The following is a 72,089-nucleotide window of genomic DNA, read 5'->3' as shown; positions in this document are numbered from 1 at the left end:
ACAACGAGCGGATATTTCCTGACAGGTGTTTCGACACACCTTTATTCTGTTCCCCCAGCGAGAGTACACGGACAGCCAATCATCCTTCTCGAGACATGGAGATCAGTTCCCGATTATGTTCCCCGACGAGAGTATACGGATAGACATTTGTCCCTCTCAACACGTGGAGAGCAACATTGACCCCAAGCTCTTCCGAAGTTTGTTTGAAAGCCGACCCAAGCAGATTTCTCCTAGCAGTTCCTGCCTACGTCCTGCTGCCTCTTCCAATATCGCGTTTTGTTTCCCCTTGGAGTTTCAAGGAATTTCAGGTATGGTCTCTTCTTATGGCTGGCGAGCCTCATTACGTAGTCTAATGGAATTTAAACGACCCTCCCCGGAAGTCGACAGACTCTAAAATGTTCCCGACGACAGGTCCTTGGTTCAGACCCCTTGAACCGCCTCACGTCGCCATAGTCGTCAGGTTGTAATCTTCGATTGACCTGATGGCTATACTTTGACTTTCGCCTTGTCCGAGCCTCAGTCAAAGTGGGGGCTCTATAGATACCTCATTTCTGCACCTCCCGCAAACCACCCGGTGATGATTGGGCCGCATATTTGGTACACGGAACGATTTGTGACAGTTCGTAAGTTTATCGTCAAGTGATCGCTCAAATACTTATGTCTACCTCATAGTCGTCATCTACGTGCCGATACGGTCGTTTTGACAGTAATTAGAGTACATTTGGAAACCGGGTCAAAAACCGTCTTCATTTTCTAATAACCGTTTAAAATGTCGAGTCAGAATGTTCTGGAATGTTCCGGATATTTCTATTCCATATTTTCCAATCTTTTAATCTTTGGTAAAATATATCCCGAAATTATCATATAAAATATTAAGGAAATAAGATTAATCCGCTATTCCATAATAGAAACACGGAAATCTTTCTTCCGCAGGAGGAAACCACTGAGGAAAAGACGCAGCAGGTGCTGCGCCTCTTCCAAGAGACGCAGCTCTTGCTGCGCCTCTTCCTCAGTCCTTTTCTGCGTATTTTTCGTATCTTTTCGAGATTCACTTCCAAAGTTTCTCCGAAAACCCTAATTTCCGTCGCGTGATTAGTATAAATAGAGACCTTCGGTCTCACATATTTCTCACGCGAGTGTCCGCCCTTCTCTTCTCCCTTTGCATTCTAGACCACGTTCTTACTTTTTGGCGTCTACGTGCTTGAACGTTCGACCACGTAAGCTCGGATCCTTCTGAGTACCAACCTCGTTTTGCATGACCGACCAATTTGACCAACTCCACAATCAATCAACTTAATAAATCTGTTTAATTCCTCTTAGAGGGCACTTTCGTCGTACATTCGAGTCGAGCATCACGAAACGTTAACTTAGTCAATCTCGTTTCGTCAAACATGTAAGTCTGAGGGTGTAAATCCTTCTCTTTTGTTTATTGTTCTTTATTTTTGTAATCATTATTGTAAGATTTATGTCGAAAATACGCTTAAAACCGATTTGTAAAACCTTATTTCAAACCCTTTTTACGGATTATCAGGGGACAAACGTCGAGAAAGGACGCAGCAACTGCTGCGCCTCTTCGAAGGGACGTAGCACCTGCTGCGCCTCTTCCTAAGGCTGCCGTAGTTCCTGCTTCCTTTCTTCTTCCTTCGTCTTTTGTTCCTCTGTTCCTCTTGTTTTGTTTTCAATTGTTCATTGACACGATAATTCTAGTATAATATTTTTAGCATGTAAATCACTATTAATTAATTCATCTTTTAAATCCCGACTTAAATCCCTTATAATCCATATTTGCGGGTTTTCGTCATTCAAATCAATTCGGGTTTTTAGAGGTTCGATTCATCCATATTGAGTCTCTGGAATTCATCTTTGATATATTTTCATCTGTTATTCATCGTCACCATCATTAGTTCGTCATTAATAACCTGTTTAATAATTAATTTGTTTAGTTTGTTTAATTTGTATTTGTAATTAATCTTTTAATCTTGTAATTATTTCATCCCAATTAGTTTTTATCCATGTTTTATCGTTTTTATGACCTCAATCACATGTAAATAATCTGTTAAACCACTTCCATTCGAGTCAAATAATATAATCAAGCATTAAAATCACCAATGAATATTAACGATTTGCAATTCCGGCTTCACAGCCAGAACTGAGCTCAGGAACAGACGCAGCGTCTGCTGCGCCTCTTCCAAAGGACGCTCTCATTGCTACTGTTCTGGTTGAGTTCTGTCTCTGATCTCCCGTTTCTGCCTTGACTTAGTTTATTAGTTTACGTATTTAATTTACTATTAATCGTATTATCACCTAATTTCTGTTTGTTTATTTATTTATTCTTTCTTTTCTCAAATTGTCCGTTTTAAATGTATTTTCGACATAAATCAATTAATCCAATGTAATTATTGTAATTTTCTTTATTGTATTTTTGATGTATTTCTTTTATCGTATTGCTTGTATGCTCTCACATGTAATCGGTCTTAAACCCTAGTTCGACTCAATTGCATGTTAAATTACGTGATAACCGACTTAGTATTAATTCTCACATGCTAGGATTAATCTAATGAATGTTGCATTGTATGCATATAAATCGACAACATATCGAGTATAGACAATTTCACTAGTCATTAGTAGAGGCCGCTAACGAGGCGGGCGGGATTAGGTGTTCGATCAAAAGAGCTTCCTAATACGTACCCTCACCCCTTACTCCAGATCTCTGTGAACATCCGTGTTTATTGGCATCCACGAGAGTCATTCTAGACATAGAATGCTAAAGGTAACGAGTTCTTGGTGTTCATGTCACTACTTTGTGTCTTGACATGGCACGAGGTATTCGAACGGTTTCCAATTTTCCACAATAAATTGGTGGCGACTCCACAAATGCACAAGAAAAGCTTGCTCGCTTTTCGCCCCCGTGGGCCCGCGTCCACACCTGGAACAAGCCATCACAAGATCGTCACAATCAGCTAATCAACATCGTCCTTCAATGAAATTACTTCCTATCAAACATACAATCATACAAACACAATCTAACATTAACAATACTCCCCAAAACCCCCAATTTACCCAATTAGGGTTTCAACCAACTGTAACAAAAAATTATAAAAATTATATAAAAAGCTTACCCTCGACACAAGGATTACAACGGCGTAAAGAACAAGATGATCCGACACTCCTAGCATTGGGAATTTGTTAACAATGCGAGGAACAGACTTACGTAACTTCTATTCTTCTCAAAAGGGGTTTTTAGAATGATAAAAGAGATTAAGAAAGATGACGAAGGCTTTATATACTAATCCCGAATTATTAACAAAACCCGTCAAAATCACCCGTAAAACACACTTACTCGATCGAGTAAGTCACTTACCCGATCGAGTGACCCTTACTCGATCGAGTGCCAAGCTTACTCGATCGAGTACCCTACAGGCAGTCTACTGTTTTGCGTAAAAACATACTTACTCGACAGAGTAAGCCCCACTCGATAGAGTACCCAAGATACATAAAACCGTAGTATTACACTTGTAACATGTCATTAGCAATATAAATGCATATTTAACTAATTAAATATCATTATATATTAAAAAGATTACATTTGATAAATTAACAAGTAATTCACAATTACATGTATATAAAATGGGTCACATTAAGTCTAGTTAATATAATCTACAATATCTTGTAATTATAACTAACTAATTACTCTTATCTCAAATGTTTCACAAACATTAATCAATTTTAGTAATATAACAAATTAATTACAAAATTGACTCTTATTTAATCACATTACAATAAGATATATAATTCTCACTTATAAATAAATTTATTCAATTTTAAGGAATTAATTAACTTGTATCTACATACAATTAATTAATTAATCAATTAAGAGTGTTACCCTAGAGGTATGACCTTAAGGGATCAACTGATCACCACCGTCATACGACAGTAATGTCAAACTCTAGTCAGCCAATCATTACTGATTAATGTGGATCAGTTGACAATAAAATATTATTTTCCCTCATGCATTCTTATTATGAGATTTAAACATGTGATCGCATTATTGTCGAGGACACTTACTCCAACAGGTTATACCGATCATGACTTGCTCTTGAACTTTTGTGGTGGACTTCTTGAGGATGATGCTAGGATGATTAAGGCTGCTACTCAAGGAGGAATTGAGTACATGTCGATCCAAGAAGCAAATTATTTGATTGAAAGATTAGTAGGAAGTTGTAGGAATTTTGGAAGGAGGATCAAAAAGGCAAGTGTAGCATCTTCTTCAATGCAAAACTCAAATCATATGGAAGACAAAGTTGGTTTTCTTACCAACTTGGTTAAGGAACTTGCAAAAGGAAGTGAGAGTACATCTCATGTGAAATTTTGTGGCCTTTGTAATGATCCAACCCATCCCACCAATGGGTGTCCATCCTTGCAAACGGAAGAAGCAAATGAAGCGGTGAAGGCTCTTGGGTTTAGGAAATTTGACCCCTATTCTAATACTTACTGTGAACCCCCGCAAAATCGCTAAGAAAATATAATAAGAAAATGCATAATTTTAGGAAATTTTTGAAACTTTTTAAAGTTTAAAACGCTGGTTCAATAAAACTTACAACATGGATAAAATATGCGGAAATAAAATTAAGTTTATACAAACGTGATAGTCAAAGATGGGGCAAAATATATCCCTCGAATGACAAGACGATAAAGGGTGAGTCTAAGCAATCCTACTAGATAGACTACTAATTCAAGGTGCTCGCTAGCTCACACGTCTAAACCTCACAAATGCATCTTCACAAACCTGTCATTCATGTAGACATGAAAGCCACAGTCAGTGGGGAGTAACTCAAGGTTCTCTCAGCCACAAATTGTCGAAACAAACATAACAAGGAACTCAAATAGGTAAATCATGTAAGATAATTACAAATGACATGAACATAAAAATCTATATTTAAACGTGACAAATAAATGAGATGGAACAAGATAGGTCAATATTAGCATAATAAAGACTCCACTATTCATGTGAGATAATTAAATAATATGAAAGACAAGAATACGGTCACTTATTCAAAAGCACGCATTTCAAGGAAATATGACATAGATAGGAGATTTAGAATCCGAATCATATGAAGTAGGTAAGTAAGGGATCAATCAATACAAATTACGAGCATAGAAACCATAACCATTACTTGAAAACCTTTTTAACAAACAATGCACGGGACATGGCTATTAATGTCACATTCATACTAATGGCTTGCATCTCACCATAAGAACGGATGAGAGCATCAATCCTGGCGATCATATCGCAACTAAAAGGCTTGCATCTCACCTCTAGTATCCGATAGGACCAAGACTCTTACATTCAACCACATAAGACGTAACCTCTCGTGTAAAAAGACATATGCAAATGATCATAACAAAGCAAGACATTTACTACTCTTAGACTAAATTTTCCCCGGGTAGGACTACGGTAATAATACGGTCCTAGTCTAAACCCGGCCAAACTCTCGGAATGTACATTTTTTATTCGACATGCAGCAGAATCAGCCTGTATCCAAGACTCGATGACAAAATGAAAATTGAGTACCCCAATCGCCAGATCAGCACGAAAGTGGCGGAAAGACTAAGATAAAACTCACTTGCCAGATCAGTACAAGTGGCGAAACCCGTATTTGCCAGAATCAGCACAAGTAGGGCGTAAATATAAGTCAAGCAAGAAAGCATATCATTATGACATTTTCACAAGAATACGACTCATTCAATTAATCATGTGGAATAAATCGCTCGTATTTGTAATACGATAAATAAATGAGAATAAATGAATTAAAGCTCATATAATAGATAAATGAAGACATTTCATATAATTATGACATAAATAAATAATAAGTTCCACATTTATGATTTATGTGAGAAATATATAAATGAACGATATTTAATGAAGTACGTTATATAAAACACGAGACGGAATTTAAATAATTCATATACTAAACTTGGCGCCAAAAGCATCCATAACCACGACGCAAGGACCATTTGGGCAGCCCCCTTTTCCGCCTCAACAACCACCCGTGGCTAAGGCTGTACCCACCCAAGTACTGTCCAGACCAGGCAGGACACGGCCAGGCCAGGCCAGGCAGCCACTGCTCAGTCCCAAATAGCCACCATTCCAACCCGAAACAGCCCAGTTTTAGGTTCTCTTAAACCCGACTCAAGCACTCATTTTGGAACCAAAATTAAGACGGAAATTCTAAGCATGAGTAAGACGTAACATCACAATACACACAAGAAAATAGGCCATTTCATACAAATGGACAACCATGTAAACACGGGTTTAGCAATTTTCTTAAACAACCATTGTAAGACGGATTCACATTCCACTAACAAGACATGCTCATGTACTTATTTGAGATGGAAACTCAATAACTTACACACAACAACCACACCCAACATAGACCATAATGGCCACCGAATACTGTCCAAAGCAGCCCATACGACCCCTTTCACGACAGCTCAAAATAGCCCTGAAAAGGCTACATGAACTCGCACCAAACCGCACCACAAATGGTATCAAAACAGTCCCAATTTCAGCACCAAAGACCTCCATGGAACCATTCCGAAATAGCCCATTAACACATATAAAGCATCCCCAAAACAAGACGATTTAAGGCAACCTTTAAGACATGAACAAGATGCAATTTACACAACTAGCTACCATTTTCACACACTACATTCACCATGAAGCCAAAGATGTGATCTTTCCTCAAAATCAACAAGTAAAACTCATAAAGAAGGAAACTTTATCACAAGTAAGCATCCAACACACACATTTACACTAAGAAAACGACATGAAGGGTACAATTTCGACATTTTATCGAGTAACCTATCACCGTTACCTCGAAAGCTCTTTAATATTCAAGTAAACGGTTCACAAAGCACGAGTGTTTCTCCGGGTTTTCAAATCCTTCACATAGAAGCAAGAAAACGGGATGACTAAGGTAAAAATCGAAACTTTTGTAAGATGGCCGAAAAATGAACTTCCACAAGGGTGGGACTTTCTTACCTAGAAAGTTGAAGGACGGAAAGGGGAAGAGAATGGCGCAAAAATCAAAGGAAACATTTGAGAAATGGAGGAGAAATCTCAGGTTGAAGACGGGTGTTAATGGTGTTTATGTGATATTGTTGTTACTGGGTGTTTGTTCGAAAATGAAAGGAGGAAGTGGGTAGATGTGGACCGGTTGAAAAGGGATGTGAGTGAGAGAATAAAGAAGTAATTTAAGTATAGAGTGCAAGAGAGGTAGGTGAGTGTGTTGTCGATTTTTGGTTGGTCCACAATTAACCTAGGTTAAAAAGTGAAATGTGACGGTCTTATACTAGACGGAAATACGTCTTAAATCTACTATAACCTAAGACGGAAATTATTATTATTATTATCATTATCCGACTAAATATATATATTTTTATATAAACTAAGTTTTAAAATTATAATTTTATAAAAATTACGCTTAAAAATATAATTAGTTAAATTAAGCAATTTAAAATATAAATGAAATAATAAAAGAGTTAATTAAATTATAAATGTCAAAATGGTAAATTCGCGGATGTTACACTTACAATGAGGGGTGGAAAGCTCATCTTAACCTTGGGTGGGGTGGAAACCAAAACCAAAAAGGAACATCAAACTCTTCATTTCAAAAGCCAAATCAAAATCAAAACCAATAAAAAAATTCCATAGAAGACATGATGAAAACACTTGCCATGAATCAAATGGCAATGCAAAAGACAACCAAGCTTTTGCAAGCCAATACCAAAGAGTTTCAAACCGCCATGCTTCAACAAAATCGGCTCACCGACTCTAGAATTAGTAATCTTGAGACTCAAATGGGTCAAGTTCTCAACACACTTACTAAACAACCTACTCAAGGAGGGAGTCTCCCTTCTCATACCATTCCTCCACCCACCAAGGAACAAGCACAAGCGGTTTCATTGAGGAATGGTAGAGAGTTGGTAGAGGCACCCAAGGCTCCTAAGAAATCAAGGCCACTTTCGGTTGTTCATGAAGTGGAGGATGTAGTTGAGGATAAAATTGAAGTGGTGGTGGATCATGAGAGAACACCTACACCCAAGAAATTGAGGATTAATGAACCACTTCCGGAATACGAGCCACAAGCTCCCTTTCCAAGTGCTTTGAAGGACACAAGGGTAATGGATAAGAAGACTTCAAGCCTTTACGATATCTTTCGTAAATTGGAGGTAAAATTCCACTTCTTGACCTTCTTAGTAGTGTGCCAAAACATGCTAAATTTTTGAAAGAATTGTGCACTACTAAGAGGATAAACAAAGCTAAGAGTATGAAGAAAGTGAGGGCTAGTGAACATGTCTTGGCTATGTTTCAAAAGCGTTTACTACAAAAGTGTGGTGATCCGGGCATGTTCATCATTCCTTGCAAGATTGGTGAATTGGAGTGCCAAAGAGCCATACTTGATTTGGGCGCTTCTATCAATGTTTTACTTCACTATCTTTATGAGTCTCTTAATTTAGGACCTTTGAAACCGACTCATGTGGTTATTTCCTTAGCCAATAAATCCAACATATACCCCAAGGGCATAATTGAGGATGTATTGGTCAAGGTGGGGGACATGATTTTCCCCACCGATTTCTATGTGATTGAGATGGAGCCCGAAAAAGGTTTCACTCTCATCCTATTGGGAAGACCTTTTATGAAGACCTCAAACATTAAGATAGATGTGTCTAGTGGATGTCTTACCATGGAATTTGAAGGTGAAAAGATTAAATATAACATCTATGAGGCAATGAAATACGCCATCGAGACCTCTTCACTATGCTTTTTGGAAATATTTGAACCGATTGTCCAAACTTTCTATGAATTATGTAAGGATGATCCTTTGGATATTGCATTGACTAATGGAATGCTTGGAGAAGATATAGGGTATGTTTTGTCTTGTAATTTGAAGGAAACTATTCAAGACTTGGAAGCAACCCCATTCAAGGAAGAGTGGGAAGAAATTGAAATAAAAAACAGGGCAGCAGGACAGGCGCATCGTGCAGCTAAACTAGTCCAACGGGGCGCACCGTGTGCCCAAACCCCTGTCCGTGATTTTTTTTTTCGTTTCTTCCTCTTTGTTTGAAGAGTTACTAAAGGAGAGACATGTTCCCTCAATAGTGAAGGCTTTTATTGTTGAGTTAAAGCCCTTATCAAGTCATTTGAAGTATGCTTTCCTAGGGGATGAAGAAACGTTGCCCGTCATTATTTCAAGCAAGCTTACAAGTAGCCAAGATGACTCTCTCATTCAAGTCTTAAAGAAGCACAAAGAGGCTATTGGATGGACAATGGCCGACATCAAGGAAATAAGCCCAACATTGTGTATGCATAGTATTCTTTTAGAAGAAGAAGCCAAGCCCATTCGTCAACCGCAAAGGTGCTTGTACCCTCCTATGATGGAGGTTGTGAAGAAAGAGGTACTTAAACTTCTACATGTAGGCATGATCTACCCTATCTCGGATAGTCATTGGGTTAGTCCAACCCAAGTTGTTCCAAAGAAGTCCGGGCTAACGGTAGTCGAAAACCAAGATGGTGTCTTATTTCCCACCCGAGTTCAAAATGGGTGGCGAGTTTGCATCGATTACCGTAGGCTAAATGCGGTCACCCGAAAAGACCATTTCCCGCTCCCTTTCATGGATCAAATGTTGGAAAGGCTAGCGGGAAAATCCTATTATTGTTTTTTGGATGGTTACTTTGGCTATTTTCAAATCCCTATAGCGCCCGAGGACCAAACAAAAACAACTTTCACATGCCCTTTTGGGACGCTTGCGTACCGTCAAATGCCTTTTGGCCTTTGTAATATGCCAGGAACGTTTCAAAGGTGCATGGTAAGCATCTTTTCGAAACATGTAGATGATTTTATTGAATTATTAATGCAAAAAGAGAACCAAGCTTTCCGACCGCCGTACGTCCAGAGGCCGGATTGGCGTCGCGGGTAGGCCCATGTCCACACTCATGAAATCGTCTCATCCTATACAAATCACATAATACTATCACAATACATCCGACACTATTATACAAAACAACACCCCTTATTAATACCCATTAAATACCCATATTATACATACTAATTACCAATTAATTACCCAAAACCAAACCCCCAAAATTTTGGGTTCATACTAATTGAAAAAGGATAGATCTCAACTTACAAAGTGAACGGAAGGAGGAAGGAAGGTGAACAATCCACTAAATCAAGCTTAGATCTCATTAAAAGGTGTTTAGGAAGGTTTTAGAGAGAAGGGAGGGGATTTGGAGTGAGAAAGAGAAAGGATAGAATAAATTAGGATAAGATCCCGAAATAAGGCTTTATCGAGTGATGACCAGCTGCACTCGGTTGTAACATTCCGTTTGATGTTGATATTGGATTTTATAGTGGATAATATGTTACGGAGCGGTAGTGTTTGGATTTGGTCTTAAGAGTTCATGTTTTATAGGTTGGGGTTTTTTTTTGAGTTCGTAGTTGCGTTGTTGTGTCTTAATCGAGTTAGTATGTTTGTTTTTATGTATGGGTTGAACTTGGGGGACGAAGTTCTTTTTAAGGAGGGAAGACTGTAATACTACGGTTTTCTATGTCTATGGGTACTCTATCGAGTGGGGCTTACTCTGTCGAGTAAGTATGTTTATAAGTGTGACACCCCCATACTCCAAGTGCCTTACCAGGACCACTCAGGTATAGGAACGTCACCATCTCGGTTACCCGAGGCAATGATAATCAAAAGACAATAAAGAAACGTACTTTAAAAGTAAATATAATTTATGTGATTACATGTTCAAAGCCAAAACTGATAAACTGAAATACAAAGCACCCAAAATGGTCTACTGATAAAGCTATCAAAACCACTAGACATCGTCTGACACAACGGAAGACTTCTAACTGCAACGTGATGACTCATCCCAGCTATCCCATACGCGTCATATCACACCTGCTCAATAACTGCTCACCATCCCCGAATGGATCACCACAGTTTTTAAAACATTTAAACGGGGTCAGTACTAATTACACAAAACAAGATACAATACAACAATTACCAAACAGCTCAAACATCACATCAAACCCCGGTCTCCATAATCAATCTCCACGTAACTGACTACACACTAAAGTGTGTAGCCCTGCCAGAGTACCCATCGCAACAGATACTCCACACCGCCAGTGGGGGACCGCAGCCGTACCCACCAAATCCCCGCTCATCTCCATCGAGCGATAATCCACGTCCATTAATGTCTACAACCCTTCTGTGGCGGGTTCCACAGAAGGCGAATCATGGGGGTGAAGCCACTCCCGCAAGTGACTCCACTCAGCCAGGGACATGCCCCGAAGAACACAGACAAATACACAATCAATCAACAATATACAGCCAACAACCGTCAAAATCAACCAACAATATAATTAACCAATAATCACAACAACAATCAACACACATTATGTAGCCAATACTGAGTAGGGAAACCCTACCTGAAATAAGCCATCACAAGACCGTCACAAGGAGCTAATCAAAATGCTCTTCTACGAAATCTCCTCCTATAAACACATATACAATCATGCAATTACTACTAAGCCAATCAAACACCCAAAACCCCTAAATTACCCCATTAGGGTTTTGAACAAACTCAACGAATCACTATAAAAATTATACAAGAATCTTACCCTTGACGCAACGAACTCAACGGTGTAAAGAATAAGATGATTCGACCAACCAAGCCTTGGGATTTGCTAATAATGCGATGAATGCGAAGAACTTAACTTTCAATCTTCTCTAGAAAGGTTTTAGGATGATAAAAGTGTTTAAGGAAAAGTGACGAAAGCTTTTTATATTAATCCCGCATTATTAACAAAACCCGTCAAAACTAACCCGTAAAACACACTTACTCGATCGAGTGCCACACATACTCGATCGAGTACCCATCAGACAGACTACTGTTTCGTATAAAAACATACTTACTCGACAGAGTAAGCCCCACTCGATAGAGTACTCATAGACATAGAAAACCGTAGTATTACAGTCTTCCCTCCTTAAAAAGAACTTCGTCTCCGAAGTTCAACCCATACATAAAAACAAACATACTAACTCGATCAAGACACAACAACGCAACTAGGAACTCAAAACAAAACCCCGCCTATCAAACAGGAACTCTTAACACCAACTCCACCAACTATGCCTACCTTCACAACATGTTTCACGATATCGTATCAACTACATTATATCTCTCTCGACACTAACTCCATACACTACCAACTACCGTCCACAAACGCTGCTAGCTCCGTAATATATCATCCACTAGCCAATTCAATATTAAGACACTCATAGACATCAAACGGAATGTTACATTCTACCACCCTAAATAGGAACTTCGTCCTCGAAGTTTACTCACACTCATAACCTCATCCTCCAATTGTCAACACTATAGAGCTCATATACATCATCATCCAACTGTCAACTCTATCGAAATATTCTCACACTCCTAAGCATCACACTACTACAAGCACGGCCATGGCCTTTTAACAAAATCAACCACAAAACAAATCCATCCTTTATGCTACACTAACACTCTACTTCCAATTCTACTACAACATCTACAACCATCAAACTCTCTTTGCCGCATCCTACTCCTCTTAAGATAAATGTTACGTCCTCGTAACTCACTATACTAAATCCTAGCTATATCTTCTCATTATCCTCATCACCACCGCATGTCAAAGATAACCACCTATATTCTAAACACTCACCATACCTATATCCAAGGCTCTCTTACTTAAACAGTTCTCATACCTCCATTCACTCGGCACACCACCTAACCTATACCACAAAATCTTTAGCTTAACCAAAATGTCAACTGTTCCCTATTATCGCCAAAACGACATAGTCCTCTATACATGCATCTATCTCCATACTCATAACTCACGATCCACAATTATTACACACACTCACACTAGATCCTCAAGTTCTTTTCTTTCACTACCGCAAAACTCATCCATAACTTAACATGATACTAATTCCCAACACCCTACACTCACTGTGTCAACAAAAGATTATAAACCACTTGCAGCTCTCAGATCAGTACAACACATGTTCCACTATTCACTTGCCATTACTATGTCTACCAATGCCTCATCTTAAACAAGATCAAAATTACTGTAACAAGCACTCACAACTGTGTCCCATCAACAAAATATCGCTATACCATGCCGGCAACAGAAACATACACAACTCTCTTCCATATCATACGCTACCCTCACCCCCATACTCCAAGTTGAAACTGGTAAGAAACATCAATAAACAAAACAACCGTCTATTTGTCCAAACTGAAACTCACAGGAAACAGCAATAGACAAAACAACAACTATGTATAACTGGTATGCACTTTCGAAACTTGAATCGTAATCACCCCGCCTACTCCACAACAACCGGTGACAGCATCGCAACACCACCACCAACAGCCGCACCGCAGCGCGAAAATACCCGCATCACAACACGAAATACCATGTCCGGATCATCACCCGAGGCACAACAACCACATCGATAAACATCACAACCACATATAATTCCCATAAACACTGACTCAATCTAACTTTCTGGACAAGAAAACTTACTCAAAACTGCTTTACTAGATCACAACACAACATATCATACGGAATAAACAGACAAGAATCTCATGAACATCATCCATACCTTTTTACGGAATAAACATGTATCATCAATACACATACGAAGTTAACTATCCATGCTAGATCAATCAAATTATTACCTTTTGAACCTCATTCCATTAGATTGTCGTACCCAACATATATCACAAGCATTCATATAACAACTTTATAACTATCACACCATACCGCTTCTCGTGAGGTCAGAACCTCACACAAACATTTAGACCCATCATAGACCCATAATCACATCTATCTAGTCAATCCTGATCACGTAAGTTACCACCTGATAAAGGTTACCTCTCGTCCATAACACATTCCTCCATTCGCATAACCACCATCCCCTGCCAAATATAACTATACAACTAATACTCAACCACTAGCAACTGCCTCCTAAGACCACATCTTATACTTCCCCAGAAACGTACATATCAATCCGGCCTCTACCAAATTAACCTCTTTAGAATTGCTATCCTTCTTATCTATCATCACCCTTAACCACTAGTGACAACACCACAATACCCCAACTGCTCGTACAACAACCCTTTTACACCCATCTCTAAACATCACGGTTTCTTTCCTATCTTTGGTTAACATCCCAAATAACGAACACCAAATCCATCAACAAAATTACCTCAACACTATTCCTAATTCCATCCTTAATTGCATCGTCACCCAACTCACCACCAAGATCTCATATCGTGTAAATTCTTTACCCGGCTTCTTATTTTCCTTAATTCCCCGAAACTCATGACTAATCATATTGTCCTGAAACTCCTATATAACCATTAGCTAGCACCCTCATGATAGAATCATACATCTGGACGATTCCTGACTTCTATATCACATAACTCCGATCGACATCTTTCTCAGCTTACTTTTATCCTTCTTGTCTCTTTACACTCAATAATACCAATTAATGATTCAACTCCTTATTCCTTCTACCTAACTCTTTAGTAATCCAGTTACCCTTTCGTTGCTCCAAAACTCAAATTCCACTATTTCATATTAGTAACATCTCAATCTTTCTTACCATGGATCTTTTCTTATCCTGCTATTACTTACACTTAACATGAATCAATCCAGACCATCTCATACTATTACTCACACTGATCTCCAATCTCATGCTAAATCCCAAAACTCATTTCATAACGTTACTTACCCAAGGAAACCACACATTAGTTTCACCTCTTGATAATGCAAATTCCCAAACTCACTCACTATCTACAAATCCACGTCGTGACATGTCTCCATTAAGTTCACTATATACCACTCTTCTCCATCCCTCTAAAACGACCTTTCACTACATATGTTCTTAACCCACATGATTCCTAATCATCTCCCTCCATAATTCCTTACACATCTCAAGTTGCTACTATCCACATCCTTCCTTTCAATCTTTTCATTCTCACGTTCCTTAGACTCATACCATTCATTGCCCACATTCACTTAATTTTACATTACTCAACACACAATCATATCACTCATCTCATCTCACAAAACATGCTCCATGCCTTAATAAGCCTTACCAATCTTCCTTTTCTTTTCCACTACTTATCACAACCGCATATAACTCATGTCCTCCCCACCGAATTCATACTCACCACAGGTGCCACTCCTTACATCATAAGATTGGGTAACTTACGCATCAAGACCGACACACATTTAAAGCAATGCATAAGGAAGCAAAAGAACACCTTTGAATTAAACATAATAGGCAACCAAGTCAAAAGATAAGCATATGACCCAAAACAGGGGTCACTAGATCGAGTACAGGTCACTCGATCGAGTGTGTGACTTACTCGATCGAGTAGGTGAAGGTCAGAGACACGTAAAACAAATTACCAGGACTACTCGATCGAGTAAGGGTTACTCGATCGAGTAATAAGAGTTGCACTTGATCGAGTGAGGGCCACTCGATCGAGTACTCTACACATTTCTCAGCATTGTCCAATTTTCGTAAAACGGTCATAACTCACTCGTTTCTTGGTCGATTTGGGCTTGTGACCTATCGTTAGAATCGTAACAGAACAAGCTATCACCTCCAATAGGAATCACATCCAAATCATATATACATCTCAAGTTATATCAGTTTAAAGACAACCTCTCTATAATCGAAAACACAAATACTTGATTTTATTTCCGAACAACTTAAACGACAACAAGGTAAACAAAAACAACTCAATACTCATAAGACCAGTATCCCTAACCACATGTTACTATTTACAAAAGCCAAATAACAACTTCCATCATGCGCATACATTATTCAACTTACCACTCATGTAATTCCCACATGCTTTTATTCTATAACCTTACATAAAAACAATGACAATATATATATAACATAAAATTCCCATTCATGTGTTACTAACATATCAACATTATAAAAATCCACTTCAGTCATATAAACATGCTTAAATCATGAAATCATATTTTTAAGCAACATTGTCCATCATCCATCATACACTTTATCTAACGCATGCCTATAGTATACTGCTTTATTGTATAACTTTACGGAACAAAATCATGTATAACCATATCACATCGCCTAATCTCATGTTACTAAGTTTTCCACATTATAAATAATTCATCCTGCAATACATTATTCATCACATATTATCATATATGAACTACTTCCTTTTTCCACCACATCATCCATCATTCTCATATACTTTTCCAACAATTCCAACGAACATTGTAAACCAACTATCATTCAACATGCTTTCAACCAACAACATACAAAATCACACTGATTCATGCCATACATCACTATATAGGTACACAATTCACAAGATAAAAACATAGCGATCCCGACTCATATCCCATGGTGACCAAAATTGTAGGGCGAGTTCGCGACTTTAGGACGTCTCCCAAGCCTTTGCATTAGCTCCTACAACTTCTACCCCGGGTTCATTTTATTTTGACTCCCTATGTTCATTAGGTTCATTGGTTACAGGTTACAGGTTTTAGGATCGTCGCTCTGATACCACTTTGTGACACCCCCATACTCCAAGTGCCTTACCAGGACCACTCAGGTATAGGAACGTCACCATCTCGGTTACCCGAGGTAATGATAATTAAAAGACAATAAAGAAACGTACTTTAAAAGTAAATATAATTTATGTGATTACATGTTCAAAGCCAAAACTGATAAACTGAAATACAAAGTACCCAAAATAGTCTACTAATAAAGCTATCAAAACCACTAGACATCGTCTGACACAGCGGAAGACTTCTAACTGTAACGTGATGACTCATCCCAGCTATCCCATACGCGTCATATCACACCTGCTCAATAACTGCTCACCATCCCCGAATGGATCACCACAGTTTTTAAAACATTTAAACGGGGTCAGTACTAATTACACAAAACAAGATACAATACAACAATTACCAAACAGCTCAAACATCACATCAAACCCCGGTCTCCATAATCAATCTCCACGTAACTGACTACACACTAAAGTGTGTAGCCCTGCCAGAGTACCCATCGCAACAGATACTCCACACCGCCAGTGGGGGACCGCAGCCGTACCCACCAAATCCCCGCTCATCTCCATCGAGCGATAACCCACGTCCATTAATGTGCACATCCCTTCTGTGGCGGGTTCACAGAAGGCGAATTATGGGGGTGAAGCCACTCCCGCAAGTGACTCCACTCAGCCAGGGACACGCCCCGAAGAACACAGACAAATACACAATCAATCAACAATATACAGCCAACAACCGTCAAAATCAACCAACAATATAATTAACCAATAATCACAACAACAATCAACACACATTATGTAGCCAATACTGAGTAGGGAAACCCTACCTGAAATAAGCCATCACAAGACCGTCACAAGGAGCTAATCAAGATGCTCTTTTACGAAATCTCCTCCTATAAACACATATACAATCATGCAATTACTACTAAGCCAATCAAACACCCAAAACCCCCAAATTACCCCATTAGGGTTTTAAACAAACTCAACAAATCACTATAAAAATTATACAAGAATCTTACCCTTGACGCGACGAACTCAACGGTGTAAAGAATAAGATGATCCGACCAACCAAGCCTTGGGATTTGCTAATAATGCGATGAATACGAAGAACGTAACTTTCAATCTTCTCTAGAAAGGTTTTAGGATGATAAAAGTGTTTAAGGAAAAGTGACGAAAGTTTTTTATATTAATCCAGCATTATTAACAAAACCCGTCAAAAAACCCCGTAAAACACACTTACTCAATCGAGTAAGTAACTTACTCGATCGAGTGCCACACATACTCGATCGAGTACCCATCAGACAGACTACTATTTCGTATAAAAACATACTTACTCGACAGAGTAAGCCCCACTCGATAGAGTACTCATAGACATAGAAAACCGTAGTATTACAATAAGCAAAACAGTAGTCTGCCTGATGGGTACTCGATCGAGTACGTGTGGCACTCGATCGAGTAAGGGGAACTCGATCGAGTATGTCACTTACTCGATCGAGTAAGTGTGTCTTACGGGATTGTTTTGACGGGTTTTGTCAATAATGCGGGGTTAATATAAAAAGCTTCCGTCACTTTGCTTAATCACCTTTAACATTCTAAAATCTTTCAAAGAGAAGAATAACAGTTACGTACATTGCATCCGTCGCATTGTTAACAAATCCCAAAGCATGGTTTGTTGGATTGGCTTGTTCTTTATACCGTTGTGATCGTCATGTCAAGGGTAAGCTTCTTGTATAATTTTTATATCGTTTCATTGTTTTTAGTTGAAACCCTAATTGGGTAATTTGGGGTTTTTGGGTGTTTGATTGGCTTAGTAGTAATTGCATGATTGTATGAATGTAGGTATAGGAGGAGGATTCGTAGAGGAGAGTTTTTGAGATAGCTGCTAGATCGTCTGATTCTGTGATTGCTTTCCAGGTAGGGTTTAGTATTAATTACATAATGTGTGGTGATTGTGCTGTAGTTTGTGATTGTTGGTTGATTCAGACGGTTGTGATTTCGTAATGTTGATTGATTCAGACAGTTGTTGATTTTGTGTTGTGATTACTGTTGATTGGTTTGTATCTGTCTGTGATCTTCGGGGCGCGTCCCTAACTAAGTGGAGTCACTTGCGGGAGTGGCTTCACGCCCTTGATTCGCCTTCTGTGTAACCCGCCACAGAAGGGATGTGCACATTAATGAACATGGGTTTATCGCTCGATGGAGATGAGCGGGGATTTGGTGGGTACGACTATGGTCCCCCACTGGCGGTGTGGAGTATCTGTTGCGATGGGTACTCTGGCAGGGCTACACACTTTGGCGTGTAGTCAGTTGTGTGGAGATTTGAGATGAAGACTGGGGTTTGTTTAGCTGTTTGTGCTGTTTGTGATATTGTTCCTTTATGGTATTTGTTTTTGTGTAATTAGTACTGACCCCGTTTAAATGTTTTAAAAACTGTGGTGATCCATTCGGGGGTGGTGAGCAGTTATTGAGCAGGTTTGGTTGATGTGCATGGGATAGCTGGGTTGAGTCATCACGAACTGTTCTAGAAGTCTTCCACTGTGTCGAACGTTGTTCTTTAGCTAGTTGGTTTAACATTTGAGAACAATTGTATTTTCTTTTAACAGTTTTGGAGTTTAGTTGTATCACTTAAACTTTGTAATCATTTAAGTACGGTTCGTTATTGTCTATTTGATTATCATTGCCTCGGGTAACCGAGATGGTGGCGTTCTCATACCTTTAGTGGTCCTGGTAAGGCACTTGGAGTATGGGGGTGTCACAAAGTGGTATCAGAGCGACGATCTAGAAACATGTAACCAATGAACCTAATGAACATAGGGAGTCAAAATAAAATGAACCCGGGTAGAAGTTGTAGGAGCTAATGCAAAGACTTGGGAGACGTCCTAAAGTCGCGAACTCGCCCTACAATTTTGAACCGGTTACCATGGGATATGAGTCGGGATCGCTATGTGTTTATTTTATGAATTGTGTACCTATATAGTGATGTGTGGCATATTTTGTATGTAGTTGGTTGAAAGCATGTTGAATGATAGTTGGTTTATAATGTTGGTTAGAGTCGTTGTAAAAGTATGTGAGAAGGATGAATGAGGTGGTGGAAAAAGGAAGTAGTTCATATATGATAATATGTGATGAATAACGATGTTGTAGGATGAATGATTTATAATGTGTCTATACTAGTAACATGTGATTAGGGGATGTGATATGATTTTACATAATTTTGTTTGCGTACACTTAAGTAATAAGTTCATATACTTGTCTACTATTGTGTCATATGCACTTATTAGGTGAAGAATGTGGTATGATAGATGAATTGGTGGAAAAAGATGAATAATCGTTGCATGATAACATGTGATTAGTGCACCTCTTGTTACTCGATCGAGTAACCCCTACTTATCGAGTAGCCTTGGTAATTTGTTTTACGTGCTTATGACCTTCACCTACTCGATCGAGTAAGTCATTCACTCGATCGAGTGGCTTGTACTCGATCTAGTGACCCCTATTTTGGGTCATATGTTTATATTTTGACTTCGTTGCATAATATGTTTAATGCAAAGGTGTTCTTTTGCTTCCTTATGCATTTCTTTACATGTGTGTCGGTCTTGATGCGTAAGTTACCTAATCTTATGATGTAAGGAGTGGCATCTGTGGTGAGTATGAGTTCGGTGGGGAGGACATGAGTTATATGCGGTTGTGATAGGTAGTGGAAAAGAAAAGGAAGATTGGTAAGGCTTATTAAGGCATTGAGCATGTTTTGTGAGATGAGATGAGTGATATGATTGTGTGTTGAGTAATGTAAAAGTAAGTGAATATGGGCAAGGGATGATGTGAGTCTAAGGAACGTGAGAATGAAAAGATTGAAAGGAAGGATGTGGATAGTGGCAACTTGAGATGTGTAAAGAACTATGGAGGGAGATGGTTAGGAATCGTGTGGGTTAGGAATATATGTAGTGAAAGGTCGTTTTAGAGGGATTGAGAAGAGTGGTATATAGTGAACTTAATGGAGACATGTCGCGACGTGGATTTGCAGATAGTGAGTGAGTTTGAGAATTTGCATTATCAAGAGGTGAAACTAATGAGTGATTTCCTTGGGCAAGTAACGTTATGAGAGATCAGGGTGAGTAATAGCATGAGATGGTCTGGACTGATTTATGTTAAGGATGAGTAAGAGCAGGATAAGAAAAGATCGATGGTAAGATAGATTGAGATAGTACTAATATGAAATAATGGAATTTGAGTTTTGGAGCAACGAAAGGGTAACTGGATTACTAAAGAGTTAGGTAGAAGGAATAAGAAGTTGAACTATTAATTGGTATTGTTGAATGTAAAGAGAAAAGAAGGATAAAAAGTAAGCTGAGAAAAATGTTGACCAGAGTTATGTGATACAGAAGTAAGGAATCGTCGAGATTTATGATACTATCATGAGGATGTTAGTTAAGGGTTATATTGGAGTTTCAGGATAACATGATTAGTCATGAGTTTCGGGGAATTAAGGAAAGTAAGAAGTCGAGTAAAGAATTTACACGATATGAGACCTTGGTGGTGAGTTGGGTGACGATGCAATTAAGGATGGAATTGGGAATAGTGGTGAGGTAATTTTTGTTGATGGATTTGATGTTCGTTATTTGGGATGTTAACCAAAGGTAGGAAAGAAACCGTGATATTTAGAGATGAGTGTAAAAGGGTTGTTATACGAGAAGTGGGGGTATTGTGGTGTTGTCACTAGTGGTTAAGGGTGATAGTCAATTAGAAAGATGGCAATTCTAAAGAGGTTGATTTGGTAGAGGCCGGATTGATATGTACGTTTGTGGGGAAGTATAAGATGTGGTCTTAGGAGGCGGTTGCTAGTGGTTGAGTATTAGCTGTTGTGGACGCGGGCCCACGGGAGTCGCTCGGGAGGAAAAGCGAGCAAGCTTTTCTTGTGCATTTGTGGAGTCGCCAACAATTTATTGTGGAAAATTGGAAACCGTTCGAATACCTCGTGCCATGTCAAGACACAAAGTAGTGACATGAACACCAAGAACTCGTTACCTTTAGCATTCTATGTCTAGAATGACTCTCGTGGATGCCAATAAACACGGATGTTCACAGAGATCTGGAGTAAGGGGTGAGGGTACGTATTAGGAAGCTCTTTTGATCGAACACCTAATCCCACCCGCCTCGATAGCGGCCTCTACTAATGATTAGGGAAGTTATTCATACTCGATATGTTGAAGGTTATATGCATGCAATGCAACATCCATTAGATTAATCCTACCATGTGAATTTAGACTAAGTCGGTAATCAAGTAGTTTAACATGCATTAATGTCGAGGTATAAATTTAGGTTAATTGCATGTGAGAGCATACAAACAATATGATAATAAAGAAATACAATAAAAATAAAGAAAATTACAATAATTACAATGGGTTAATTGATTTACGTCGAAAATACATTTAAAACGGATGATTTGAGAATAGAAGGAATAAATACATTAACGAACAGATTATTAGGTGATAATACGAGTAATAGTTAGTTAATACGTAACTAATAAACTAGGTCAAAGCAACAACGGAAGTTCAGGGACAGAATTCAACCCGGAACAGGCGCAACAGAGCTGCGTCCTTTGGAAGAGGCGCAGCAGTTGCTGCGTCTGTTCCTGACCTGAATTCTGGCTGTGAAGCCGGAATTGCATATCGTTAATATTCATTGGTGAATTAATGCTCAATTAATAATATTTGACTCGGATAGAAGTGATTTAACATATCATTTACATATGAATTGGTCATAAAAACTATAAAACATGAATTAAAACTGATTATAACTAATTAAAACGAATTATGAACAAATTACTACGAATTATAAACGAGTTAAAGTTAATGAAAACGAATTAGGTTAAACTAAAGATGGAAAAGACGTGATAGACAGTAATGAAAACATATACAAAAGGTCGAATTTCAGAAACTTGATATGAACGAATCGAGCCTCTAAAATCCGGGTTTGATGTTAATGACGAAAACCCGCGAACATTGATTACTCGGGATTTAAGTCGGAAATTAAAAGGATGAATTAATTATTGATGATTTACATATTAAAATTGTTATGCTAAAAATATCGTGTTAATGGAACATGAACAAACAAAGACAAATCAAAACGAACAGAGGAACAAAAGACGAAGGAAGAAGAAAGGAAGCAGGAACTACGGCAGCCTCAGGAAGAGGCGCAGCAGGTGCTGCGTCCCTTCGAAGAGGCGCAACAGTTGTTGCGTCCTTTCTCGACGTTTGTCTCTTGTTAATCCGTAAAAAGGGTTTGAAATAAGGTTTTATAAATCGGTTTTGAATGTGTTTTCGACGTAAACCTTACAATAATAATTACAAAAATAAGGTACAATAATAAAATATGGGAATTACACCCTCAGAATTACATGTTTGACGAAACGAGATTGACTAAGTTAACGTTTAGTGATGCTCGACTCGAATGTACGACGAAAGTGCCCTCTAAGAGGAAAACGAACAAGATTGATTAAAGTTGATTGATGTGGAGTTTGTCAAATTGGTCAGTCATGCAAAACGAGGCTGATACTCAGAAGGATCCGAGCTTACGTGGTCGAAAGTTCAAGCACGTAGACGCCAAAAAGCAAGAGCGTGGTCTTAGAATGCAAAGGGAGAAGAGAAGGGCGGACACTCGCGTGAGAAATATGAGGAACGAAGGTCCCTATTTATACTAATCACGGAATTAGGGTTTATGAAAGGAGAGAAAGATCCGGAAACAACCGACTTAGGTTAAACACGGAAACTTGGACAAAAAGAAAGCCTGGAGAAAAGGCGCAGCAGGTGCTGCGTTCCTTGGAAGAGGCGCAGCACTTGCTGCATCCTTTCCCTAGCGGTTTCCTCCTGCGTAAGAAAGCGCGTTTGACAGCGTGTCGTATTTTAGGCATAACTTTCTCTACAAGACTCGGATTAAGGTGATTTCGGTGGCGTTGGAAAGCTAAGAGAAATATCTAGAACTTTATGTGAAATAGGCCAGACCAAAAAAAGTCGTTATCACCTCGTAAAACGGGCCTAAATGTCGGGTTGTCATTTTAGTTAAATGAAATGCACATTTTGTAATGTGAACTTTAAGTTGAGCCCAAAGAAGTGACATGGGACTCAAAATGAGATATAATCATAATATTTTATGACATCCTAACCTTAGGTAGACAATCACATTGCTTTTGACTCGGGATTTGACGGTTTTAGAAAATGAAGACGGTTTTTGACCCGGACTCCAAATGTACTCTAATTACTGCCAAAACGACCGTAATGACACCTAGATGACGACCAAGGGGTAGACACAAGTATTTGATCTTTCACTTGACGATAAACTTACGAAATGTCATAAATCGTTCCGTGTACCAAACATGCGACCCAATCATCACCGGGTGGCTTGCGGGAGGTGCAGAAATGAGGTATCTACAGAGCCCCCACTTTGACTGAGGCTTGGACAAGGCGAAAGTCAAAGTATAGCCATCAGGTCAATCGAAGATTACAACCTGACGACTATGGCGACGCGAGGCGGCTCAAGGGGTCTAAGCCAAGGACCTGTCGTCGGGAACATTTTAGAGTCTGTCGACTTCCGGGGAGGGTCGTTTAAAGTCTATTAGACTACGTAAGGAGGCTCGCCAGCCATAAGAAGAGACCATACCTGAGATTCCTTTCTCGAGATGCTTCTAGAGTTGCGTAGGAGCTAAGGGTAAGCGTAGGAGCTAAGGCTAGGACCTAAAGGATATGTAAAGGTTGTGCTAAGGGTGTGGGACCCTGTAGGAAAGCATCGACGGGAAGGAGGTCAAATATAAGTTCCACCTAAGGGGTAACCAAGGTTTGGTTGTAGGAACTCTAAGAAAAAGGGCGATCCTAAAGGATTATGATCCTAAAGGAATATGATCCTAAGGGTAGAAGTGTATGAACTCTAAGGAGTTTGGGAACCTAAAGAGCTAGGCGTGTGAACCTGGGTGTAGGAACCTAAAAGGACAGGCTAGTATAGGAACTTAAAGGCTTATTAACCCAAGAGGAATTGGGATCCTAGGGTTAAGTTGAGGAACTACTGGGTTACTAATTCTTGTTTTAAACGCGTGCACCTAAGCTTTCTGAGGTATGGGAACTCCAAAAGGATTTATGGGTTTATGAACCTAAGGACGTTGGTGTGGGAGCTTAAAGGCTTATGAACCTAAAGAAGCCATTTTGAGATCTAAGAATCTAGGGGTACGAATCCTAACTTTGGGTTTAAGAACCTAATGAAGGAGGCTCTGGTTTGGGAACTTCTGGAGAACGACACATTTACTGAACTCCGTGAGGAAACAATAACATTGAGGGTAGCAGGACGTCGGTAGAAACCGCTGGGAGAAATCTGCTTGGGTCGGTCTTCAAACAAACTTCGGTAAAACTTGAGATTGATGTTGAACTCCACGTGTTGAGAGGGACAAATGGTTGTCTTCAACTCTCGCTGGGAAAAATCTGCTTGGGTCAGTCTTCAAACAAACTTCGGTAAAACTTGAGATTAATGTTGAACTCCACGTGTTGAGAGGGACAATTGGCTGTCTTGAACTCTCGCTGGGAAAATAATTGAGGTGTGTCGAGACACCGTCGAAGAAAACCTGCTCGTTGTTGCAAGCAAAGTCTTGATAAAGTACTGCGACAATTCACAGAACGAGGACTTGAGCGAAGCCCCCAGTTGGGGCGAGCATTGCTTCTAATACTTACCTGCATGGTTAGTGGCCACACAAGAACGCAATCTAATAGAAAAAAATAACACATACGCATGAGGAAACACATAGGTTTTGCAAAAGTTGTCTCTTTATAAAAGTTATTTAAAACTTGCTCAAAGAAATTTGTCGTTTGTAATGTGTGATGCACATTCAATGGGCTCAAGATACATGACTTGACACGACATCGACTCACTAGGACGCAAAATATGGACTGACACAACACTGACTTAGATTTGACGCGACACAGGGGATGACCTTGACAGACTTTGCTTAAGTATGCGCAACCCCTAGCCAAGTATGGGTGACAACGCGTATCAGTTCCAAAGGCAGAAGAATTGCAAGAAAGATGAGGGCATATAAAAGCAAGGCATGAGCCATAGATTAGCTATCTACTTGGACACCCTTTGACACCGTTTGCTATAAAAGAGACCCCTCTAAGGCACGATAACTTGGAGAATCGATCTAAGACCTTTGTCATTGTCCAGACTGAGCACTAGCTTGACTCAAATGAGACTCGAAGACCAAAATGGAGGATGAAGAAAGGGTGACATCTCGGAAGAGAAGCCCCAAGGATGAGAAGATGACTCTAGACTTTGGTAAAAAAGAGACTGTGCGATAACAAGGAGCCCCCAGTAAAGAGGTAGAAATGGAAATTGTGGTTGGAAGGTTGATATTGAGGTTGAAAGTTGATTTTTGAGGTGGTTGATAATTGAGGTTGAAAGTTAAAAGTTGGGACGGTTGTGTCCATGAGGACTGCCTACGTATCCACGTGGAGTAAAATCAAACCAGATCGTAGTTCTGAGGTTTGGTTAATTTTATTTGGGTGTTGTGGTTGTATCCTTCTTGTGTAAGAGAGGATTGCCTACGTATCCACCTGAAGAGGTGAAATCAAACCATGCTCGTAGTTCAGGTGTGTGCCTAAGCTTATGTTGTCAGGACCTTAAAGTGCAGGGGTCACAAGGGTAATATTCCTTTGGTGACTCGAAGAATTAATTTGAGATAACTCCCTCTGATCATAGACCAAAGAGGTATAACTAATTTTGTAAAAATTTCCTTGTTATGCGAGCACACTTAGTGGACCCTAAGGATGATATGGGTATGTCCCGTCCTGGGTAGCAAAGTATTCGAAGACTCCGTGTTTGGGTCAAGGTGAAATTGGATTGGATATTTGGAATGTGGAGCTCGGTAATAAGAGGCTTTGATGAACAAATCTCTGGAGCTTGGTTTTGTGGAGTTAAGGCTTGATGGGATTATGGCTTGTAATATGGCTTGGAAATGGAGTCTCTTGGCTTGATGCAGCCTGAGCACATAAAGGTAAGTTAAAATGACGTGGGTTCAAGTTTCCATGTCTTGGCTCTAAAGGATTGGCATATTTGACGAGCTTGAGAGGATTCTCAAAATTCCTAATTATCTCCTTATAACGGTCTCGAGAAGGACTTAGGGTGTGTGATGTGTAAAAGGCTAAGTGAGGGTGCTAGCTGACCATCTTCATCGATGTCCTGATTCTATATAGACTTCCAGCATTCTGTTCAGTATTTGATTTCAGGCTTGTTCTTGATTCAGACTCAGATCTTGGTCTGGAATATATCTCAACTTTTGCTCAGATTTTTGATCAGGTTTTTGAAGATAACTTTGACTTTTGATATTGACTTGCTTGATTGAGCCTTCTTCTTTTGACTCTTTTGTCTTGGATATTGATCTTGGGTTCTCTTGATTGAGCCTTTGTCTTTGATCATGACTCGTATAGTCTTGGACTTGCTTGCTACCATGTATTTGGGTCAGACTAGCACCTTTGGTGTGAAACGGGTTGGTCTTTAGTAAACAGGTTGTTTATTGTGGGGAATGGGCTTGCCTTCCGTCATGGATCGTTAATAAAGGATATGGTCTGGATTCGTCCTAGAATCTCTTGAGATATGCTCGTGCTAAACTGGGGTATAACAAGGGGTTTCTATTGCCAGACATGGAATAGGTAAAGAAAGAACACGGAGTTTCAGGTCCTCTATAACTTGGAATGGAACATCGTTTAAGTGCACTCACATCGACTTGCCATATGCTATTCGTTTTAAAATGTCTCAAATCAGTTCTTGTTGTCACATGAAAATGGCAAAGGAAGAGATATGATAGATTATATGGATTGAAAATTGTACTTTTATTGAAATGAATAATAAATATATTTAACATAGACTCGAGAAGACACGTGACTCGTGGGACAGCCCCCAGGTTGTCACTAGAAATGAAAATGGAGAAAGATACTAGAACAATTATGGGAAAGAAAGCCTAAGACTCAGACTCGGACTTTGACTCGATTTCGGATCCAGACTCGTAATCATCGGCCCTCGCTTGAACATTTACTCTTCTGGCAACTGGCTTCGGCATCTGGCTTTGAGCATTCATCCATTTGAGAACCTCATCCTCATTATTGGGAACACTGGAAGGATAATAGTCAAGAAACGTTTCCTGATAAGTGGCATATCCATGAGGATTGCCTAAGTTGCCTTGTGGGCTAAAGGTTGAGAGGGACAACTTCCCACTTTCGATCATATCCTGAATGACATGTTTTAATTTGAAACATTTCTCTGTATCATGTCCTTTGCCTCTATGGTACTTGCAATAGGCATTCTCATCCCAGAATTTAGCCTTCTTTTCTGGATCAGGTGTAGGACCGATACGTTTCAACATTCGTCGCTCAATGAGTCTATGAAGGGCATCCGTGTATGTAATACCAATGTTGGTAAAATTCCTAGGGGGTGTATCCTTCTTGTCGAAAGCCCTTGTGAATGACCTTGGAGAATTGTTAGGTTTCTTTGATGAAGGTTCCATGAGGTTGCCTTTGTTGATTTTGATTCTTGGATATGAAGAACTAGAGATACGTTGCACATTTGTTGCTTTAAGACTGTCAAGTTGAGGATTTGTCTGGACACTTTTCATCTCAAGCTTCTTATCCATTTCAGCAAACTGGTTTTCCATGTTGGAAAGTCGAGAGTTTAGGCTATCAATGGCTCCTACTATCTTGGAAAATTTATTGTAGAAGGCAATGGAAAGCATGAGCATTCCACTTTAGATATCGTCGTCTTCGAGCACGTTGATCTCTTCGTCATCACGAGGATTGAGCAGATGAGAACAGTCTAGAGATGATTCTCCGTCATGTTTAATGATATTAGACCCAAGAGGGTCTATTTTCTTGGATTTCCCGACATAAGGTGGCTTAGGAAGCTTGCCCTCTTCGATCATATCTTGGATGGTGTGTTTCAAGAGAAAACACTCTTCAATATCATGACCTCTACCTTGGTCATATAAGCAGTATTTGTTGCCCTTCCAGAGGTTCACCTGTTTCTCTAAAGGTGGATCCGGAGTCGGACCTATTGGATGTAGCTTGCCTTGGACAGAAAGTCTCTTCAAAGCATCGGCATAAGACATGCCTAAATCGGTGAGCACCCTTTGATGCCTCCCAGGTTTCCTTTCAGCTGTTTTCGGCTTTCTAGGACGATGGTTATTGCAAGAGGTAAGCTTTGGATGACCTAGACTAGAGGTTTCTCTAGGTGGCGTGTTCTTTTCCACCATTCCATTCTCGAGGGAGAGGACGCGAATGCTCAAATTTTCCACTGTAGCTCGAACTCGTAGGACCATGGCATAAACGTCTTGGAGAGACACGGTGATCGTGGCTGGAACTGCTTCGTGACTTTGCTGACTGACAGAACTTACTGGATTCCTACTCGACAGAAAAGATGCGCATTACAACTCTATTCGACATGGGATCACGCATACCAAGGCAACAAACAAGGAACGCAGGAATGGACAAGTAACTATGAGGATAAGACGACAGGTCTAGACTTGACTTGCGAATTCGTGAAATGTCGTGAGCGACTTATCGTGTTTGAATTCACGGTGCTTGACTTTAAATTTAGACTCGAGTGTTGACTTTGACAGAGTGACATTTATGTGGTTGACCTTATTGACGGGATTGATGACACATGTTGATTCTAGACTCGAGGTTTGCTTATAGGTGTTAAGAAGACTACTGTAGTTTAGACTCAAATATGAGGCCCATTGAGACTCGTGTGTTGAGCCTCGGAACGTGTGACTCGAGGTGTCGAAAATGTTTAGATCCTAACTGAACTGGGGTAGGGGGTCCAAAATAACGGCGTGACGCCTTAGGACTTGACTTGAATTTGAAAAGACCCAAAATGTAAAGGAAGACGGGTTTATGACTCGATAGAGTTCTGACTAGGACATAGTCGGTTTGAACTTTGACTCTAACTTAGCCCAATTGAATTTACATGTTCACATTTACACGGTTTGAAAATATTTTGATTAAAACGTTTTTGGTTTTTTTTTGGACTTTTTTTTTACGCTTTTTTTATTAAGGATTTTATTTTACACGGATTGTGAAATGGGTATTAGGCCCGAAGTTTGACTCGACATTTGGACAGAGTTTTGGCTTTGTTTTTGCGTTAGTATTAGGCCTATTTCGAAAATTTTACATTTTTAAAAGAGGTTTTGTTTTTACTAAATTCGTCATGGTTTCGTTTAGAAAATGGTGATCACATATAATACAAGCATTACAACAGGCATTATAACGGGATGCTGAGTGCATTTAAAAGGGTTTTGGTTTAAAGGGTGGGTTGTCATACCGAACAATCAAATCCGGGGTCTGTAGAGAGGCTCGTGCCAAACAAGAGTAAGGTCGATTCCTAGTCCATTTCCTCGAGTAGTGAAAGCCCTTGATACAAACAGGAGTAAGCATCATGGTATGGTTGACGTCAATCGTTATCCATCCTTAGGCCCAGATAAGAATTTGGACCGTCTAAACGGGACGATTGGTCGAATGGGTTGGGTTGGGCCTAGGAAGGCCGAATAAATGGTCTAGGCAGACCGAGTTATGAAAACCAACAACTGTCTTGTACAAACTATTCCCTAACCTTGTTCAAGTTTCACCCTTGGCTACACGTAAGTGTATTAATCCCCAGCGGAGTCGCCAAACTGTGGACGCGGGCCCACGGGGGTCGCTCGGGAGGAAAATCAAGCAAGCTTTTGCATTTGTGGAGTCGCCACCAATTTATTGTGGAAAATTGGAAACCGTTCGAATACCTCGTGCCATGTCAAGACACAAAGTAGTGACATGAACACCAAGAACTCGTTACCCTTAGCATTCTATGTCTAGAATGACTCTCGTGGATGCCAATGAACACGGATGCTCACAGGGATCTGGAGTAAGGGGTGAGGGTACGTATTAGGAAGCTCTTTTGATCGAACACATAATCCCGCCCGCCTCGATAGCGGCCTCTACTAATGATTAGGGAAGTTATTCATACTCGATATGTTGAAGGTTATATGCATGCAATGCAACATCCATTAGATTAATCCTAGCATATGAATTTAGACTAAGTCGGTAATCAAGTAGTTTAACATGCATTAATGTCGAGGTAGAAATTTAGGTTAATTGCATGTGAGAGCATACAAACAATATGATAATAAAGAAATACAATAAAAATAAAGAAAATTACAATAATTACAATGGGTTAATTGATTTACGTCGAAAATACATTTAAAACGGATGATTTGAGAAAAGAAGGAATAAATACATTAACGAACAGATTATTAGGTGTTAATACGAGTAATAGTTAGTTAATACGTAACTAATAAACTAGGTCAAAGCAACAACGGAAGTTCAGGGACAGAATTCAACCCGGAACAGGCGCAGCAGAGCTGCGTCCTTTGGAAGAGGCGCAGCAGTTGATGCGTCTGTTCCTGACCTGAATTCTGGCTGTGAAGCCGGAATTGCATATCGTTAATATTCATTGGTGAATTAATGCTCAATTAATAATATTTGACTCGGATAGAAGTGATTTAACATATCATTTACATATGAATTGGTCATAAAAACTATAAAACATGAATTAAAAACTGATTATAACTAATTAAAACGAATTATGAACAAATTACAACGAATTATAAACGAGTTAAAGTTAATGAAAACGAATTAGGTTATACTAAAGATGGAAAAGACGTGATAGACAGTAATGAAAACATATACAAAAGGTCGAATTTCAACATGTTAGAGATAGAGAGAGAAAACCCTAAAAACACCTGAAAAAATCATCTTTGTTTTCTGTGCAGCTCTAACAACCATGGCTATCATGACCTTTACTGATAATCAATTCTCGCCGTTAGCTTCATCTTCTAAACTCCCAAGTACTAGTCCTAATACAAAAAATCAAAATAATAAAAAAAATAAGGGGGCGGTGAATGCGACAGTTGAGAAAGTTACGCAGACGGTCAGTGCTAAGGGGACTACACAGGGGACTCAAACTGGTGATGCGAAAAAGACAGTATCTTTGGGGTTTATTATGGGTATCCTTGTTCTGAATCTTGATGAGGGAGTGCCTGACAACCCAGATTCTGGATGGCTCCTTCGTCAGGGTGGCAAAAACATAGCTCTGGAAACGATTGTTGAGGAGGAGGAACAGCTGGATCTACTGAAGTTCACATCGGATGACATAAAATCAGAGGTTGAATTTTGGAACCAGTCTGTTTATTGTTATATCTTAGGAGCTAACCCTCCTATGGAAGTAATTGAGGATTATGTTTATCAGGCTTGGTCTGAATTTGGTATAGATAGGATCTCATTCATGGAGAATGGTGTGTTCCTAGTCAGGTTTACTAAGCCTGATGGGATGTCTGCTCTTTTGAATGCTGGATATTATTTCTTTGACAACAAGCCTATTGTGATTAAACCTTGGAGTGTGGATGTTGACCTTGTTAAGGAGAAAATTGACATGGTCCCTGTTTGGGTGCGGTTAACAGGAATCCCTCTGAAGTTCTGGGGGGACTGTTTAGTGCCTATTGCAGGACTTGTGGGCAATTTTGTTAGGAAGGATATTGCTACTACTGAAAAAAAGAGACTGAGTTATGCTCGGGTCCTGGTAGAATTGCAGATGAACCAACACTTACCAGACAAAATCCAATTCCTGGATGAAAATGGTAATATTGTGGTTGTTCATGTGCATTATGAGTCGAGACCTGTTTCTTGTGAGGGTTGTAAAGGATTTGGCCATGTCAAACAGCAGTGTCGAAAGGCTAAGCCAAAGGTTCAACCAATGGCAAAACCAAATCCTCCTCCAGAGAAACAAAAGAGGCAAGTTTGGAAGCCAGTGCAAAAACAGGTGGATCCCCCTAGAGCTAAACGTTCAATTGTTTTATCTCCTAAGGGATTCCCTCCTTTGGTACGACCTAATGTTTATACTCCTGCTATGCATATCATGAAAATCAATAAGCAGGGTGGTATTACTGAAATTCTAGCTTCTGGCAGGAAAGGCCCTCTGTCTTTCTTAGATGCTTTAAATGGCACTACTCCTAGGGGGGGAGTGATGCAGAGTGGTAAAGACCCCCCTTCTCAACCATCTCATGCATAATTTGGGTTTTTGGAATGTGAGAGGTTTAAATGATTTGAATAAACAAAAATTGGTTAAGTGGTTTATGCATAATAATGGGGTAGGGTTATTTGGACTACTGGAAACCAAAATAAAACCTAGGAATCTTCTGAATAAGAGTACTTCTCTCTGTGAAGGATGGAGTATTACTACTAATAGTAGTTGGCATAAGGGATGTCGTATTTGGATTTTGTGGAAACCTGAGCTATTCATAGTTAATGTCCTTGCTTATAATGCTCAATATATTCATATGAGAGTGACTTCAAGGACTGATGATCATAGCTTCCTTCTCACTATGATATATGCTCATAATGATTTATATGAGAGAATTGATTTTTGGTCTTTCCTAAACCATACTGCATTGAATTGTAATGAACCTTGGCTCTGGGCTGGGGATTTTTAACACTGTGTTGAGTCCAGTGGAGAGACTTGGGGGGCATACTTCTGAAGCTGAAATGCAACATTTCCAGGAATGTGTTTCTCTGTGCTGTGTTGAGGATCTGCAGGCTACTGGGGCTATGTTTACTTGGTCTAACAAGCAGAACCCTGTGGATAGAGTTTATAGTAGGCTTGATAGGGTGATGGGTAATCATGAATGGATGATGGAATATGGTGGTTATCTTGCTCATTTCCATCCTGAAGGTGTGTTTGATCACTGTCCTTGCACAATTGTCAATAAGAAAGCTGACATGGGTGGTAGGAAGAGTTTTAAATACTTCAACATGTGAGGGAAATCTGAATTTTTTCTTGATTGTGTGAAGCATGTCTGGTGTCAGGATTACCAGGGGACTAAAATGTTCTCTGTCATTAAAAAATTGAAAGCACTGAAGCCTGGTTTAAAAGCTCTGAATAAAGACTGTTTCTCTGATATTGAGAATAGCACAGCTCTCACTACTGCTCTTTTGGAAAAAATTCAGAAGGAGTTGGTGGACCATCCTGGTGATATGGAGATGATGCAACAATAGATGATGGTGGCTAATGAGTTGAGGGACCTGATGACAGCTAGGGATAGCTTTCTCATTCAGAGAGCTAAAATTCAATGGTCTATTGAGGGTGACTTGAATACGGCTTATTTTCACAATTCAATCAAAAAAAGAATGATGCAAAACAAAGTTCTTAGTATTGAGGATAAAGATGGTAGGATCTGTACTGAGGGCTCTCAAATTCAGCAGGCTTTCTTGGATTATTACTTGGACCTCTTGGGATCTCAGAAGAGTACTATTCCTGTTAATGAAAGGGTAGTCAGACAAGGGGTTTGCTGCAGTCCTGTTCATTGGGAGATGCTGAGTAAAGCTGTCACTACAGAGGAAGTTAAATTACATTTATTCAGCATCCCTAAGGATAAATCCCCTGGACCTGATGGCTTTACTAGCCAATTTTATAGGGATGCCTGGAACATTGTTGGCAAGGAGGTTTGTGATGCTGTTAAAGACTTCTTTGCTAGTGGTAAGATGCTCACTCAGATCAATGCTACTATGATTACTCTTATACCTAAGACTGACAGGCCAACTAGTGTCAAACACTTTCGACCTATTGCTTGTTGTAATGTCATCTACAAGACTATTTCAAAAATTCTATGTGCTAGATTGGCTGGGGTCCTTCCTGACATAATAAGTAAGAATCAGGGTGCTTTTATTCATGGAAGAAGTATATTGGAAAATATCCTTATTTGCTAAGATCTGGTAAGGATGTACAATAGAGGTAATGCCTCTCATAGATGCATGTTCAAATTAGATTTACAAAAAGCCTATGACTCCATTGAATGGGACTTTATTGAGCAGATGCTGGCAGCATTGAATTTTCCTGATAATTTTAAGCATCTGGTTATGACTTGTGTGAGGACTCCTCACTTTTCACTTCAACTGAATGGTTCACATTTTGGATATTTTGCTGGAAAGAGAGGTTTAAGGCAAGGGGACCCTATTTCTCCTTTGCTCGTTACAATTTGTATGGAGTACTTATCAAGGGTTTTGATGTATGCTACCCAGAAGTGGTTCTTCAGATTTCACCCTCTCTGTAGAAGCCTTAAGTTGACCCATTTGCTCTTTGCAGATGATTTGTTACTCTTTTGTAAAGGGGATGCTAGATCTATCATTTTGTTGCTTAGAGCTTTCTCTACTTTTTCTGCTACTTCTGGACTGGTGGTGAATGAGGCTAAGTCTGAAGTAGTCTTTGCTGGAGTTCCTGTTGAACTGAGACATGAAATTTTGCAAATCTCAGGATTCCAAGAAGGCTGCTTACCTTTTAAATACCTAGGCATACCTATCCAACCTGGTAGGCTCACAAAGCAGGACTGTAACATCTTGGTGGAAAGGATTGTCAACAGGATAAGAGGGATTGGGGATAGGAAGCTTAGCTACTCAGGAAGACTGATTTTGATTAACTCTATCCTCAATACTCTACGTAATTATTGGGCCTCCATATTTCTGATTCCTAAAATGATTATCAGGAGGATTGTGGCTATTTGCAGAAATTATCTATGGGATGGAGGCACAGAGTACCAGAGGGCTCCTCTTGTGTCTTGGTCTACTGTTTGCTGCAGTAAGAAATCTGGTGGTTTGGGTGTGAAAGATGCTGAATGTTGGAATATTGCTACTGTTGGGAAGCTGTAAATTGGATCTACACTAAGGCAGATAGACTGTGGGTTCAATGGGTTGATCATATTTATATGAAAGGGAATGACTGGTCTACTTATGTGCCTCCTAGTGACTCCAACTGGAATTGGAGGAACATCTGTAAGATCAGAATGAAATTAAATGCTGGTTTTGTGGATAACTGCTGGGTAGCTGATCCTAAAGGCTACTCAGTAGGGTCTGGATATGCTTGGATACAGGGTCAACACCCACATGTGTCTTGGTATTCTGATGTTTGGGATAGATGGAATATCCCTAAGCATGCCTTCATAGCTTGGTTGATTTATCATAAGGCGCTCAATACTCGTGAAAAATTACATGCTCTTGGGATTTCTGATTCTAAGGACTGTGTGCTGTGTGAGGATGGCATTGAAACACATGCCCATCTGTTTGAAGATTGTTTATATAGTAAGTGCATTATGGGACAGATTGAGAACTGGCTGCAACTGAACTTGGTTCCTGCAAGGAGGTGCTCTAAGTTGCAGCAACAGGTGTGCAGAATGGCAAAGCTGGCCTGCTGGTATACCATTTGGATGGAGAGGAACAACTGCCGACTGAATATGCAGCTAAGATTGCCTAGGAATATTGTGAGAGATTTGAAGAGGCTGATTCATGCTAGAATCAGTCAACTGCTTCCACGTTTTGTTACTAGCCAAGATCAGCTATGGCTCTCTAGTTTAGATATTTTAACTTAGCTGTGGTTAGTACTAGAAATTTGAAATGATGTTGTAATTGACTATTTTTTTAATTAATGGAAACCTGCTCACATTTCACCAAAAAAAAAAGGTCGAATTTCAGAAACTTGATATGAACGAATCGAGCCTCTAAAATCCGGGTTTGATGTTAATGACGAAAACCCGCGAACATTGATTACTCGGGATTTAAGTCGGAAATTAAAAGGATGAATTAATTATTGATGATTTACATATTAAAATTGTTATGCTAAAAATATCGTGTTAATGGAACATGAACAAACAAAGACAAATCAAAACGAACAGAGGAACAAAAGACAAAGGAACAAGAAAGGAAACAGAAACTGCGGCAGCCTCAGGAAGAGGCGCAGCAGGTGCTGCGTCCCTTCGAAGAGGCGCAGCAGTTGCTGCGTCCTTTCTCGACGTTTGTCTCCTGTTAATCCGTAAAAAGGGTTTGAAATAAGGTTTTATAAATCGGTTTTGAATGTGTTTTCGACGTAAACCTTACAATAATGATTACAAAAATAATGTACAATAATAAAATATGGGATTTCACCCTCAGACTTACATGTTTGACGAAACGAGATTGACTAAGTTAAAGTTTAGTGATGCTCGACTCGAATGTACGTTGAAAGTGCCCTCTAAGAGGAAAACGAACAAGATTGATTAAAGTTGATTGATGTGGAGTTGGTCAAATTGGTCGGTCATGCAAAACGAGGCTGATACTCAGAAGGATCTGAGCTTACGTGGTCGAAAGTTCAAGCACGTAGACGCCAAAAAGTAAGAGCGTGGTCTTAGAATGCAAAGGGAGAAGAGAAGGGCGGACACTCGCGTGAGAAATATGAGGAACGAAGGTCCCTATTTATACTAATCACGGAATTAGGGTTTAGGAAAGGAGAGAAAGATCCGGAAACAACTGACTTAGGTTAAACACGGAAACTTGGACAAAAAGAAAGCCTGGAGAAAAGGCGCAGCAGGTGCTGCGTTCCTTGGAAGAGGCGCAGCACTTGCTGCGTCCTTTCCCTAGCGGTTTCCTCCTGCGTAAGAAAAGGCGTTTGACAGCCTGTCGTATTTTAGGCATAACTTTCTCTACAAGACTCGGATTAAGGTGATTTCGGTGGCGCTGGAAAGCTAAGAGAAAGATCTATAACTTTCTGCGAAATAGGCCTAACTCAAAAAAGTCGTCATCACCTCGTAAAATGGGACTAAAGGTCGGGTTGTCATTTTAGTTAAATGAAATGCACATTTTGTAATGTAAACTTTAAGTTTAGCACAAAGAAGTGACATGGGACACAAAATGAGATATAATCATAATATTTTATGACATCCTAACCTTAGGTAGACAAGCACATTGCTTTTGACTCGGGATTTGACGGTTTTAGGAAATGAAGACGGTTTTTGACCCGGACTCCAAATGTGCTCTAATTACTGCCAAAATGACCGTAATGACACTTAGATGACGACCAAGGGGTAGACACAAGTATTTGAGCTATCATTTGACGATAAACATACGAAATGTCATAAATCGTTCCGTGTACCAAACATGCGGCCCAATCATCACCGGGTGGCTTGCGGGAGGTGCAGAAATGAGGTATCTACAGCTGTATGGTTATATTTGGCAGGGGATGATGGTTATGCGAATTGAGGAATGTGTTATGGGCGAGAGGTAACTTTTATCAGGTGGTAACTTACGTGATCAGAATTGACTAGTTGGATGTGATTACGGGTCTATGATGTGTATAAATATTATTGTGAGGTTCTGACCTCACAAGAAGTGGTATGGTGTGATAATTATAAAGTTTTTATCTGAATGTTCTATATGTTGAGTACGGTAACCTAATTGAATGATATTCAAAAAGGTAATAATTCGATTGATCTGGCATGGCTAGTTATAATTGTATGTGTATGCATAATACATGACTATTCCGTGAAATGGTAGGGATGATGTTCATGAGGTGCTTATCTGTTTATTCCATACAATATGTTGTGTTGTGATCTAGTAAAGCGGTTTTGAGTAAGTTTTCTTGTCCGGGAAGTTGTCCTGCGTCAGTGTGTATGAGAATAGTGTAAGTGGTGATGTCTATCGATGTGGTTGTTATGCCTCGGGTGGTGATCCGGGCATGATACTTCGTGTTGTTATGCGGGTATTTTCGCGCTGCGGTGCGGCTGTTGGTGGTGGTGTTGCAATGCCGTCATTGGTTGTGGTGGAGTAGGCAGGATGATTACGATTCGAGTTTCGAAAGTACATACCAGTTATACATAGATTGTTGTTTTGTTTGATGTTGCTTCCTGTGAGTTTCAGGTTTTACATATAGATGGTTGTTTTGTTTATTGATGTTTCTTACCAGTTTCAGCTTGGGTGTGAGGGTAGAGTATGATATGGAAGAGAGTTGTGTATGTTTCGGTTGCCGGCATGGTATAGCGATATTCTGTTGATGGGACACAGTGTGAGTAGTTGTTACAGTAATTTTGATCTTGTTTTAAGATGAGGCATTGGTAGATATAGTTATGGCAAGTGAATAGTAGAACATGTGTTGTACTGATCTGAGAGCTGCAAGTGGTTTATAATCTTTTGTTGAGACAATGAGTGTAGGGTGTTGGGAATTAGTGTCATGTTAAGTTATGTATGAGTTTTGCAGTAATGAAAGAAAAGAATTTGAGGATCTAGTGTGAGTGTACGTAACAAGTGTGGATCGTGAGTTAGGCTTTTGGCGATAGGTGTTTTATATAGAGAGGTATGTTGTGTTGCGGTAATGTGGAAGAGTTGGAGTGTTGGTTATGCTAAGGATTTTGTGGTATTGGTTAGATGGAGTGCAGAATGAATTGAAGTATGAGAACTGTTTAAGTAAGAGAGCCTTGGAAATAGGAATGGTTGTAGAAATGAGGTTATAGGCGGTTATCTTTGACATGTGGTGGTGATGAGGATAATGAGATGATATAGCTAAGGATTTAGTATGAGTGAGTTACGAGGACGTAACATTTGTCTTAAGAGGAGTAGGATGCGATAAAAGAGACTTTCATGGTTGTGCATGTTGTAATATAATTAGAAGTAGAGTTTTAGTGTAGCATAAAGGATGGATTTGTTTTGTGGTTGATTTTATTAAAGGTCATGGCCGTGCTTCTAGTAGTGTGATGTTTAGGAGTGTGAGAATACTTTGATAGTGTTGACAGTTGGATGATGATGTTTAGGAGTTCGAGAGTGTTGACATTGGGATGATGATGTTTATGAGTGTGAGTAAACTTCGAGGACGAAGTTCCTTTTAAGGGTGGTAGAATGTAACATTCCGTTTGATGTTGATATTGGATTTTCTAGTGGATAATATGTTACGGAGCGGTAGTGTTTGGAGTTGGTGTTAAGAGTTCATATTTTATAGGTTGGGGTTTTGTTTTGAGTTCGTAGTTGCGTTGTTGTGTCTTAATCGAGTTAGTATGTTTGTTTTTATGTATGGGTTGAACTTCGGGGACGAAGTTCTTTTTAAGGAGGGAAGACTGTAATACTACGGTTTCTATGTCTATGGGTACTCTATCGAGTGGGGCTTACTCTGTCGAGTAAGTATGTTTATAAGCAAAACAGTAGTTTACCTGATGGGTACTCGATCGAGTACGTGTAGCACTCGATCGAGTAAGGGGAACTCGATCGAGTATGTCACTTACTCGATCGAGTAAGTGTGTCTTACAGAATTGTTTTGACGGGTTTTGTTAATAATGCGGGGTTAATATAAAAAGCTTCCGTCACTTTGCTTAATCACCTTTAACATTCTAAAATCTTTCAAAGAGAAGAATAACAGTTACGTACATCGCATCCGTCGCATTATTAACAAATCCCAAGGCTTGGTTTGTCGGATTGGCTTGTTCTTTATACCGCTGTGATCGTCGTGTCAAGGGTAAGCTTCTTGTATAATTTTTATATCGTTTCATTGTTTTTAGTTGAAACCCTAATTGGGTAATTTGGGTATTTTGGGTGTTTGATTGGCTTAGTAGTAATTGCATGATTGTATGAATATATGTATAGGAGGAGGATTCGTAGAGGAGAGTTTTTCAGATAGCTGCTAGATCGTCTGATTCTGTGATTGCTTTCCATGTAGGGTTTAGTATTAATTACATAATGTGTGGTGATTGTGCTGTAGTTAGTGATTGTTGGTTGATTCAGACGGTTGTGATTTTGTAATGTTGATTGATTCAGACGGTTGTTGATTTTGTGTTTTGATTACTGTTGATTGGTTTGTATCTGTATGTGATCTTCGGGGCGCGTCCCTGGCTGAGTGGAGCCACTTGCGGGAGTGGCTTCACGCCCTTGATTCGCCTTCTGTGGAACCCGCCACAGAAGGGATGTGCACATTAATGAACATGGGTTTATCGCTCGATGGAGATGAGCGGGGATTTGGTGGGTACGGCTGCGGTCCCCCACTGGCGGTGTGGAGTATATGTTGCGATGGGTACTCTGGCAGGGCTACACACTTTTGTAACACCCCGTATTTTATTAAATTGAATAAAATTCTTTTAATTGCTATTTTGAATTTAATTACATCATTTAACGATTTATATATATATGCTTAGCTAATTAATTAATTTCATCATAATTCGATACGTTAATTTTAATAATCATTAATAAGTTTATTTAAAGTTAGTTCGAATTTATTGAAGTTAGTTCGGGTTTATTTATTTAATAATTCCCGTTTCTTTACGAGTCCTTATGAAAGTTGTTTTAAGTAAACCCGAGATGGATTTTGGGAACAAAACCGTCGAATTAGCTATTTTGAACTTATTTCACTAAATTAGCAATTTCTATTAATATCCGTTAGTTTCGTAAAAATCGCTAATAATTCCGATTCAAGCGGATATCGTATTATTTCCGTTAACTAGCTGAGTTTATTTTATTTTCACTCATTAAATTTATTTATTATTGATTCCGTTTTATTGCTGAAACTTTTACTTAAATCGGCTAAATTTAACTCGAAACGGTTTTAATAACGATCGAAGTTTCTTAAACGATTTAAGAAACGACGTATAATAAATAGCAAAGGCTAGCAAATTTCTTTGTCTCATTTATAATCAACGACGTCTTCTTCTTTTCTTCTACTTCCTTCTTTGTTCTTCTTTTTCACGTTCATTTTTTTTCTGTCAATCGCAAAATCGATTTTCGGTCGTCCGTTTCTCATCCGTTTTCGACGATTTTCGTTCCATAGCATTCCTCTCGTCGTTTCCGTCAATCCGTTGTAAGTAAAATTCATTTTCGTTATGTATTTTTACAAACCCATTTATATTTTCAGCTTTATTTATTATAAGACGGTTGTATGTACTAAAATAGACGGTCTGGTAGAAGATTTGTTAGTCTGTTTTATAGTTGAGACGGTGTATACTGATATGTGGAGATGATTGAAACGGTGTATACTGACCTCTAGGGATCATTTGGGATGCTAGCTAGTAAGTGGTATATTTAAGACGGTGTATGCTGACATGTATGGATTGTTTTGGGTGCTAATTGTTGTCTTTTATATTTGAGACGGTGTATACTGACATGTAGGGTTTGTTTTGGGGCAGTTTGGGATGGATAAATGGTGCCTTTCGGGACTGTTTTTAGGGCGTAAGAGTGACTGATGTTGGACGGTTTCCTGTGTATTTTTGGGACCGCTATAATGTGTTGAGTAGGCTGTTTCGTGGGGTGATGAGGGACTATTTTAGGACTGTTTTGAGGTCACTTTGTGCAGGTTTTTCAGAGTTGTTCATGGACTGTGGTGGGGTTGTTTTGGGATGTTCTGTTGCAAGGTTTTGGGACTATTTTAACGTGATTGAGTGGGCTGATTTTAGAACAGTCAAGCATGGGTTTTAGTGGCTGAGATGGGTAGTTGTTTAGGTGGAGTGTTGGAGACAGGTTGTGGCCTGGTCGTAGCTTAGCAAATGGCCAGGCGTGGCCTAGGCAGTGGCCTAGCTAAGTCACGAGTTTGGGGCCATGTGTAGTTGGTGGTTAGGCCGAGTTTGAGGTTGACATAATAACTTTTGAGCCGTGTCCATAAATTGTTTTGACGCTAGTTTGGTTTATTTAAAATATAATTAAATTAATTTCCGTCTCATATTTTATATAACGATAATTCGTTAATATCGTCCTTTCACATAATTATTTTAGGTGGCTCATGTGTGGGTGAAGATGAAAAGTAATTTTGGGTTTTAGAAGCTTTCTCAAGTTTATTGCTTGTCTCTTTGCTAGCTTAAGGTAACTATTCCGAGTTACTCGACAAATTAATGTCACATTAGTAGTTGATGTTGTGTTTGTTGTTTGATAAGTGTTTAGGTGATTGATAATGTGTTACTTCCGTTTTTCACATGATAGAAATTATAAATAGCATGAGAATTATATTGTGATAAATTTTATGATTTGGGCCAAAGTAGGCAAAGACTCTGAGCTGGGCCAGATTGACCGAACGAGTTTGGTCAAACTAGGTTTAAACCAGTCAGCCTCGATTTAACCGATGACCCGTCGCGGGACTCGGGTCGAGGGTTTGTCTTTGAGGTGAGATTGGTTGTTATTGGAAATTTTATGTTATGTCTTGATATTTGTAATTATCATTTCACATGTTGGTTGTTGGATGAATTGGCTGCCTTATACTTCAGTCTTATTGCCTCTTTGCTATTTTAGCTTGTTCTCATGAATTATGAAATTAACGGTTAGCTGGAATTTGGATTATTATTGATATTGAGGATATTGTTGGATTGTCTGCTGAATAGACATTTATATAGCCTTTCACATGATAGAATGTTAGCATTTATGTTGGTAAGTTGGACTCTTTGCCCTCTTATGGTTAAGTGGGTGTCCTATTTGTCTTGAGTGGTGTGGGCTAAAATATTCAAGCTGGGACTAGCTGGGACTAGGTCCTAGATGAGTATTTCGGCCTTCATCATAGATAGGTCTTTATAGTCTCTGACGAGTATATGTTCACTGCTTGATAGCCTTTGTGTTCCTGACTAGTGGATTTATATCCAAGTTGGGGCATGACCTCAGGTACTTATTTTGATAGTATGGGGTCAGCTTAAGTACTAGCCAACCCTTCGGTGGTGTCCTTAGGGTACTCACTTCACTTTGTTTTAAAAAAAAAAAGTTGTGGGTCTTGGGTGCGGTGGTGTGTATCCGCATGTCTAGGTCTGCGCAGATTTTAGGCTAGGGTTGTGTTGTCTCTTGGCCATGTTTTCTTAATAGTAACCGCTGAGCCAAGATACCGGTTCGATTACCTTCCCTACCTCGTGGTATAGACTCGAGTTACAAAGTGACTATTGACGGTACTAAGAACTTATGCCTGTTTTTAATATATTGCCCTTTCTTGTATGGTGATTCTATGAATCATAGAAGGTGAGATGCAAGCCGGCTATGGTTGATAGAGTTTGGATTCCTGGATGTTATGTGATTCACATGATAGTGTAGTATGAGTCGGTCTAGTATTCACATGCTAGGACTATGTGTTGTTATATTGTTGTTCACATGATAAGCACGATTGTCTAGCATCTATATGCTAAGGCTATGTGTTATTCATATTCATATTCTTATGTTTACATGTTACATTAATTATGACATTTCGTGGCTGGGAGAACTCGGAGTTACTCCCCACTGACTGTGGCTTTCGTATTTGTATAAAATGCGAATGACAGGTAGGTGATGCATATATGGGGTACATGGACGAGCTAGCGAGCAAAGTAACCTTGGGACCTAGTTTGATTTTATTTTATTGTGACCCTTAAACCCTTTTTATGTCACATACATTTTAGGGACATATGTCTCCCTTTTTCTATTTTGGTTTGTATCATTATATCCCCGTGTCTTTAGCGTGGTTATGTAAATTAGTTTATTAGCTTTTGCAGGTATTGACACTCTTAAATTTGGAGATGTTTGTGAATGGTTTAGGAAAAGTTTTAAAAATTACAGGTTTTTACTATAATGAACCTATTACAAACATATCCATGCAGTTTTATTCTAGAATTACGTGTTTACTTTTCCGCAATAAGTGAGGGTGTCACAGTTGGTATCAGAGCATCTTTGCTCCCGACGCACGTTTGTGCACCCCAACATAAATAACTTGACCTTAAAATAATAAACTTGAGAGATGGGTAAGATGGGTAGATTTAGGATCTTATGTTGTAGTCTCTTTGTATTTGCTCTTTGTTAGGTACTAACCTGTTTGTTGATTGTCATTTAATAATTGTTGCGTTCTTGGATCAATAACCGTGAGCTTATCTATAGCTAATGGAGTTATTACCCTTATTATAAAAGAAATTTGAACTAAAGGTTTTGAAAATATTTTAATGTTTTTCACTGGTTTTAACGTCAATTAGTGTTAAAGCTTGTTATTGGAGACGTCTGATAATTAGTTTTATCATTTGTTGGTGTAAAAATGTATTTTTATGTCTTTGAGTTGGAATATTGATGTTCTTGAGTGATCTCCAAGAGTATCTCCGTTCCATTGAAAGGACACTTATATTTTACGAAGATCAAGATTTAGTGCCTATTGCTGAGGATTGAAGATTTGTTCAACCTTTGAAGAATGCTTCTACTTCCTTGAAGATGTTTCTCGTTCTTTTTGTGTCTCGCCTTATTCTTAATCTCTTGGTGCTTATCCTCCTTCTAAACTCCCTTCTGTTTTACTTTAAAATTTACTCTTGTACTCCTAACTTGTCCTTTGTTCCTTGTTTATCCTCCCTTAACGCCATTTGATAGTACTCTTTCTTGTGAAGAATGTTGACCTTGGTTGGAAATTATGACCTTGGAAGGGATTGTTTGTGTTTGACCCTTTCCTGGTTTAGAGAGGATTTGATGTTGGAAAGACTTAGGTAGTGTGATGAGACATACTTGATGGTTCTTATACCTATAGATCCTTGATAAAGTGAGTACGTTGGATTGGGGGGATTTTGTGTGTCAAGTGTGAGTTGCTTTGGTTACTAAGGTTATGGAACATGGGATTGTTGTTTATGTTTGGGATACTAGTGCTTAGTGCTTGACTTAAAATGGATGAAACTGAATGGTGGATTTGAGGATATAGGATTGACTAAGTAGTCGAGTTTGTGATTGGCTTCCATAATTACTTTGGATATGAGGTTTTGATAATGTATAAGTTACCGTGGGAGAAATGTTAAATGTGGGATTATTAGTTGGTTTTAGTGAGTGATATTGATTACTACTTGAGGTATGGTTGACACCAATTGTTAGGTTAAAGAACATAGTTTCAATTTATGGTTTTAGGAACTTTGGGGTGATAAAGTATTGTTACAATTAAGACCTTGTTTCTTGGGAATCCTTGATAAGTAAAAGGATAGAGAAACTTGAGATCCTATTGATTTTTCAGATTTTGGGGTTGGTATGTTACTACCTTGTTTTGAAATGAGAACCTTGTGGAATATTTGAGGAACCTTCTCTTGGAGTTTAGAGCTTGGTATTGGGATTCTTGATTGAAGGTTTACCTTTTTGAGAAACCCATAGTTGACACTAGTTGGATACGAATATATCTTTGTTGGAAGCCTTGACCTTAGGCTTGTGAAAGTTGTTTCTGGATGTTTGAGGATTTGGAGCGATGAAATCACACTTATAGTGGAGTACCTTGTTTCAGGGAATAGATTAGGATGAGGTAACATAAGCGATTGAGGAAAACCTTGGGAGTGATGTGGTTATGAGTTTTGTTGTTAGGAAGTTTTCGGAACCGTTTTGAGTGATGTTGTTGTTTGAGATAAGAGTGTCGGCGTTTCTTTGTTGTTTAATTTTCCCTTTCTCCTCGTTCATAAGCGTTACCGTTCATACCTCATTTCCTTGCTTCATCTTGCTCCTCCTTTAAATTTGACACTCGTATCTTGTGAAACTATATCTTTGACATCCTTGTAATTTTGACTTCAATTTTTACCCTATGAAAGTCATTATAGCTCTCTTGTGGCTTAAGTTTGAGCTCTCTTAACATACTTTGTTTTTATGCTATCTAAGTTACTTTCCTTTTTGTACAATTTCTAAATATTTCAAGCTACCATTTTTGGTTCGTTGCTAAAATTTTATGTTACTATTACAAAATTTTCCCTACTTGTAAAGATTTGGAAAAATGAAAATTCGATTTAATTCTCTAATTGCTCTTTGAGTATAGACTTCTTTATCATAGTTTTGAGTTGCTAAACCTGAGATTTTTGTAAATTTTATCCAATTTCTATTCACTTTGATCTAATTATGATGCTTTTGTCAAAGTTTAATGTTACACTTTCAGGGATTTGACCCCCAATTGGGTTTAAAAGTGAAACCTTTATTTCTATTTTGGCTTTTTGCAAAAGAAAATTTGGGTAAATTACCTTTTCTTTTGATTTTAACGTTGATCGGATGTTAGAACTCGTTATTAGAAACGTTTAATAACTTGTTCTACTCTTGTCGACGAGTGATTTTCGGTTTTAAATTTGTCTTTGACTTGGAAAGTTAGCGCTCTTGTGTGCACGACAAGGGCAATTTCGTTCCATGAATGAGACTTATACATTTGAAAACTTTTCATTAATGTCTCTGAAAGTATTTTGATTTTCGATTTATACAAATGATTTACCTTTGACCTTATCTTGGATTTGGAATGTGATATTCTTGAATGCGCAACGAGAACACTTCCGTTCCTCTGATGAGAATCTGGTTCTGTTGGAAAATTTTATTTGAAACTTTTGAAAGAATTTTGATTCTTACGATAAGTGACCTTTTAAATGTTTTGGTTACCGATTCCAATTTCAGTTTTATTTTTATAACCTTTCATTTATACTTTCAAGTTTCGAGGACGAAACTTTTTAAAAGATGGGGTGATCGTAACACCCCGTATTTTATTAAGTTGAATAAAATTCTTTTAATTGCTATTTTGAATTTAATTACATCATTTAACGATTTATATATATATGCTTAGCTAATTAATTAATTTCATCATAATTCGATACGTTAATTTTAATAATCAGTAATAAGTTTATTTAAAGTTAGTTCGAATTTATTGAAGTTAGTTCGGGTTTATTTATTTAATAATTCCCGTTTCTTTACGAGTCCTTATGAAAGTTGTTTTAAGTAAACCCGAGATGGATTTTGGGAACAAAACCGTCCAATTAGCTATTTTGAACTTATTTCACTAAATTAGCAATTTTTATTAATATCCGTTAGTTTCGTAAAAATCGCTAATAATTCCGATTCAAGCGGATATCGTATTATTTCCGTTAACTAGCTGAGTTTATTTTATTTTCACTCATTAAATTTATTTATTATTGATTCCGTTTTATTGCTGAAACTTTTACTTAAATCGGCTAAATTTAACTCGAAACGGTTTTAATAACGATCGAAGTTTCTTAACGACAAAGAAACGTACGTATAATAAATAGCAGGCTAGCAGGCTGCTATCTCATTTATAATCAACGCACGTCTTCTTCTTTTCTTCTACTTCCTTCTTTGTTCTTCCTTTTTCACGTTTCATTTTTTTTCTGTCAATCGCAAAATCGATTTTCGGTCGTCCGTTTCTCATCCGTTTTCGACGATTTTCGTTCCATAGCATTCCTCTCGTCGTTTCCGTCAATCCGTTGTAAGTAAAATTCATTTTCGTTATGTATTTTTACAAACCCATTTATATTTTCAGCTTTATTTATTATAAGACGGTTGTATGTACTAAAATAGACGGTCTGGTAGAAGATTTGTTAGTCTGTTTTATAGTTGAGACGGTGTATACTGATATGTGGAGATGATTGAGACGGTGTATACTGACCTCTAGGGATCATTTGGGATGCTAGCTAGTAAGTGGTATATTTAAGACGGTGTATGCTGACATGTATGAATTGTTTTGGGTGCTAATTGTTGTCTTTTATATTTGAGACGGTGTATACTGACATGTAGGGTTTGTTTTGGGGCAGTTTGGGATGGATAAATGGTGCCTTTCGGGACTGTTTTTAGGGCGTAAGAGTGATCGATGTTGGACGGTTTCTGTGTATTTTTGGGACCGCTATAATGTGTTGAGTAGGCTGTTTCGTGGGGTGATGAGGGACTATTTTAGGACTGTTTTGAGGTCACTTTGTGCGGTTTTTTGAGTTGTTCATGGTGTGGTGGGGTTGTTTTGGGATGTTCTGTTGTAAGGTTTTGGGACTATTTTAACGTGATTGAGTGGGCTGATTTTAGAACAGTCAAGCATGGGTTTTAGTGGCTGAGATGGGTAGTTGTTTAGGTGGAATGTTGGAGACAGTTGTGGCCTGGCTGTAGCTTAGCAGTGGCCTGGGCGTGGCCTAGGCAGTGGCCTAGCTAAGTCACGAGTTTGGGGCCATGTGTAGTTGGTGGTTAGGCCGAGTTTGAGGTTGACATAATAACTTTTGAGCCGTGTCCATAAATTGTTTTGACGCTAGTTTGGTTTATTTAAAATATAATTAAATTAATTTCCGTCTCATATTTTATATAACGATAATTCGTTAATATCGTCCTTTCACATAATTATTTTAGGTGGCTCATGTGTGGGTGAAGATGAAGAGTAATTTTGGGTTTTAGAAGCTTTCTCAAGTTTATTGCTTGTCTCTTTGCTAGCTTAAGGTAACTATTCTGAGTTACTCGACGAATTAATGTCACATTAGTAGTTGATGTTGTGTTTGTTGTTTGATAAGTGTTTAGGTGATTGATAATGTGTTACTTCCGTTTTTCACATGATAGAAATTAGAAATAGCATGAGAATTATATTGTGATAAATTTTATGATTTGGGCCAAAGTAGGCAAAGACTCGAAAGTTTGGGCAGATTGACCGAACGAGTTTGGTCAAACTAGGTTTAAACCAGTCAGCCTCGATTTAACCGATGACCCGTCGCGGGACTCGGGTCGAGGGTTTGTCTTTGAGGTGAGATTGGTTGTTATTGGAAATTTTATGTTATGTATTGATATTTGTAATTATCATTTCACATGTTGGTTGTTGGATGAATTGGCTGCCTTATACTTCAGTCTTATTGCCTCTTTGCTATTTTAGCTTGTTCTCATGAATTATGAAATTAACGGTTAGCTGGAATTTGGATTATTATTGATATTGAGGATATTGTTGGATTGTCTGCTGAATAGACATTTATATAGCCTTTCACATGATAGAATGTTAGCATTTATGTTGGTAAGTTGGACTCTTTGCCCTCTTATGGTTAAGTGGGTGTCCTATTTGTCTTGAGTGGTGTGGGCTAAAATATTCAAGCTGGGACTAGCTGGGACTAGGTCCTAGGTGAGTATTTCGGCCTTCATCATAGATAGGTCTTTATAGTCTCTGACGAGTATATGTTCACTGCTTGATAGCCTTTGTGTTCCTGACTAGTGGATTTATATCCAAGTTGGGGCATGACCTCAGGTACTTATTTTGATAGTATGGGGTCAGCTTAAGTACTAGCCAACCCTTCGGTGGTGTCCTTAGGGTACTCACTTCACTTTGTTTTAAAAAAAAAAAGTTGTGGGTCTTGGGTGCGGTGGTGTGTATCCGCATGTCTAGGTCTGCTTGTGATTTTAGGCTAGGGTTGTGTTGTCTCTTGGCCATGTTTTCTTAATAGTAACCGCTGAGCCAAGATACCGGTTCGATTACCTTCCCTACCTCGTGGTATAGACTCGAGTTACAAAGTGACTATTGACGGTACTAAGAACTTATGCCTGTCTTTAATATATTGCCCTTTCTCGTATGGTGTTTCTATGAATCATAGAAGGTGAGATGCAAGCCGGCTATGGTTGATAGAGTTTGGATTCCTGGATGTTATGTGATTCACATGATAGTGTAGTATGAGTCGGTCTAGTATTCACATGCTAGGACTATGTGTTGTTATATTGTTGTTCACATGATAAGCACGATTGTCTAGCATCTATATGCTAAGGCTATGTGTTATTCATATTCATATTCTTATGTTTACATGTTACATTAATTATGACATTTCGTGGCTGGGAGAACTCGGAGTTACTCCCCACTGACTGTGGCTTTCGTATTTGTATAAAATGCGAATGACAGGTAGGTGATGCATATATGGGGTACATGGACGAGCTAGCGAGCAAAGTAACCTTGGGACCTAGTTTGATTTTATTTTATTGTGACCCTTAAACCCTTTTTATGTCACATACATTTTAGGGACATATGTCTCCCTTTTTGTATTTTGGTTTGTATCATTATATCCCCGTGTCTTTAGCGTGGTTATGTAAATTAGTTTATTAGCTTTTGCAGGTATTGGCACTCTTAAATTTGGAGATGTTTGTGAATGGTTTAGGAAAAGTTTTAAAAATTACAGGTTTTTACTATAATGAACCTATTACAAACATATCCATGCAGTTTTATTCTAGAATTACGTGTTTACTTTTCCGCAATAAGTGAGGGTGTCACAACTTTGGTGTGTAGTCAATTGTGTGGAGATTTGAGATGGAGACTGGGGTTTGTTGAGTTGTTTGTGCTGTTTGTGATATTGTTCCTTTATGGTATTTGTTTTTGGTAATTAGTACTGACCCCGTTTAAATGTTTTAAAAACTGTGGTGATCCATTCGGGGGTGGTGAGCAGTTATTGAGCAGGTTTGGTTGATGCGCATGGGGTAGCTGGGTTGAGTCATCACGAGCAGTTCTAGAAGTCTTCCGCTGTGTCGAACGTTGTTCTTTAGCTAGTTGGTTTAACATTTGAGAACAGTTGTATTTTCTTTTAACAGTTTTGGAGTTTAGTTGTATCACTTAAACTTTGTAATCATTTAAGTACGTTTCGTTATTGTCTATTTTATTATCATTGCCTCGGGTAACCGAGATGGTGGCGTTCTCATAGCTTTAGTGGTCCTGGTAAGGCACTTGGAGTATGGGGGTGTCACATCGGTCGAGTGCCGAGTCCACTCAACCGAGTGCCACTCACTCGGTCGAGTACTCGCCGTACTCGGCCGAGTGCCGAGTCCACTCGGCCAAGTACCAATCACTCGGTCGAGTACTCACCGTACTCGGTCGAGTGGGACCTACTCGGTCCACTGGGAGCTCTACTGGTCTACTGCAGGTTTACTAGGTCTAGTCTGGGTCTTACTTAGTCTAGTGTACAACCATACTTTACTCCCGAGTAGTCTCTCATCAAGTCCGATTGTCCTCTCACACATCTCGAGGTTCTTGTACGGGTCCCACAATATCCGGGTATTACAGTTTATTAGAAGTAGAAGAGGAGATGCGGAAATAAGAAGTTGCGTTACCCCGCTCGAGCCCTGGGTGAGCTCGAGCGAGCTCTATGCCTTAGAGTGAACCTTGGTCTTGAGGTCGGGCGACCTGGTGCTCAGGATAGGCTTCGATTGTAAAAATGGGCGTCATTTGCTCGTCCTGACTCTGAATCAAGTGATTAAAAAGTCTTAAGCCACCTGATTTTTCGACGCTGTTCCATCTGTCATAGTTTCATAGCCAAAACAATACTTTGTGGTATGGGTTTGAGAGAGTTCCTCTTGTAGTTGCCCCTTTCTTGTCATTGTTGCCCCATAACTCGTATAATCTTGCTTTATTGGCCGGCCTTGAGGTCCTTGGTGCTTTGCCTCCGCTTCCTTGCCAATCATCAAGTGAGTCGATTTGCCTTCATTATATTTAAGCCCAAAATCATGATAAAACCGCTCCAATTAGCTTCTTTCCTACAAAACGACTATAAAAGGGAGGGAATAACAAATATGAAGCAAATGACGACTATGAAAATGACGAAAATTAGCTAGATTGGTATGCAAAATGAGATTGGTTAAGGGGTTAAAAGTGCGTAAATTAGAACCGCATCACCTGACCCGAAAATGACTCGACAAAACAAAACACTAATTGAAAAAAAACGACTTGAAATGAGTAATTTAAAAGCACACTTAATATTATTTACGTTAAAAATAAAGAATTAATCATCAAAATTAAACTCGACCCGACCCAAATGCAATCATGACCTTATATAACCCGAACTCAATCCGACCCTACCTGATCAGACCTGACGGACCCGATTGCCATCCCAACGTGTTAATTGATATTCATAATAAGTGGAGTTGTGAACTTGTGAGTACTAGTAAGATGCAGAGAGTGAGTTAACTAAGCTCCCTTGCCATAAAATAAGGCAACTCGAATTGAACACGTAATAATAATTACGTATAATGTATAATTGAAATCCACTAAAAAATAAGCATGAATTGTCCTTTTCTTCATGGTGTCCCCTCTTTTCCTTCAAAGCAAGCAGTCTCACTGTATGTGACTGTCACTGTTTCTATCATCCTCACTTGAACAACCCAACTATTATCCAATTGCATTTGTACACATGTTGTTATTTAACTAACCTCCCTTGCCAAATTCAAGTGGCACATAGCAAAGTTATCCCATTTTCTTTTAAAACAACTAGAGGACAAATGATTGCATCTGATACAGTACATGATAGCAGTTACTACTAAAGGAGATTGTAACTTTAATTACATTTTTGGCAAATACTAGGATCTTGAATGATTCCCGCGTAGCTCATGGCGGCACACGTGTCTTTAAAACAAACATTAACAATCTCGTACTACACAGTTACACTTACATAGTTTACATACATATAAAGTCAAATAATACGTATAAATAGACGAAATAACAAACAATATGAGTGATTTGTACGGGCAAGGCTCAAAGCAGCAGCCTGGAAGTGGCTCGCATTCTGACGACGCCATATTATTAGCGTCGAGGTGTCCAAAGAAGCCAGCCGGAAGAAAGAAGTTTAAGGAGACTCGACACCCGGTTTACAGGGGAGTAAGGCAAAGGAATGGGAATAGGTGGGTATGCGAAATGCGCGTACCCACAAACAACTCTAGAATATTTAGGGTCATATCCTACCGCTGAGATGGCTGCCCGAGCCCATGATGTTGCTGCATTGGCCTTTAAGGGACAATCGGCATGCCTTAACTTTGCTGATTCAGCTTGGCGACTGCCTGTCCCAGTGTCGACTGACAGTAAGGACATCCCAAGAGCAGCAGCTGAGGCTGCAGAATCATTTCGCCCTACTCAGTCGGATTACTCGACTCAAGATAATGGGAATGACGCCGTTCTGAACCACAACCAGATGGGAATTGATCATGGAGAAGTGCCGGAAACATCGTCAAGTGGATATATAGATGAGGAGGCAGTGTTTAACATGCCGGGTTTAATGGACAACATGGCTGAAGCACTAATGCTTCCACCACCTCCTAACACATTGGATTGGGATGACACAGAAAATGAATGCCAAGTCTCATTGTGGAATTATTGAGGCTACAGCATGCATGAAAAATTTGCTTGCATCAAGCAGCAAGTAATACTACACGCCTACACTACTACTCATATACTAATACACCCTATATTTTGGGCTTGATACCCTATATACGCTTTTTTTTGGGAAGACTTTACTTTACAAAGCACAGGTAGTTGTGCTTTGGGGGTATTTCTTTCCTGTTAAAAAAAATTTTTTTTTTTTTTGTTTTTTTTTTTGTCGTTCACTTTCATCCAAAAGTGGAATGATTGAAATATGTAAGCATGAGTAGACAAACTCATGCAGGAGCGAGATTTCTAGGATTGTTTACGTACTGTACGTTTTTGTTTACTTCTTATTTATTATATTGTTGATCTGAGGCAAGCTTGAATTCAGATTAACAGTACAACCATACATATAGTTATAGGGTCGGGCTAGGCCCGGGTTTCGGTCTTGAAGAACAACTTCTTCTCCCTAAGACGTATTCAACTTTTTAAAGTTGAAATAAGTAGAAGAACAAATGTAAAATAATTCTCTGGATTTTATACTTAAAAGTTGTTGAGGTATTCCCTCCATAAAGCTAATGTTAATGAAGCAAGGGTTGTGATGGATATTTTGAGGCAATACGAGGCGGCTTTCGGACAGAGCTTGTGAATTTAAATAAGACAACGGCTTCGTTTAGCAAAAGTACGAATACAAACAGGCGGGTTCAAGTGGCTGCGGTTCTTGGGGTAAGTGTCGTGGATGAGCAAGAGCGATACCTGGGTCTTCCAATAGCGGTCGAGCATTCCCAGAAGGCAATTCTAAAGAAAAATATGACTACTCCATCGCTCACAATCTCACAACACACCAAGAAAAATATCAAGTGATCACAATTAGTTAACAAAACATGCATTCTCGGCGATAAAGAACCCCAAGTAGGCAAATACGGACAAATTTTATACGACAAATAATGAGACGGTTTTAGTAGGTATTAAGATGGTCGAATTAGTGAAGTTCAAGTGACAAAGGCGGTACTTAATGAATTATAATGGTACAATGCTTTAAGTTGTAACGTTGGCGGAACTTGGATCCAAATATTGAGAATTAAGCTTGGAAACGATGAAGAAGATCTTGTGGGTCGGTTTTGTATGTCAAAAACGGAGTCCAAGTCCGAGGAATGATGGGCCCGGATACCTATGAAGATACCTGAGACGTGTGCGCTTAAGGTGCACTAATCGTGCGCGCATGGGACAGACTGAGACGCGGCAGCAGCCTTCGTTTTCGCGACCTGCATTCAACTGAGGCGTGACCTACACTTGACTGTTTCGTTTCTTTACTTCAGTCGGTTTGTTCCGATTATTACTTTTATTATTTCGCACTTTATTTCCTAATCTAGTTGGAGACCTTATTACTATATAACTTGTTATTAGAGCTTTAGAAGATTTTTACACAACTTTGAGAGACAAAAAAACCCTATTATTGTTATTGGCAGACGATGTGTAACTAATCTTTATTCTTGGATTCAAGCGATTGAAGCACTCTAATCCGATTGTGAGTTTGAATGTTTTAATTTCTCTTCTTGATTATTGTGAATTGTTTAGCTCTTAATTATATGAATGTTGATTGATAATTGCTAGGTGCGCAACTAGTAGTCGATTTCTTCATTCTATTGTTAGTATTGTTGATTGAATAGGATTTATTGATTAACTTTATACTAGTAACATCTAACAATTAGTATTGAACGGGATACGTTGATATTAGTACTTGGAAGCGATTCACATAAATATCTAAAGTGCAAGTGGATTGTATGCGCTATTTATTCTCTATCGAATTCTCTAAATTATATTGCTGCTGTTGAATTAAACCTTGAACTGGATTGTTAGGGAGGTTATCACAGATCTAGCTAAGACCTCTAGACAGTTTGAGAGAAGACCTTCACGGAGAGGAGTGAGTTCTATGGGTGTTAATCCTGGCTTGGAGTAAAAGGTTGATACTATTGCTTCCACACTCCGTGATATGTTATCTGGCAGACAAATGGCTGTTATTTGTGGTATATGCTCTACTGAGGGTCATCCTAGCTATTTGTGCCCTCAAATGCAAGAGGGAGGTTCTCAGACGGTAAATGGTGTATGGGAGAGTAGTCCAAACAAGAAATGGGATCCGTACTCTAATACTTATAATGAAGGATGGAAAGCTCACCCTAACTTCCGTTGAGGAAATTCTCAAGCTAGTCCATCATATGGCCTTCCTAGAGGTCAGTTCATTCTGCGACCAAAAGAGCTATGACACCCCCATATACCAAGGAGCCTTAACAAGACCTTCTCTAGCATATAAGGGCATCACCATCTTGGTTGCCCGAGGTAAGTAATCATCAAAAGTCGATAAAAGAACATTTATAGTTATTTTATAAGCGGTACAACCAAACTACTAATACAAAAGGTACAACTCGTCAAAACTATATAAACTACTTCTGTCATTACTCGTGAAGACTCAACCCGCCAAGACTCCAGCTACCATCCAAGACAGCACCTGCTAAGACTGACTGCTCACCATAAGGGATCACGGCAGACACAACAGAAACAAACAAAAGACAAACCACACAAGGTCAGCAACTGAAGAGACACACTAACCACTAGCAAAACATCAGAACAACAACATACACACAAGCCACATCTCCACCAATCAATCACCATCACCGACTGTCCACTGGACCAGCCCTGCCAGTGGGGGACCGCAGCCATACCCACCAAATCCCCGCTCATCATACCGAGCGATAAACCCTGTCCCATTAATGTGCACATCCCCTCCCGTGGCGGGTTCCAAGGAGGGCGAAACTAGGGCGTGAAGCCACTCCCGGAAGTGACTCCACTCAGCCGAGGACGCACCTCGAGAACCACAGACGATCAAACAATTACAGCTGCATCAGAGTAACAATGACAACGACGACAACAACAACAACAACAATAACAACCGACACCCTAAACAACCAACAGAAACTGAGTAGGCGAACCTACCTTTAGCCAACTGCAGCAACTCCTCGATCAAACACAGGACATCAACCACGCAAGTAATCCCTATACAAATCGTATAACAGCCTATTACTACCATTATAATCCTACAAGAAACAATAATGACAAAGATGATGATGGTGACATACCTACGCATCTCACAACGGCGTTAAGACCGCTACCCGACTCAAGCAACTCATCCCCAAGGCACTAGCATCCTCAAAGCTCCCATGGAAGGAGTTATGGTGAAGGGAAAGGAGGGAGGCGACATCTAGGTCTGAGGGAACGAGGCGGAAATGATTTGCGATTCTAACAAAACACGATTATAAACCCTCGCTGAAAAGACGCTACTCGATCGAGTAACTAACCTACTCGATTGAGTAGCCCCTACTCGACCGAGTACCCAAGCTACTAGATCGAGTAGCCTCTACTCTATCGAGTACCACTCATCCTCATACTCTAACAAGACACTAGGCATCACTGGCACGCATTCCTAAAGACCATCACCTGCCCCCAAAGGTCGGTCTACGTCGGTCAACGGGTCCCTAAAAGGACGGGTATTACAGTCTTCCCCCCTTAAAAAGAACCGCGTCCCCGAAGTTCGACTCATCCTCCCCCAAACTACACGACAAGAGACCCAAGGTCGACACCACCGTTCTCCCGACGCAGGTCCACTACTCTCTAGAGGCACTATCCCACTATGTCATCATCATCAACTGTCCAACACACACCACATAGTCAAGCTTCTGTAAACCACTACTTGAATTACCAAACTCACAACATGCACCAACACGACCAATTCAACTAACAATTATCCTACTGCGTCGAACTCTTCAAACACGCATTAACGCAACCACGAGACTATATTTTCACTGGCCAACAACTACCAACACAAAACATGTCACACAACGATCCTATTGCCGATTCACAATAATGAATGATTCGTAGTCACATAACGCAAAAACTACCGAGGATAACCCCGCTACTGTTCATGGCATTATCTTCTCATTATGACCACCTTCTCACTATCACACGTAAATTACACATCTTTTGCTTAAACATGCAATTTCCTCAACAAAACTATTAAAACATTCATAAACTCGTGCTTGAAATATCACAGAGACATCGTAAAACATTACAAACATACGGTAAAAATTATTATAATTTCGGCTTTTTCTTTTGCGACATTATTCTTCCCCTCTAAAAAGGAACTTCGTCCCCGAAGTTCGCCACCAAATAACTTACTCACTTACCCTGACCCATATTGCACTTTATCGACATTACTCACTAATCACGACTAACATTAACTTATATACACCTGTTACTTTATAAGAATGATTAACAACAGCCATGAAGCACATGCAAACCTTATTATGAAAAGTCCATGAAGTAACTAACAATTCTTTTTGATAATAAATAAGTGAGGCTTTCTTGTAGACGTTGAGGATGTAAAATGAATACAATAAAGAATCAATTAGTTCTCTTTGTGTCACATTACTTTCCCACAAACTGTCATTTATAGGTCAAACACAAACCCAAACATAACTAATAAGTCGACCCAAACATGTTACTAACCTTCAATACCCATGATAAATATCGAAATATGCAAAAATAAAAGCATCCAAACAATTAAATTTTCGTAAAGTGCCTGTAACAGTGCTACTCGATCGAGTAGGTTGGGCACTCGATCGAGCTAGCCCTACTCGATCGAGTATCTTAGCTACTCAATCGAGTAGCTCGAGATTAGAATACCCCCTAACTGCCACAACTGCAGCTACTCGATCGAGTGAGGGGCACTCGGTCGAGTGGCCACAGGTCAAAACTACTAAAAACTTCCCTAACACAACATATATGCTCGCATAATCACTAGTCGGGATGGTAACCCAACTACGAATCCAGCAAAACAAGTCCAGAAAGAGCAAGTATGGCCTTATGGCCACCAATACAAACCAAGTACGATAAGTACGAATCAAAATAACTAATATCCAACACAACCGATAAACATAACAAGAGAAAAAGGAGTATCGCTCCTGCTGCTGCTCATCCATCATCTCGTCCTTGCCTCCTCCGCCACCTAACGTGCCTGCTCCTGATGTGCCAACACCCGCATCACCACCGGCTCCAGCATCCGGCCTCACATACCAAGGGGTCAATCCATCGTAGGGGTATAACTGAGGTGCTCCCCATGTAGACATGTCCACCCCGTAGGAGTGGAAAACTCCGCTGTAATCCCCAACTCCCCTCCACCAAACCGGATGCGGTCCCGAGGTCCCAATGCCCTGAGTATACGCCATCTCATGCATGTTCCGGACCGTCAAGGTAGAGGACACTCTCTCTGCCAGGTAGCTCTCCCGTGTCTCCGGGGTATCAAGGTAAGGGTAACAAGGAAACGGGTGCTGTGGTGGTGCTGCCGGCTGTGGCTGTGTCTCAGCCACCCTCTCCCGCACTCGGCGTGGCCCTCTCTCTATCCTAGGGCGATCCTCCTCAGCTCTCACATTCTCCCCCTTCCTCGGCTCAGGCATGACTCGGAGGATCTCCGGTTCGATGAAGTATGTCTGCCTCGCAGGACGCGCCTCATTCTCTTCCTCATCAGAATCGGCAGCTACCACTGCCGCAGGTAAAGGCTCTGTCGGTAGAAGGTGCTCTGGAGCTGGTACTTTCATCCAACTCATGCCCCACATTCTCCATGCTAAACTACCGTCCTCCAACGTTCTCAACCATTTCAGGTCGAGGAAGTAATCTCTGTCCATGGTAGGTACCGGGGTAGCTAGAGGGGTGTACTCCGAGGATGCCTCAAAAGAAGTTAGCTTCTCAGCTAAACGTGTGGCAATAGCACCACAACTCAGAAACCTAGGGCCAGAGGAGGCCATCAAAGCAAGGCTGGTACACACTATAGCGGGAGCACTAAAGGTCACTTTCTCAGTCCGTTCAGGGTTAACGTTGTTGGGAAATGTGTCCTCAACAATAGTGCGATCATATGATTTAAATATCATTATTAAATCTCATTTTAAAGAATACAATTGGGAAGTATTTTTACTGTCAACTGGTCAACATATATCGGTAATGATTGGCTGACTAGAGTTTGACATTACTGTCGTGTGACGGTGGTGATCAGTTGACCCCCTAGGTCATACCTATAGGGCAATACTCTTAATTGATCATTTAATTAATCGTATAATGTTACGAGTTAATTAAATTACTTGAAAAATTGACGGACGATTTTGGAAGTAAAATTTACGTATCAAATTGAAATGTGATTAAATGAGATACGGTCTGAGTAATCGAATTGTATTATTACTCGGATGAAATTATTGTTTAAAGAAAAGATTGGATTTGAATGAATCATTATAAATGCGATTTATAAATTGGTAAAATTTTGGTACAAGTAATTATGATATTACTAAGTCGATTTTTGTATGTGACGTATTTTTGATAATACGTTGATTTTTAATATGTTAAAAATACATAACAAATTTATGTGACATGTAACATGTGACATATTGACAATTGACAAAAATAATATGGAATCCATATTATACATGTGCCGAAAATTTGGAGGAGGATTAGGATTAATATTGTGTTTACAATTAGTGGTAAACATAATGATTAAAATAGGAGAGTAGCCATGCAACCCTATTTACCTTGTGAAGGCAAACTAATGCATGCATTGGGTCTTTTTCTTCCCCTCTCCTCTCCTCTTACACGGTTCACAAAAGAAAAAGAAAAAGAGTTTTGTCTTTTATTTTTTGAATATACACTACATGCAAGATTGTAGATATTAATTCATTCTTACTTCAAAATATTTTTAGAAAGAGAAAAACCTCTAAAAATCCCTCTCCTCTAACCGGTTTTAGAGAGTAAAAACCAAACAATTTTGGTTCAATTTTTCACTAAGATTAATATTATACTAGCTCAAATAATATTAATTAGATTAAGAGTTAGCTTTGGGTATTATTCCTAAGGAGAGATCCTACACTTGGATCTTGTTCTTCCATTAAGGAAAGCTCAAGAACAAAAGAAAAGGAGATTTCTTTTGTGCCCTTTTGAACCGAAATTTCAATGTAAGGATATGATTTCTTCTCTTTTATTATATTGTTTGCATGCATAAAATCCACATTTAATTTTATGACAAATTTATTTCGACATATATGAGTATGTTAGTATGTATATGAATCTACATTTCCTTCAATCGGTATCAGAGAGCCACGGTTGTTTGCATGCAAATCGGTTAAAAGTTTTTCCGAGTTATAAGAATAACAAATAAAACTTGTAAAATTTGTGTTATTATGAGATATCACGAAATCAATCCATGCATGTTAATATTTCTGGTCCTAAAATGTTTTAGGATAATTTGGTTAATTTTTCGGATTTTTATTGTTCATATTTTACAATAATGGCATTTAAATGTGATTTTATGAGTAAAAATGTCATTTTTGGTCTAAAATTAGCTATACTTCGAATTTTTCATTGATTTTTGGATATGTTGTCACATATATTATTTTGAGATAACCTGTAAATTTTCATAATTTTTGGACTTGTTATGCTCGGAAAATGAATTTCTCATTATTAAATTCGGATTTAAGTGAAAAATAGGTTAATATGAGTTAAATTTCGACTCTGGTCATAGAACATTAATATGTTGTCACATGCAATTTTACAAGATGTGTGTAAAATAATTGGCTATAAAGAAGTCTTTTTGCATGATTTATGAATTTTTGAAGAAAAATAGCATAAATAGTGACATTATTAGTGAAAATTAATAAAACATAATCTATGACTTAGGAAAAACGTCTAATGTTGCATTTTATTATATTTTTCAGATCTAAAATTGAAAAGTTAGTGAAAATAATTTTTCCATGTTTTTATGATTATTTTATTAAAAATCGATAAACCGCAACATTGTTTTTCCGGTAAATTTTCGAAATTTTTAACCTAAGATTTTGAACATTATGAGTGTCATGGATTTTTTCCAGAATGTTCATGAGTTTAAATTTCAAATTTTGAATTTATTTGAAATTTTGTGATTTATTTGAAGTTTAATAGCTTATTTTTGTAATTTTTGGTCCATTTATGAACAATTTTTATAAAATATGGGTTAATTATGGTCAAAATATTAGTGAAGACTAAATTTTGAGTCCTAAGAGGTTAGGGTAATTAACTTATGCATAAATATGAGTTTATGCATTTTTGTGATTATAAAATGTTGAAATCACGCAAATCCGTAAAAACCGAGTAATATACGATATTGACTAATTAAAAGGCGATTTAGCATAAAATTGAGCATGTTCTTACATATTATAATGCTGCATTTTCTTTATGATTGTCATAATTTTAATTTATGTAATTTTTGAATTATGTAATTTTACTTAGTATGGCCTTAGATTTTAATTGGTATTTCCCGAAATGTATGGGAATATCGATTCGGTTGTAATTTTTATTGTGATCTCGTATCACCGTTTTGTAATTTAATAAGATTTATTTTATTTTAGTTACAAATGTATAATAGGAAATTATGTAATTTATTATGTAATTTTATTCATTCCGGAGTTCCAAAAGACGGATTTCTTCAAGAATGACGATACATAAAGACGGTGTTACCTCGAGATGCGTGCCACAACCGAAGTTCAAGCGACCAATGGAGTTGGTTTCCGAATATGTAATAGTTAAATAAGTTTTTCTATTTTAGGAAAGGCCATACTAGGATTTATTTATCTTTATGCTTGCATTTTTATTTTATGTCACATGCATTGCTAAATCGCCATAACTAAAACATGCATCCTTATTTTATCGAGTTTATCGACCGTGTCAATTAAAATTATCGTAGTTCACCGCTTTAGTTCACTTAAAACGTGATAGATAATAAATTGGCATGACCTCTCGCTAAAACAATTAATTGAGACATAGCCTTACCAAATAGTAGAAACCATGAAAACCTATTTCGCGAGGGAGTGCACTCGGCTACCCCGGGGTACAAACCTTGTTACGTAGGGGAAGTGGGTGATAAATGTCTAATCCACCGAATTCATGTTGATGAGGGTTTCATCGGCTACCCCGTGCCTAAGTTAATGTGAGTTTGGACAATGGACACATTTATTCGAAATTTGGATTGAACTCAACAAAAGTAATTGATAAGGGTTTCATCGGCTACCCCGTGCCCTTGTTGATGTGTTTTGGGCTATAGATAAATATTAGAGTAATTTTATCGACCAAGAGTTCTAAAAGTAGAATCGATTAAAAGGTTAATCCACCGAGTTATATTGATGAGGGTTTCATCGGCTACCCCGTGCCTAAGTTGATATGAATTTGGGTCTTGGAATCATTTATTATAGTTGGGTAGAGGTCACTATATAAATGTTCATATCTTGTTAATTTACAAGTATGATTTAAAAAGACAAATGTTAATATTTCCTTTTCCTCCATATTTGTAGTTTTTTACAATGAATCCATCAAATGCTACCGCACCTATAACTATTGAGTCATATCACAATGTTCTTGACGACGTTTGCTCCAACAACAAATTCGATACAACTAGAGAACTTCATTTTGGGATAGGTTCGGATGGAAACCTTAACTTCATCACTTCTTCTAAACCACCCACTACTACTAGACCTCGTGTGAGTCCGTCTCAGGAAGACTACCTCATACGATCTATAGGGTCTTTGTCTCTGGAAGATAAAGATGCCAAAGCTAGTGGGAGCTCTAGCAATCAAGTTCTTGCGTCAAAGGGAAAGAGGTTCAAGAAGAAAGGAAAGAAAGTCAAAAACTTCAAGCAAGTTAATGATGAGTGCCATTATTGCTATGGCATAGGACATTGGCTTAGGAATTGCCCTATGTATTTGCGAAATATAAGGGAAGGACTCATTGTTCCAAAAGGTACAATTTCTAAAGAAATTTATGTTATTGATATAAATTATACTTCCACTACGACATGGGTACTAGATACCGGTTGTGGTTCTCACCTTTGTAATCATTTATAGGGTTTAAGAGATGTGGAGAGGCTTAGCAAGGGAGATGTGGATCTACGCCTTGGAAATGGAGCTCGGGTAGCGGCCGAATCCAAGGGAACTTATGTTTTAGCTTTGCCTAATGGATTTGAGTTGTATTTGCATAATTGTTTTTATGTACCTACGCTCTCTAAAAACATTATTTCAATCGCCATGCTAGACATGGACGGTTTTTGTTTTGTCATTAAGAACAATCGTTGTACTATTTCTAGGAATGATTTGGTTATTGGCCAAGCTTCTTCCATTAATGGCATTTACATTTTAGAGACCTCAAATCCAACGAATGATATTTATAACATTCAATCAAAGAAACTCAAATCAAGTGACCCAAGTGAAGCGTTCATTTGGCATTGTCGATTAGGTCACATAAACGAGAATCGCATCAAAAGATTAATTTCAACTAATGTGATTACACCGTTTGATTATCAATCATTTGGTACATGCGAATATTGCCTACTTGGCAAAATGACTCGTAATCCTTTTAGTGGTAAAGGGACACGAGCTAGTGAGCTATTGGGACTCATACACACCGATGTATGCGGACCAATGAGTATCACCGCTCGTGGTAATTATGACTACTTTATAACCTTCACCGATGACTTGAGTAGATATGGGTATATCTATTTAATGAAACACAAGAGTGAAGCATTTGAGAAATTCAAGGAATTCCAAAACGAAGTAGAGAACCAATTGAACAAAAGGATTAAGGCACTACGATCCGATCGTGGTGGTGAATACCTTAGTCTTGAATTTGATTCACACTTGAAAGGTTGTGGCATTATATCACAACTTTCTCCACCCGGAACACCACAACTGAATGGTGTTGCCGAAAGGAGAAATCGAACCCTACTTGATATGGTTCGATCCATGATGAGTCAAACCGAGTTACCGAACTCGTTTTGGGGATTTGCAATCCAAACTGCAATTCTATCTTTAAATAATAGTCCCACTAAAGCCACCGAAAAGACTCCATTTGAGACATGGAAAGGAAGAGTTCCTAATCTATCCTATATGAAAATTTGGGGATGTGATGCTTACGTCAAGGCTAAACCCGACAATAAGCTTGCCCCAAGATCCGAAAAATGCATCTTTGTAGGTTATCCTTTGACCTCTCGAGGTTACTACTTCTACAAACCTCAAGATAACAAAGTGTTTGTGTCTTCCGAGGCTGTCTTCTTAGAAAGCCAGTTTATTTCTAAGAGACAGAGTGGGAGAAATTTTGAACTTGATGAAGTTCAAGAGCCACAAACCGAGGTAGGGACGCAAGAAGATGTTCCTTCATCGTCTAACACGGTTGTACCTCCTCCACTAAGAAGGACGGGTCGAGTAATTCGCCATCCCGATCGATATGTGGGACTTATCGAGGAAGATGGAACACTCGATGTGTTGCTTATAGAAAGTGACGAGCCCGCCACCTACAAGACCGCAATCTCTACTCCAAATTCCTCCTTATGGCTTGAAGCCATGAAGTCCGAAATGGATTCTATGCATGAAAACCAAGTTTGGGACTTGGTAGATTTGCCTAAACGGGCAAGACCCCTTCAATGCAAATGGATATTCAAAGTCAAGAATGGCATAGAAGGACATGATGATGTCTACAAAGCTAGGCTAGTGGCAAAAGGATTTACCCAAGTCCAGGGTCTCCATTATGATAAGACCTTCGCCCCCGTAGCCATGCTAAGATCCAGACGGATTTTGTTAGCGATCGCCGCATTTCATGATTATGAAATATGGCAAATGGATGTCAAAACCGCTTTTCTAAATGGGCATTTAGAAGAGGAGGTGTACATGATACAACCCGAAGGTTTTGTTAATTCTGAAAATCCTAACAAAGTGTGCTAGCTTAAGAGATCCATTTATGGTCTTAAGCAAGCATCTAGAAGTTGGAATCATCGATTCAATCATGTTATAAAGGAAAATGGTTTCACTCGAAGTGTTGAGGAACCATGTTTATACATAAAATTCAGTGGGAGCAATGTTGTGTTCCTAATCTTGTATGTCGATGACATACTACTCATTGGAAATGATATTCCAATGTTGTCTTCTGTCAAGAAGTGGTTAGGTAACCACTTCCAAATGAAGGATTTAGGAGAGGCACAACGCATATTAGGTATTCGGATCTATAGAGATAGATCCAAGAGGATATTGGCACTAAGTCAAGAGTCTTATGTCGATAAGATTCTTCGACGGTTCAGCATGGACAAATCCAAAAGGGGTTTGGTACCTATGGTAACCGGGACGATATTAAGCAAGACTCAATCTCCCTCCGAGCCCCATGATGTTGAACGCATGAAGTTGATCCCTTATGCTTCCGCTGTCGGATCAATCATGTACGCCATGATATGCACACGTCCTGATGTCTCGTATGCTTTGAGTATGACGAGTAGATATCAAGGAAATCCAGGTGAGAGTCACTGGATTGCTGTTAAGAACATCCTTAAGTAAAGGATTCTATCCTTGTGTTTGGAGGAGACACTGAGTTGCGTGTTAATGGATACACGGACTCAAGTTTTCAAACAGATAGAGATGACTTGAAATCACAAGCTGGTTTCGTGTTTATGCTCAATGGTGGTGCCGTAAGCTGGAGAAGCATCAAGGAAGCTGTAACCGCGGATTCTACAACGGAGGCTGAGTACATCGCAAAGATCGAAGTCGCTAAGGAAGCTGTTTGGATCAGGCAATTCACGGAAGGTCTAAAAGTAGTACCTACCGCCAATGATCCCATCACTCTCTATTGTGATAATAGTGGGACGATCTTCCAAGCTAAGGAGCCAAAGTCTAGTAATAGATCTAGACATGTACTTAGAAAGTATCATGTAATAAGAGATTTCATTGAAAGAAAGGAAATTGCGATTTGTAAAATTGGGACGGATAACAACATAGCCGATCCGCTCACCAAGCCTTTATCGCAGGCTAAGCATGATGGGCATGTTACGTCCATGGGACTTAAACGTGTACCAAGTTTTTGTTAGATTTTGAAATGAAATAAAAGTGTTGTTTTTGTTCATGTTCATAATCACATTTGTCTTTTATCTTTAATTTATACTTTGTTACATCCAAACGGGTTGTAGAGACAATTGAACCCCGTTAAAGTGAACACGGATTAACATAGTATTTGCCCATGGTCGCTTGTATGAGGTGACGTCTCGAAGTGACTAGAGTGTGAGGCGATGGATGGCAAGTTCAAGTGCCATAGAGTCATATGAGATGACTAGTCGATCACATAGGCAGACTGTTAGGAACATTTTATCGGGCCTTATGACCGCTTATAGAGTTCTGGCAAATTTATATAGCCTGGTCGTGGCGAGAGCTACTATAGTATTCGAATGAGTCGATTCTTTTGACTAAAGACTATTCGCCTAAGATGGCACAGTTTCAGATTAACTTTGATTTGTGTTACTACGACCTTCGTAAATGAGGTCAAATGGGCACATTTTGGGTTATGATGGCTGTGGCTAGTCGAAGGGAATGAGTGCGATATGAATTGTCCACCCCTAGTCAGGGTTATAACAATATCTCAGGGCCACTCGAGGAGTAATGAACTGGAAATACGTGGCCACGTTCGGAAAGTATCTATGATAGATAAGTCCGGTCAATCAGTTATTCTCCAGATCGAGGAAACCACTCTCGATATGATCACTTGCAAGTACGACCTGAAAGACACCATGCATTGAGTGGGAGATAGTAATAGGACAAGAGAATTGGTGACGCACACTTGTCGAGGACAAGTGGGAGATTGTTGGGAAATGTGTCCTCAACAATAGTGCGATCATATGATTTAAATATCATTATTAAATCTCATTTTAAAGAATACAATTGGGAAGTATTTTTCTTTGTCAATGGTCAACATATATCGGTAATGATTGGTGACTAGAGTTTGACATTTACGTCGTGTGACGGTGGTGATCAGTTGACCCCTAGGTCATACCTATAGGGCAATACTCTTAATTGATCATTTAATTAATCGTATAATGTTACGAGTTAATTAAATTACTTGAAAAAAATTGACGGACGATTTTGGAAGTAAAATTTACGTATCAAATTGAAATGTGATTAAATGAGATACGGTCGGAGTAATCGAATTGTATTATTACTCGGATGAAATTATTGTTTAAAGAAACGATTGGATTTGAATGAATCATTATAAATGCGATTTATAAATTGGTAAAATTTTGGTACAAGTAATTATGATATTACTAAGTCGATTTTTGTATGTGACGTATTTTTGATAATACGTTGATTTTTAATATGTTAAAAATACATAACAAATTTATGTGACATGTAACATGTGACATATTGACAATTGACAAAAATAATATGGAATCCATATTATACATGTGCCGAAAATTTGGAGGAGGATTAGGATTAATATTGTGTTTACAATTAGTGGTAAACATAATGATTAAAATAGGAGAGTAGCCATGCAACCCTATTTACCTTGTGAAGGCAAACTAATGCATGCATTGGGTCTTTTTCTTCCCCTCTCCTCTCCTCTTACACGGTTCACAAAAGAAAAAGAAAAAGAGTTTTGTCTTTTATTTTTTGAATATACACTACATGCAAGATTGTAGATATTCATTCATTCTTACTTCAAAATATTTTTAGAAAGAGAAAAACCTCTAAAAATCCCTCTCCTCTAACCGGTTTTAGAGAGTAAAAACCAAACAATTTTGGTTCAATTTTTCACTAAGATTAATATTATACTAGCTCAAATAATATTAATTAGATTAAGAGTTAGGTTTGGGTATTATTCCTAAGGAGAGATCCTACACTTGGATCTTGTTCTTCCATTAAGGAAAGCTCAAGAACAAAAGAAAAGGAGATTTCTTTTGTGCCCTTTTGAACCGAAATTTCAATGTAAGGATATGATTTCTTCTCTTTTATTATATTGTTTGCATGCATAAAATCCACATTTAATTTTATGACAAATTTATTTCGACATATATGAGTATGTTAGTATGTATATGAATCTACATTTCCTTCAAAGGTAGGCCATCAAAAGCAAAAGATCGTGGGAGTTCAACTTGCTCATATCCGATCTCTCGTAAGAGAGGCACGACGCAACACGTAGAAAGATCCTTAAGGTGATATGTTGCACATCATTGATCAACATGTTACTAGCAGTGGGAGCTAATTTCCCGGTGATACAGGGCATAAGGCGGCAAACTCCACACTCAGACGGTATGTCACGAAGGGCTCCCTCGACAGGCTTGGCCAAGCCAACGTGAGAAGCAAACAGGTCCATGGTCAAGACAAAACTGGTGTTCATGAGGCGGAATTGCACAGTCTGTTCCACCGGCTCGTATTTAAACGAGCTCATGAACTCAAGGGTCAGAAAAGCATACGAATGCTTCCGTAGACGGTATAGCCCGGTGAACCCCAAAGTCTCAAAAATGTGACGGACATCCCTCTCAATACCCAAATCCTCTAAGATGGTCGTGCCAACACAACGGGTCGGTCTCATTTTACGGGACTGTAAGGCCACGAATTTGTCCCGTTGGATGTAGTCTACAAATACCACAGACGGGTATTCAGGAACATCTGGAACTACCGGCCCACTCCCTTCCCCAACTTCTGGCTGGGAGGCCCTACCCCTCTTGCTCTGTCTGGTCCCTACTTTTGGTCACGGCATCTGTTTCAACATACAATTTTTAATATACCACCACATATACACTAAAACATATAAAGCATACATGTTTGGTCATGAAAGAATCATGTAAGTACACACTATCACCAACAATTTCCAAAATTACAAGTAAAATCCCAATTCTTATAGCTCAGACGGTCTCTACAGCTGTGAAACTTTTGGCACAATTAACATGAATTAACTCAACCACAACTATTTTTAGAACTCAAATCTCCAAAACATATTCATATACCACCCAAATTTTGCAATTATATGAGACAAATTTCAGGTTGAGGCACTTTTAAAACGGAGTTTTAAGACAAAGTTTGGGGCGAAAATCACAAAAATCAACTCCCCACATGATATACACAACATACATTACTCAATTTTCATCCCTTTACATGTAATAGGCAACCAAAAATCAACTCAATTTACCAAACCCTAAAAATTTCGATCACACTTACATGCAATTTTCAATTTGATTTTTGCATTCTTAACAACAATAATCATTAAGGGAAGCATCTAGATCACATTACAACAATTAGAAGCAAGTTTTCTCACATATAAATCGACTTTTCAAATTTTTCTATCACCCTATGTATTTCCAATTGATTAAAAGCATTAAAATAGAAAGAAAATTCATACCTTTAGCAATTAGGAAGCAAGAAGAACGAAATTAGGCAAGAAAAATCACCAATTGGATTACCACAAACACAAGAATTATAGAGTTTGAGAGGGATTTAGGGATTAGGGTTGGCGAAAATAAGAGGAAGAATAAGAAGAATGAATTAAGAAGGGGTTTATGAACCCGCGGAATTGTCCGGTATTGTAGCCTTACTCGATCGAGTAAGTAGGGTACTCGATCGAGTGGCCTCTACTCGATCGAGTAGGCGCTATTCGGTCGAGTTTCCGTAGGGAATTCCTACCTCCTCGGCGTTATAGCTTCCTAACTAGATCGAATGAGGTCTACTCGGTCTAGTAGGCACTCATACTCGGTCAAGCAAGGTTAGGTACATGGTCGGGATTACGAGACTTATTAAGATTCCTGCAAAACAACAACACATGTCGATTCCAAACCAAATTCGGAAATCGTCACAGGTTACTATAATCATTCACAACACACTATTACTACCCATAACGCGACGGTTTCCCCCAACTAAGATACATACCATTCCATTCTATAACGAATATCACACCAAACAATTTATCACGCTAGTAAGTCATTTACGCATACGTTTGACTCATTGTTTCATGTCTAAGCCTTTGTCTACAACTTCACTAATGAAGCTTATAACCATATTACTCTAAGCACTCATTTAATATTAAATTTCCATGTATCATCCGAGTCTACTAGCAACGTAACTATGCCTCCACATAAACAAATTAGTTTACTCAATTTTAATCTTGTCACAGACGGAAGCTTTCAGCAATTCATATATCACATTCATCCATTATAATTTTGATAATTATTATCACAAATTCACAACTTTTAACTATCATTATTATTACTATTATAAGATTTGTAAATTCTTATAGGATCTACCAGTACTAACAACTTGAAGCAAATACGACCGTCACCAAACCCCATACATTATTGTACTCTTTTCACACACAACTCTATTCATGCACCAACTTTCACATTTCCTATTATCATCACACACACACATTAGCTCCATTAGGAACTTTATCATATACGATTCTAACATAACCATTACACATATGCTAACTTCAATAGAAACTTTACCACGAATAATTCTAGTATGACCACTATACACATTAGGCACATAATTGCCGACTCAACATTCCCATACCCAGTGACTGGCTTAAGCACAATGGGGCCATGATTTTGAAATGAGGGCGCCTACTCACCCAAAATTTAGCATCAGCTGGGGCTACCAATATACATACACCAGGTTCATTTTATTAGACTCACTATGTTCATTAGGCGCTCATTTGTTACAGGTTCCAAAATCGTCGCTCTGATACCACTTTGTGACACCCCCATATATCAAGGAGCCTTAACAAGACCTTCCCTAGCATATAAGGGCATCACCATCTCGGTTGCCCGAGATAAGTAATCATCAAAAGTCGATAAAAGAACATTTATAGTTATTTTACAAGCGGTACAACCAAACTACTAATACAAAAGGTATAACTCGTCAAAACTATATAAACTACTTCTGTCATTACTCATGAAGACTCAACCCACCAAGACTCCAGTTACCATCTAAGACAACACCTGCTAAGACTGACTGCTCACCATAAGGGATCACGGCAGACACAATAGAAACAAACAAAAGACAAACCACACAAGGTCAGCAATTGAAGAGACACACTAACCACTAGCAAAACATTACAGAACAACAACATACACACAAGCCACATCTCCACCAATTAATCACCGTCACCGACTGTCTACTGGACCAGCTCTGCCAGTGGGGAACCGCAGCCATACCCACCAAATCCCCGCTCATCATACCGAGCGATAAATCCTGTCTTATTAATGTGTACATCCCCTCTCGTGGCAGGTTCCACGGAGGGCGAAACTAGGGCGTGAAGCCACTCCCGCAAGTGACTCCACTTAGCCGAGGACGCACCTCGAGAACCACAGACAATCAAACAACAACAACTGCATCACAGTAACAATAACAACGACAACAACGACGACAACAACAACAACAACAACAACAACAACAACAACAACAACAACAACAACAACAACAACAACAACAACAACAACAACAACAACAACAACAACAACAACAACAACAACAACAACAACAACAACAACAACCACAACAACAACAATAACAACCGACACACTAAACAACCAACAGAAACTGAGTAGGCGAACCTACCTTTAGCCAACTGCAGCAACTTCTCGATCAAACACAGGACATCAACCACGCAAGTAATCCCTATACAAATTGTATAACAGCCTATTACTACCATTACAATCCTACAAGAAACAATAATGACAAAGATGATGATGGTGACATACCTACGCATCTCACAACGGCGTTAAGACCGCTACCCGACTCAAGCAACTCATCCCCAAGGCACTAGCATCCTCAAAGCTCCCATGGAAGGAGCTATGGTGAAGGGAAAGGAGGGAGGCGACATCTAGGTCTGAGGGAAGGAGGTGAAAATG

General features: G+C 39.0%; 1 protein-coding gene and 1 pseudogene across 1 annotated transcript; both read left to right on the top strand.

Annotated features, from left to right (window-relative positions):
* Positions 1 to 35,486: 35,486 nt before the first annotated feature.
* On the top strand, positions 35,487 to 36,146 carry LOC141646907 (uncharacterized). The gene has a single exon (XM_074454909.1). The coding sequence runs from the start codon at positions 35,487 to 35,489 to the stop codon at positions 36,144 to 36,146; it is 660 nt and encodes a 219-aa protein (XP_074311010.1).
* Positions 36,147 to 52,696: 16,550 nt separating this feature from the next.
* Positions 52,697 to 53,339, top strand: LOC141646901 (dehydration-responsive element-binding protein 1B-like; annotated as a pseudogene).
* The last annotated feature ends 18,750 nt before the right edge of the window (positions 53,340 to 72,089 follow it).

Source organism: Silene latifolia, chromosome 1, assembly GCF_048544455.1.
Source record: "Silene latifolia isolate original U9 population chromosome 1, ASM4854445v1, whole genome shotgun sequence".
In the NCBI taxonomy this organism is placed as follows: Eukaryota; Viridiplantae; Streptophyta; class Magnoliopsida; order Caryophyllales; family Caryophyllaceae; genus Silene; species Silene latifolia.
The sequence above is the reverse complement of the archived record's forward strand: the minus strand, read 5'-3'. Positions and strand labels throughout refer to the sequence as shown.

What these genes read in the sequence shown, in the direction of transcription:
- LOC141646907 (XM_074454909.1), top strand. Translation starts at nt 35,487, where the DNA reads ATGAAAGGGAATGACTGGTCTACTTATGTGCCTCCTAGTGACTCCAAC.